General features: G+C 44.9%; 2 protein-coding genes across 4 annotated transcripts; both read right to left on the bottom strand.

The window, feature by feature from the left end:
- Positions 1-3,171: 3,171 nt before the first annotated feature.
- LOC140458497 (cholesterol 25-hydroxylase-like protein 1, member 1) lies at positions 3,172-5,333 on the bottom strand. Its single transcript, XM_072553177.1, has one exon. The coding sequence runs from the start codon at positions 4,322-4,324 to the stop codon at positions 3,545-3,547; it is 780 nt and encodes a 259-aa protein (XP_072409278.1). The 5' UTR covers positions 4,325-5,333; the 3' UTR covers positions 3,172-3,544.
- A 9,355-nt stretch (positions 5,334-14,688) lies between these two features.
- On the bottom strand, positions 14,689-63,916 carry LOC140458496 (uncharacterized). 3 transcript variants are annotated; one of them, XM_072553175.1, is made up of 12 exons: positions 63,798-63,916; positions 60,561-61,267; positions 53,403-53,462; positions 51,251-51,303; positions 49,233-49,377; positions 47,436-47,815; positions 38,256-38,484; positions 35,805-35,922; positions 34,845-34,968; positions 20,937-21,048; positions 19,249-19,361; positions 14,689-18,119 (listed from the first exon to the last, which is right to left on the bottom strand). In XM_072553175.1, exons 2-12 carry the CDS (start codon positions 61,257-61,259, stop codon positions 18,047-18,049), a joined length of 2,106 nt encoding a protein of 701 aa, XP_072409276.1. In that variant the 5' UTR covers positions 61,260-61,267; positions 63,798-63,916; the 3' UTR covers positions 14,689-18,046. The 3 variants fall into 3 exon arrangements, with proteins under 3 accessions (XP_072409276.1, XP_072409275.1, XP_072409277.1); XM_072553174.1 differs by having other exon boundaries at positions 63,756-63,898; XM_072553176.1 differs by lacking the exon at positions 63,798-63,916 and adding an exon at positions 63,676-63,721.
- Positions 63,917-72,089: the final 8,173 nt, after the last annotated feature.

Raw genomic sequence — 72,089 nt, 5'->3', positions numbered from 1 at the left:
AATTTAGTCTAAAAAAATTTTTTCACTATTATAGAGTGGGTTGTTTTCATTCTGTTTGTTCTGCCTTTCATCTTTGCTGGTGAAATGGTTGGAATATTGGAGTATCATTCTCCGCTTTCAGTTGCGTGAAAACACTCCTTGGTAAATGGTTAGCATTAGATCTCAGGTTAGTGCTTTATTATTATGGACTGGTTCTAGCACTGATCTCCTAGGGGTCTTGCTCAGCAGGTCTGGCAGCATCTATGGAGAGAAAACTGAGTTAAGGTTTCGGGTGGAGTACTGTTTTTCTCTCCACAGATGCTGCCAGACTTACTGCACTTTCACAGCAATTTCTGTTTTTATTTCTAATTTTCAGCATCCACAGTTATTTTGGGGTTTTCTCCCCGTGGTCTTGTCTTTGGGGGTGGCATGGTGGCTCAGTGGTTAGCACTGCTGCTTCACAGCGCCAGGGACCAGGGTTCGATTCCTGCCTCGGGTGATTGTGTAGATTTGCACATTCTCCCTGTGTTTGTGTGGGTTTCCTCAGGATGCTCCAGTTTCCTCCAATAATCTAAAGATGTGCAGGTCAGGTGAATTGGCCATGCTAAATTGCCCGTAGTGATAAGTCAGGGGTAAATATAGGATAAGGGAAATGGGCCTGGGAGTTACTCTTCGGAGGGTCGGTGTGGGCCAAAGGGTCTGTTTCCATACTGTAGGGAATCTAATCTATTCTTGTTTGAATTGGATCATAATGTCCCAGTGAACGGGGATTTGTGCACAACAAGATCCTGCCAACAGCAACAGGGCAGCAACCAATTTTTCAGCAGTTGTAGTTTTAGGGTATTGATGTTGATGTCCCTTCAAGTATTCATAGAATCTTACACATCCACCCGAGAGGCAGGTGGGGGCCTCAAGTTGAGGTCGCATTCAAAACATTGAACACATTGGATCTGTTGTTCAACACAGGGATTATAATTCAATGAGGGAATTGTCTAGCTTAGCATATTTCCATAGATCTTGCAATTATTGGAAGCATACTAACCCAGGGTGTTGTGATGGTACAGTAGGATTTGTTCCTTTATCAGCCTATCAGGCATTTCCCAGCTCAGACGATAGCATCTATCAACAACCCTTGAGAATCCTCTCGTGCTAATGAGAGCAAAACCTCAACTGTCTCCGGTTGCTCCAGTTCACTTCTTGGGTAGGAGCAACTCTCTCAGCTGACCATACCTGAAGAATACCCATGGTTCCAAAGAGATCACTAGGTTTTGGGTAAACATCCTGGCAATATGTGATTGCATTCACTTTAGAAATGTGGCAGAAATAGAGTGCAGATCAAGCAGTTAGTTTAGAAAAGGAATTTGATCAGTTACATATTAGGGATGACAGCTGGTAAATCAAATTGGAATATGCAAATTAAAAGGTTAAGCTGTAAACATGGGGAAGGCAAAATGCAGTTTATTGGTGGAGTTCGTTACGGCTTTTCTCATTCTTTTATATTGTCACTTCTTTTCTACCTGCTCTGTCAGCCTTTTCTTATTCACAATCGTGTCCCCTCTCCAGTCCCCAAAATCTTCTGTATTAACCACAAAACCAATCTGGGATGGAAATGTGGAAAGCAAGTCAGTACCTGGAATCACTTGCTCTGGTCTCACAAGCTTCTAAATGTGACCTTAAAGTGGGGAGAGTGATACATCATGGTGTCAGCCCAAACAGCTTTTCTCCATTCTTGACTCAAATTATGTTATTTGCCTTGAGAGGTTGTGGGCATTGACATAAATGTTAATCAGCTTTTGCGATAATAGAATTCCACACTGATGTGTACTCAAGATGAAAATTCCCACCTCTATCCCAAAGAACGCTTTCATTATAAGTGACTCTCTGATATTCCTGATTGCCCCTATAAGCACGGCTAGTGTTTTATGTTAGCTCTATTGTTTCATTAATGCATGCTAATTCTGCTTCCTCCATTGATCTGTGGACCTTCTCTGGGTCTTTGGAACTTCATGAATTGAAGGGATGGAGCATGAAACCCCCGGCAACACATTTCAGACAAATGTTACAAGAATCACAGCATCCAATATTTTTCTGAAAGATCACCTCTGTTTCGACCTGTGCTACCTTCTGCATTTTGTCTGCCTCTATTCTCTGTTTCTTTGTTTTGCATTTATTCTTTGGGATTCTCTGTTGTTTCCTTAAGCTTGTGCCCCAAATCTTAGTGTCCTATGCTTGTTGCACATTCCTCTCCCATCTTTCTGACCTTGCAATGACTTTCTCAATCTGGAGCTCTTGTAACATTATCAGTATTGCAGCATAGAGCAAGGCAGGTGTTGACTTGCTTTCCATCTTGTCATCCCAGATTGGTTTTGTGGTTATTATATCATAATTGTAGCATAGAGCAAGGCCATTCAGCCCAATGTGGCCATGCTGATAATGCATAAGAACCGCGTGCCCCCCCCTCCCCCCCACACTGTGTCTTTGGAATCCAGTCAGTAGGTAAATGAAATTCCTAGTACTCTGCCACAATTCAACATTGGTTCAATTCTTGGTTCCTCACTTGCCATCTTTAGGTTTCTCCCACCATAGGTTCAGCTGTAAAGGCCTCATCTCAAGACATGAGTTCAAACTCTACTCTGGGGACAATCTCAGCTGACACTGCAGTGGGGCTGCACTGATGACACTGGTTCAGAGGTTTAAACTGAGGCCTGTGAACATACTTGTAATTTAGATTAGATTACTTACAGTGTGGAAACAGGCCCTTCGGCCCAACAAGTCCACACCGCCCCGCCGAAGCGCAACCCACCCATACCCCTACATGTACCCCTACCTAACACTACGGGCAATTTAGCATGGCCAATTCACCTGACCCGCACATTTTTGGACTGTGGGAGGAAACCCACACAGACACGGGGAGAATGTGCAAACTCCACACAGAGAGTCGTCTGAGGCGGGAATTGAACCCGGGTCTCTGGCGCTGTGAGGCAGCAGTGCTAACCACTGCTGTCCTAATCTGGAAGAGAAGTCCCTCCCAAGATGGGAGAAAGAAGGGTTGGAGGGTAGAAATTAAACCCTTTCCCTTGGTTGCTAGGACATTGTGTTTCATACTAAATATAGAACAACAATTTACAAGCGTTCCCACACTGGCAGAAAATCAAATACAAGCAAACTAAATGCTTCTATTTTCAACTGTTTTATTAGATTTCTGATTGTCAGCTTCACATAGATTGAAGAGAATTCTTTATTGTTTCTTCCGTGGGTCTCTAACTGGACACAGTTGCCACTCCTGCTGTAACTTTGAGAAACTGTGGAAACACTGCATACAATCTTTACAATCGAGCTTTCTAGCAGCTCCCTGCACTGGGCAAAGGATAATAATGAAATGTCCTTTTTTAGGACAGCAATCTACAGGGGAAGCATCAGGCAAGTGTTCACATGCTGTAGCTCCCCCCTCTTTACAGATTTTTAATCAACCCATTCAGCGATGTTGGAGCAGATGGTATTTGACTCCTGGCCTCCTGGTTCAGAGATCAGGAAACTACCATGCTCCACAGGAGCTTTCCCATCTTTAATCTTTGTTGGAAGTCCCAAACACCCGGTCCAGGTGAGTAAAGAAAGGGGCAAAGTTGGTGTTCGGGTTCTGATGATGCAGGTCATGAGCTGGGGCCCCTCCACATAGTCCCCAAGGGATGATCTTGTGGAGGCCCCAGGGCAGGTTGTATCCAGCGTGGTCTTCCACAGACATCCAGACACTCAGCAACATGAAGGCCCACGTAGTTAACGGGTGACACTTGAACAGCAGCGGAGTGGTGCTGCTCCAAAACCCAACAGTCAGTAGCTCCCAACCCCCGAGATACTGGGTTGCCCACGAGAAAGGTGCCACATACTCATGGTGGATGGCATGAAGATTCTTGTACAGCCAGCGACTTTTGTGGTGGAGCAGGTGCCAGCAGTAGTATTGGAAGTCAAACACCAGCAGACAGCTCAGCACGCCAGTCAGGAATTGGGTGAATGTAGGAGCCCTCACTGGCATTGGGGCAGATGGGTCCCAAAACCAATTGATGGTAACCCCGGGAAGGACATAGAACAGGTGGTTGTAGACTGCCTGACGGAGGCACTGGCCCATCATCTGTAAACTGGGCTGGTTCTTCTGAATCTTATATTTGGATAGCAGCGGCAATCGCTCTCCAATGAGGTCCATGAGAGCGAAGGGGGTGGAGAAGAGGAGGTAGCCAGAGAAAGCCAGAAGAACAGGGAAGGCTGGAGACGTCACTGTGGCTGTGTGATGAAGCCGAACATAATCCCAGAGCACCTGGAGGGCAGTGTTGCAGCGATCAATAAAATCCATGTAGCAACTCAAGTGTGTTGATGGAGCCAAATACTTCCCCTAGTCTCTGCAGGTATTGAGACAGCCTCAATCTTTCTCCACCTCCCCGCGGTCACTTTGTGACTGAAGGTTATTGTCCACTACTGTTTATATCATGTGAGCTGAACCAATACTGACCCTTTTCACTTTAATCCACACATGCAAAAGTATTTGTTCTAAATGCAGGGCCTTCTAATTTGTTCTCAAGCGTCCAAGAATTTCCTACTGTAGAGCTGGTGAATTCTTGATATGGAATACGGTACAGAGCTAATCTCCATCTAATGCTTAAAGTCCACTTTATCCCTTCGACTTGGTAGAGGGCCAAGAGCTTCCTCAATAATACTGCAGGCTTTGCAGAATTGAAACTTGTTTTTGCCGACCTTTTGAGTCTCCATTGATACCACCTTGAGTGCCTTAACTTTAGAGAATCAACTGGTAGTAAGTTGTGGTTAATGACAAGGTTAAGTTAATTGAGACCATTAACAATCATGTTCAATATGTCACCATGAAATGAAGGAGAAGCTGCCAAAAGCATGGTAAAGAATATTGACCAGATGTTCAAGTTACTTTCAAGTATTATGCTCTGTTGTTGGGCAAAAAACATTAATTAATGTTGTTGAATTCACCTTATTAATGTTGCAAATGATGCAACCAATTTTCCCCCTCCATTCCAATTCTAGAAATTTGGTTATGTTACCTTCCTGCCGTTTGACTTTATACTTGGGCTAAGTCTAATATCAGTTGTCAGGAAGATTACTAGAACTTGTACCATTTGTAATCGACCAGATGTGATTCTGTAATTAGGTGTCACTTGCTCAACAATCCTGTGTGCGCCAAGAATTATCAGTCGGGGTCACATACATTTATACTCACTGAGCGGGTAGGGGTTTGTGGAGATGGGGCCCTGTCCTCTGTAAAGGGGAAGCATGTATGTCAATGTTCTGCCTTTTTCAGTTGAACAAAAGCTGAAAGAGCACTGTTTCGCGGTGCAGACTCCAAAGCAATGTATTGACCTAGCATGATCCACTTGTTAGCTAATCAGTCCCCTTTTTCTCAAACAATACAAGTTGTTAAAACTCAAAAGAACTGCGGACGCTTTAAATCAGAAACAAAAACAAATTGCTGAAAAAGCTCAGCATGCCTGGCAGCATCTGTGCAGAGAAATCAGAGTTAATGTTTCAGGTCAAGTGATCCTTCCTCATAACCCTATAAATTGTTGCCTTTCAAATTTGGGGTTCTTGCATACGTCCCGCTGAGTGAGAGATAGGATACTATATCGATATCCTAGTTTAAAATTACATCCATGACACTCTATCCAGTTCAGGGCACATGCTTTGAGGGATATATTAGACTTGGCGGGTTTAGGAAAATACTTAGACTTGGAAATCAAAGAACAAAGATATGGTGTGCAAATTATTAGATTCCCTACAGTGTGGAAACAGGCCCTTTGGCCCAACGAGTCCACACTGACCCTTCGAAGAGCAACCCATCCACCCCTGACTAACACTGTGGGCAATTTAGTATGGCCAATTCACCTAACCCGCACATTTTTGGATTGTGGGAGGAAACTGGAGCAAACCCATGCAGACACGGGGAGAATGTGCAAACTCCACACAGTCACCCAAAGTGGGAATCAAACCCGGGTCCCTGGTGCTGTGAGGCAGCAGTGCTAACCACTGAGCCACCGTGCCATTATGGTTGTATTCTGTAGAATTTAGATATTAAGGGAAACTGTAAACTGACACAAAAATTCCACTGATTGGAGGTCTTGGACTAGGGTGTCATAGCCTATAAAGTAAAAATAGTCTCCAATGTAACAAGACCTTCCACGAAAAACCAGGTCTTCACACAAGATTGAAACTGTCTCCCAAAACTTGCAATTGATGTTAGATCAAGTGTTAATTTTAAATCTGAGATGGATAGATTTCCATTAACCCAGGGCCTTGAGGGGTATGAGACAACAGGTGTGTCCATGACATTGGATTGAACATCAGCTGTGCCCAATGTTTTGTCTAAGCTGTTGACACATTGACTTCCAGTTTCTCCAGCTGTCCTCATGCATGCAGCTTGGTGATCCGCACAGTAGCTGGCGAGATTGGAAGGAATGTAGGAATGAGGCAACAAGACTTGAGAGGCTGAATGGTCACCTTGGTGGTGAGAAGTTTTGGGGATTTGCAACAGAATTGAGTGTAATATGGTAGCGCTTGAGGAACACTTCACTCCATACCAGCTATTTTACTTAATAATCCATGTACTGGGACAATCAAGTCGGAATGCTTTCTTTGGCTGGGAATTGAACAATTTGGTCACTTTATGTGTGCTCTGAGGGGATACAATCAGAATTTCACCCTATGACAATAACCTTGAATGCAGTGCCCTCGGATTACCTTGTACATACCTGGACATTTATGATTAACCAATAGTAGTGGGAGAAATGCTAGTACCCTCTCAGTCTAAATGACACACCATTACAGCCTTGCGATAATCTTCACCAAGCACTTTGGTGAAAGTGACCACAATTCAGTTATGTTTACTTTAGCAATGGAATACACCACAGGCCAAGAGTTATAGCTGGGGGAAAGGCAATTATGATGTGATTAGGCAAGATTTTGGGTGCATAGGATGGGGAAGGAAACTTCAGGGGATGGGCACAATGAAATATGGAGCTTGTCCAAAAAACAGTTACTTGATAAGTATGTACCTGTCAGGCAGGAAGGAAGTGGTCAAGCGAGGGAACCGTGGTTTACTAAAAAACGTTGAATCTCTTCTCAAGAGGAGGAAGAAGGCTTTTGTTAGGATGAGACATGAAGGCTCAGTTAGGATGCTTGAGAGTTACAAGTTAGCCAGGAAAGACCTAAAAAGAGAGCTAAGAGGAGCCAGGAGGGGACATGAAAAATTGTTGGCAGGTAGGATCAAGGAAAACCTAATTGGTATACCAATCCCTATTGGTATATCAGGATTAAAAGAATGACTGGTGTAAGATGAGGGCCAATCAAGGAAGTAGTGGGAAGTTGTGTGTGGACTCCGAGGAGATAGAAGTGCTAAATAAATATTTTTTGTCAGTATTCACACTAGAAAAAGACAATGTTGTCATAGAGAATACTGAGATACAGGCTACTAGACTGGATTGAGGTTCACAAGGAGGTGGTGTTAAGCAATTCTAGAAAGTGTGAAAATCGGTAAGTCCCCTGGGCCAGATGGGATTTATCCTGGGATTCTCTGGGAAGCCAGGGAGGAGATTGCAGAGCCTTTGGCTTTGATCTTTATGTCATCATTGTCTACAGGAATAGTGCCAGAAGTCTGGAGGATAGCAAATGTTGCTTCCTTGTTAAAGAAGGGGAGTGGAGACAACCCTGATAATTATAGACCAGTGAGCCTTATTTCGGTTGTGGATAAAGTGTTGGAAAAAATTAGAAGAGTTAGGATTTATAATCAACTAGAAAGGAATAAGTTGATTAGGGATAGTCAACAGTTTTGTGAAGAGGAGGTCATGCCTCACAAACCTTATTGAGTTCTTTGAGAAGGTGACCAAACAGGTGGATGAGGGTAAAGTGGTTGATGTGGTGTATATGGATTTCAGTCAGGCTCCCCAGGGTAGGCTATTGTGCAAGATACAGAGGAATGGGATTGAGGGTGATTTAGCAGTTTGGATCAGAAATTGGCTAGCTGAAAGAAGGCAGAGGGTGGTGGTTGATGGGAAGTGTTCATCCTGGAGTTCAGTTACTAGTGGTGTCCTGCAAGGATCTGCTTTGGGTTCACTGCTGTTTGTCATGTTTATAAATGACATGGATGAGTGCGTAGAAGGATGGGTTAATAAATTTGCGGATGACACTAAGATCAGCGGAGTTGTGGATAGTGCGGAAGGATGCTGCAGGTTACAGAGGAATATAGATAAGCTGCAGAGCTGGGCTGAGAGGTGGCAAATGGAGTTTAACGCAAAAAAGTGTGAGATGATTCACTTTGGAAGGAGTAATATAAATAAAGAGTATTGGGCTAATGGTAAGATTCTTGGTAGTGCAGGTGAGCAGAGACATCTGTGTCCATGTACATAGTTCCTTGAAAGTTGACACCCAGGTTGATAGGGTTTTTAAGAAGGCATACCGTGTGTTAGAGGGATTGAGTTTCAGAGCCATGAGGTCAAGTTGTAGCTGTACAAAACTCTGGTGCAGCCGCACTTGGAGTATTGTGTATAGTTCTGGTAACCACATTTTAGGAAGGATGATAAGTTATATTGAGTCAGTGGGTTTAAGACTTGGTAATACAGGGTCTTGAGACATCATTAAATGTATAACTGGTGTATATTCGCTCAGCATTTTTCCCTTTCCTCTTTTCCTGACTCTCAATTCTTGCTGGTCCGCATGCATCTCCAGGATCTTCAAGAAGTCCTGCCATTCCTGAGAACCATGGACCAAACCTATGTCTCAGTGCTGAAGACAACATTAAAGTGACTTGAATCCTATGAGCTTCCTGACAGGTAACTACAAGCACAGATGCTGTAGATCAGGAGAGTGTTGTCAATGCAACATTTTTCCAAGAATCAGGCACTACATCAATAAGAGCATAAAAACAAGTGAAAGGAGCAGGACTAGGCCATTGGCCCTATGATCTTAATGTACCCGTAACGGCTGATTTAATTGTATCTTTAATCCCACTTTCTTGTGTCCCCCAAAACCCTCAACTTTATCCAACTCAACCTTGAACGTTTTCAATGACATGGAGGATAGAATTCCAAACACTCTGGGAGAAGAAACCTCATCTTAAATGGGACATGCCTTGTCTTAAAACTTTGCCTCCCACCTTCTAGACTTCCATTACAGGAAACGTTCTTGCCATGTCACCTTTCTGAATCTTAAACAGATTAATAAGAATGTCCCTCAAACTTTCTAAATTACATGATGTTGAGGAGCCGGTGTTGGACTGGGGTGGATAAAGTAAAAAAAAATCACACAATACCAGGTTATAGACCAACAGGAACCTGGTGTTGTGTGATTTTTAACTTCTAAATTACAAATCACATCGGCCCAATGTTTCTTCATAAAACCATCCCACCTGCACCAAATGTCTCTGAACTGCTTCTAAACGCAATATATTCCTCTAAATGATAAAACATGTAACATTCCAACATGTATTAAGATGCAATTCAGGTTTTAAAAAGGATACACATTTTGTTACATTAAGCAATTTTCTATTCTAATGTAACAGCTTTCAAGTTTATAATTTCAAACACTACCCAGGGACCATAAAATGTTCAAGTGCCATATTTTAGTGTCAATCAACAGCAAGAATTCAGTTCAGCAGGTAGTAAGGAAGGCAAATAGACTGCTGGCCTTTATGACAAAAGGGTTGGAGTCTAAAAATTGCTAAAACTACACGAGGCACTAGAGTCAAGATTAGAGTGGTGCTGGAAATGCGTAGCATTGGAGGCTGCAGTCCTCACTTATGCCTATACAAGGCACTAGTCAGACAACAGTTGGAATATTGTGGCTAAGTTGGAAAAAGCAAATGAGTGGATGTGTTGAATGAGGATGGTATAGTCGAGAGTTGGGGAGTTTGACTGACTTTGCTGTGCTATTCCCCCAGAGGGTGTGATGCATAACTTTGATTAAGCCTGTTAGGATGCATTGGGAAATTTTAAGGCCCGATTGGAGAAATTCATACTTAATTCACACACATTGGTGAGGTTAGAAAACAGACTGATTTCATTTGTGTTTTTTTTTAAAACAGAAGGGTGATAATGGGCGTTTTGAAAGGCAAAGACAGTGAGCAAAAAAGATGACAAATATCAGATTCCAGACCTGAAAGTGGATTTCACAGATGTGATTACAGTTGGAGAGGACATAGAAGGGACCTTAGAACAGACCTGAAGCCAGAATTGAGTGTCTTGCATTTCCACCAGATGATGACATTTGGCATGGAGGGGCATTGAGTTTGTGAATAATTAAACAGAACTGGAGGATGCTCAACAGTGTAACTTTGTGTAGATTCCAACAGGTTTAGTGCATATTTTATCAATTATTTATTCCAATTTGATCCCTTATCTAAGGAAATATATGCTGGCATTGGAGGCAGTCCAGAGATAGTTCACTTGTTTGATGCTGGGTGAGGTTGAGTCGTTTGGGTCTGAGGGTGTCACAGTAGCTCAGTGGTTAACACTCCTGCCTCACAGTGCCAAGGACATGGGTTCAATTCCAGCACACATGGAGTTTGCACATTCTCCCCATGTCTGCATGTGTTTCCTTCCAAAGGTGTGCAGGTTAGATAGTTTGGCTATGCAAAATTGTCCAGTGTTCAGGGATATGCAGACTAGGTGGATTAACCATGGGAAATACAGGTTTATAGGGACAGTGGGGGAAGGTTGTGGGTTGTGTCAGGACACAGTGTGGAGTTGACACACTGCAGGATTTGATGTACTCATGGGTGTTTCGAAGAATGAAAGGTGACCTTACTGAAACATACAAGACACTTAGAGAGTTTAAAATGGCTAGATGTGTTGTTTCCCTTTGTGGGAGAGTCTATTTGTACAAATGAGGAGGAATATCTTCTCTCAGAAAGTAGTGAACCTGCGGAATTCTTAGTTACAGAAGGTTTGGAAGCTGTTCAAGGCTGAGACAGACCTGTTTTAATCAGGAAGGCAAGAGGGTTATGGAGATAAGGCAGGAAAGTGGAGTTGGCAGACCAGAGTTGTTTAATGCAACATAAAATTAACTGTTGGCACAGATATTGAAAAGTTTAATTCTTGCATTTGCTGACTGGATAATACAGGGATTTTTAGAGCTGTTTACACCAGATTCTTTCTTGGTTCAAAGAAATTACTTCTGATAAAAGCATTTAGGTCCCTAAATCTTCACTTTGCAAACTGCGTTTTGCAAGCTCACGTCCCTGATTCAGGCTTAATGAGGCACGGTTTGGTTCCAATCCTTATATGTCTCAGAGCAATAGTGGAATAAATAATTAATAAAATATGCACTAAACCTGTTGGAATCTACACAAAGTTACACTGTTGAGCATCCTCCAGTTCTGTTTAATTATTCACAAACTCAATGCCCCTCCATGCCAAATGTCATCATCTGGTGGAAATGCAAGACACTCAATTCTGGCTTCAGGTCTGTTCTAAGGTCCCTTCTATGTCCTCTCCAACTGTGAAATTCACTTTCAGGTCTGGAATCTGATATTTGTCATCTTTTTTTGCTGACTGTCTTTGCAAATGGCTTTCACCCTTTCAAAGCGCCCATTATCACCCTTCTGTTTTAAAAAAAACACAAATGAAATCAGTCTGTTTTCTAACCTCACCAATGTGTGTGAATTAAGTAGGAATCTCTCCAATCGGGCCTTAAAATTTCCCAATGCATCCTAACAGGCTTAATCAAAGTTATGCATCACACCCTCTGACTGACTTTGCTGTGCTATTCCCCCAAACTCCCCAACTCTCGACTATACCATCCTCATTGAACACACCCACTCATTTGCTTTTTCCAACTTAGCCACAATATGTCTAGCAATGGCTTCTCTCTCTCATCCCCTCAACTGTGTAGTCATTTGGTAGTCTGGAATTTAAATATTGCTGAAAAAGTCATATTGTTAAAGCTTTTTACTTTCATTGAATCTCTACAGGATTATTCTAAGGAGTAAAATGTTGTACTCCCTAGGATAATTCTGCTGTTCCATATCTGTATGCTACCTCTCAGTCCACTGTTTGCTGTCTATGTGCTCAGATGTTTTTCCATTCATCACCCACTCAGCAAATGAACCAGACTTTGCTTAGGTTCAGCATTGAGAAGATTCACCTTTGGCCCCAAGCTCCATGTCTTCAGCATCTGTGTAAGGATCCTATCACCTGCATGGTTCAGGTTAAACATTTTTGTTTATAATCTTGGAAGCTCAATGTGATTCTGTGCTGAGCTGACCCACTCCCTGCGGTGACCAGTGTGTTAATAACTGATCTCCCACTGATTCCTTCCATAAGCTTCAGTTTGTTCAAAACTCTGCTGCCACTTTCAACTAATTCCTACTCATCCTTGTCCAACTCACCTCAATTTATGACCCTATGTGGTCTGACTGCTCCTTAGTGCTGTATCCTCCTTCAGTTCTAAGCTCTGGATCATCCATGTCAGCTCCTTTGACAATCTCAACATATTCTAGGATTCTTAGGTCCTTCAAGATACTCTCCTCGAAACCCACTTTCTTTTAAAGCGAAGATTTAGTAAGCACTATTATCATTTGCCGTACCAACAAAAGTTGCACACTAGCTTTTTAATTCCAGATTTTACTGAATTCAAATTCCACCATCTGCTATGGTGGGATCTGAACCCAGTCCCTGGAACATTACCTAAATCTCCAGATGAATAGTGACACTACTAGGCCCCTGAAATACTTCACAGAGTAGAACACCACAGGAAACCATGTGGCCTATTATCAAGGTCTGACAGTATAGGATCAGATGTAGACTATTCAGTCCATTGTGTATTCCACTGTTCAGTGAGAATAATGTTGATCTTCTACCTCCGATGTAATTTTTCCACATTATCCCCTTATCCCTTTGTCAGTTTCCAGAAATCTATTGATTTCTGTCCTGAGGCTGCTCAATGATTGAGTTTTCACAGATGTGCCGCCCTCCAGGTAACAAACTTCAGCTTGATCTCGGCCTTAGTCTCAGGACAGAATTCCGGATTCTGGAATTGCCGGCTGAGGGAATATTCTAAGTCACACCCACCCTGTCAGTTTTGATTAAATCATCTCTCATTCTTTGAAACTTTGGGGAATGTAGACACAGTCAATACAATCTCTCCTCATAAAACAATGCCAGGGATTAATCTGGAAACCTCCACTGCATTTCCTCTATGACAAATGTGGCTTGAAATGAATGCTCTTGTACTGTTTACTGCACCTGCATTGCAAGCTTTCAGTGACCATGGACAAGGAACTCTCAACCCTTTGGGAACACATTATTAGCACTGTTACTATTTAAGAAATATTCCGTTTCTAGAACTTCAGATTCTTTCACATCATAATCCAGTTACCTTTTCAGCTCGAAGATATTCCAGCTTCTGATGACACTCGCTGACTGTTACCAGCTTTTATTTTTGTTCATGTTCAGATTTCTAACATCCACAATATTTTGCATTTGTTGTTAGGGAGACATTTCAGCTCGCTGCATTCACACTGTTTCAAACAACCCAGTCAATTCCACTCTTTTCCCAGATATTAACATTTCTTCTCCTTTGAGTATTTGTCCAGTTCCCCTTTGACAGCCCGCCTGAATCACATTAAGTAAGTTACTCGATGCATTCCAAACTTTCATTATTTGCTCAGTGGCATTCATGGGTAGATCTAGCCATGTCTCTCTTTAATTACAGCAAGTCAAAGGCTGAATATTCTGAAGGAACTCACTCATCTCCTGAAGGAGTGTGATGGAATATTCTCCACTTGCCTGGCTGTTATTCCCTCTGTGTTGGTGGGTGAAAATTTTGCAACTCTCTTCCCTTGTGGGTTTGTGAAATGCAGCCGGTGATGGCCGTATCCAGTGGACACCTATTGGTTCCATATTGCCCCAAGAACAGCAGAAAACTATCTAGCACACTTCTTGATAAGTTAAGCTACAAATCAAAACTTGTGACAAAGTGGCTTGTTGCTATGAAACAACTTGTCGTGTTGAAATCTGCAGATGTTCTTGGATTCTGATGCAAAGCAATGAGAGTGAGTTTACCTTCCTTCCTTCCTTGGGCATATGTTGCTCTCATTCAGAATGGAGGCGAATCCAGGAGTACTTGAACTTACATAGCACGCGGTACTGTAGGATGTGAATCGTGTCTAAGCATGCCACAATTCAGATAATGGATGTTCAGTCCATCCTCTCTGTGCTGTATCTCCACAAGAGGAATTCATCTAGTGCTACTCACCGTTTGCTGTGTAAGAAAGATTTAAGACATGGTGCGATCGTTTATTTAACCACTTCCCTTAAATGGGTGTCCTCTGGCTCTTAATCCTCCCATCAATGGGAATGGCCTCTCTCTCTCTATATCCCTCACCATTTTGAAAACCTCGCTCAAATCCCCTTTCACCGTTCTCTTCTCCATGGAGACTAGTCTGATTTCTACAGCCTAGCCAGGGACTTTTAAGGCTGGCAGCCAAATCATCAAAAATATTGAAGAAATTGATAAGTCCCTTAACGCTAAAGGCATCATGTGTACAGGGAGACTGTGGGAGTACAGGAATGTTGGAGCAGGCTCGATGGGCTCAAATGGCCGTGAATTTGTGATACAACTATCATGGAGTTTTCAGAACAGGCCTGTAATGTGCAGTGGCTTTATAATCACAATTTGATCTACAGCAAAACACCAAACATCTCAAAACTGACAAAACTAAAGTTTATTTTAAAATACCATCAACTCTACATACATGCAAATGAGTTCTTTTCCTATTTTAAAATATCTTGCCAGTGTTTGTCACATTAAGTCTTTTGAGTGGCAATTTTGCACAAAAATCAGAAATCTGACTCAACTGAATCCTATTACTGCACCCAAAAAAATACTATTTGTTTATAGCCACAGCAACAACATGCACTGGGCTAACCTGCCTCCAACCCAAGGAAATCAATTTAAACTTCAGTTTTGGAGGGGGGGGCGGTGGGGAGGGGTGTTTAACCAGCTTCCCAATGCTGGACAGGGAACCTCAACAATCATTAGTGCAAATCAGAAACTTCCAACAATATTGTATAACCAAGGTGGTCTGAAAGCTGCCCAGTTACTGCCTGCATTCCTAGCCAAACGTGATTGACCCAAGGCATTAAAACTCCCCCGCAAGACATCACTGCACGACCAAACTTCCCACCCTTCAAAGTGCTGTAAGATTTGATGAGAAGCTGCCCTGTGGACCTGACTGGATAAGTGTGAATTATGTCAGTGGCTAAGCATTCTGTGGGCCAGACGTCAAGGTGGAGTTGCAGGATCTTTGCATATTGTTCCTTTCAGGGGGATTCAGGCAGTGGGCAGTGGTCACTGTGACAGGACAATTGAGAAACCAAAGGCACTCATTAGAAAAGGGACATTTAGTCATTTCTTAATATGGAAAAGTCACATCAGGTGATACAAAAACCTGGCAGTCAAATGTGTGGGTGGCTGTTGGGGTATGGAAGATACAGTTGGCAGAAACACAAGCACATGACAAAGAAACTAAGAAGGAATAGCAGCTCAAGAGAGAGAGTGTGTGAGAGTGAGAAAAGAGCAAGTCCAAAGTATTTTTAAAACTGGAAATGAGAAACAGGAGGGAAAACCTTAAAGTAGGGGAGATGCACACACACACAGAGCCCTGCCCTCCACACACACACACACACACACACACACACACAAATCTAACACAAGATTGTTGATGTTGAAAATCTAAAATAAAAAGATGCTGGAAAATGCTGAGCTGGCCAGGCTGCCGTTTGGGAGAGGGGAGCCGAGTTAGCATTTCAGGTCAATGGTTCTGACGAGTTCACCTCGTCAAACGTGGCTAACTGTCTCCACTGATACAGCCAGACCTGCTCAGGGGTTCCAGTACTTTCTGTTCTTATCTCATGCAAAAGATGGGCACAGGAGAGTGAGCTCAAACATAGATGTGGGAACAGGATAGAGTCGATGGAACCTGAATCTATTTCCACCAGGAGCTGTGTTCAACCTGTAGCCCTATCTGGCTGGATGACAGACGGTAACAATGCAACCCATCACTCCGGGTTGAAGGAGAAGAAGAAATTAAACCTCTTACCCCATTTCCCCCCCCCCCCCCCCCAAACCTATGTACAAGTATCAGTTAGAATCAGGTTAGCATTGCTGCTGATGCTTTTAATGGTGGACTGTCAGGTGGTTCTTATTCTTTCTCAGGAGTGAACCTGAACAAGACACGACAACATGGAGGTGGATAAGATAGTCTGCACAAGGCTATTAACTCAGGATAAAATTGAGAACTGGTTAAGGAGGGTGATTCTGCAATTTCGTTATTCAAAATGGGAAATGCTGGGTTTTCACATCAGGATTTAAATTTATTCTAATTTGCACAAAAGAGAACTCCCAGAGGTAGCAACTGTCAGACATTATTTGTGGAATCACACCTGCAACTGAATAGGCAAAAGGACAAACTCAAAACAGCTATCCAGTGCAGTCCACATTCTTTATAATACCCTGGTGAATTGAGTTTATTTTCTTAAATTTCTACAAACTCTGTAAATTGATCTTGAAGGTCCTGGAGTCAACGTTCCCTGGCTGGGGAACTGTGGCACACAGCGTTAGGAAACAGTGATGTTTTGAGCCTAGGCCGATGCTGAGGAGACTGATCAGCTTCTGGGTCCCTTGACTTGGAAAGGAGGAACTGCTGCCATCTGCTGGAAGGCAGTATGTGCGCACAGTGGTCAGAAACAGCTCAACTGCATTGCCTCAATATGACAAATATCTGGCATGTTCTCATTATCGAAACTCAGAGCTCACTTCAGAGAATGTTTTCAGCTGAGGGTTTTAAGGGATAGGATCAGGCTTTGCTGCACTGAACAGATGAGCCAATTCAGGGGCTGAGTGGCCTCCTGCAGCCTCCAACATGCTGCCAGTACATTATTTGGGAATAACTGCACCAGGTCTGTACAAGAGTCCCAAGCATAATACAAGCAAGGAATAACATGCTCACTTGGGAAACAGCGTCTTGCTCCCTGGCAAGCTCTTCGAGACTGGGACGGATAAAATCAGATACAGTATTACTTAAACATTTCCACACTGGCACTGCCCACTGCTCTTAATCCTAGTCAGATGCCCAGGCTTAGCCAAGGGAGGGTTATAACCTTCCCTGCTATCATTTCCAGGCCCAGGACGGCTTCCTTGCTTATTGTTGGTTTGGCAACATGTTGCATGGAATGAGATGTGACTGCATTTTATAAAACGGCCAAATTAAATGAGGATCACCACAGTGATAACCTGCTAACATTCCAAAACCAAACTTTTAACACAACTTCTGTCTGCAAGCTCCAGTCATGAGGAGCAGCCTGGACCTAGAGTTGAGACACCATCCAGAGTCTGTGCAGGGGGTCAATGCTGGGCTGTCCTATAGTGCCTTACTCAAATTTCTACACCCAGTTTAAAATCGCAGACAGAATGAACTGCACTGCCCCCTAGGTCAGTGAAAGGAGGGAGGCCTCTGTGCCAGATTATATCTGGCAGTTTGAGAGTCACATCTGAACCACACACCTGAGTGCACACATGGTTTCACCATTGTCAGCATAAATGCAGCTACGCTAGCAGGAGAATCATCAGCACATCTGGAACTTCTTCCTTCTTGATGTGGTGGCACAAACTCGGCTGAACCCGGGACTCAAAGGGGAGCTGGACTACAGTAAACAACGGCTTCCTGCCGACTGTGTTTCTCATCCACAGGTATCTATGGGGTGGGGGGAGGGGTTGGTGAGAGAAGGTGGCTGCTAGTGTAAATCCTAGAGATCAAACTAAAAGCTGTCCCGTTCCTTTTTCCTGGGGCTGCTCCACCAGCACCCCCCCCCACCCCCCAACCTCCACAAGATCAGCTTGTTTCTTTAAAATCTGAAAATAACGTTTATCTTTTCACCATCCCAATGGAGAGAGAAACAATTGGGGTTAAAAACAGAACCACGCGTGCACACCACACCTACTCATGGAGTCATTACTAAGGCCACAATCCAAGTTTGAGATCTCTAGTCAGGCGCCTCATTGCTCATTTCTGATGCTGACGCTGGGATCGGCGTGACACTGTTTTCATGGAGTTTGAATATTTCTGTTTGTCTTTGCTGTGAAAGGAAGAACACAGAGAATGAATACAGGATGAAAGGACAGACCAAACTGTCTGACTAACTGAGCACAAAGTCACGTGTTGGAAAGCAGTGTACACAAAGCTATTCACTCGCTGGGAATGGGAAAACCAGGAATAAACAGGAAGGTTTCTTTTATCATTTTGACGCTTGACAATACCACTTTCTAAATGTTTTCTTCACCCTTTAAGCCCCTCATCCTGAAACAACTTTCCAAGAGAAACATGGTAGCAATGGTTCAACATTTAGGGAACTATTCTCAAGCATAATTGAAAAAGAGTGAGTTTTGGGTGGCTCAGTGGTTAGCACTGCTGCCTCACAGTGGCAGGGTCCCAGGTTCGATTCCAGCCTTGGGCGACTGTCTGTGTGGAGCTTGCACATTCTCCCTGTGTTTGCATGGGTTTCCTCCCACAATCCAAAGATGTGCAGGTCAGGTGAATTGGCCATGCTAAATTGACCATAGTATTAGGTCAATTAGTCAGAGCGAAATGGGACTGGGTGCGTTACTCTTTGAAGGGTCGGTGTGGACTTGTCGGGCCGAAGGGCCTGTTTCCACACTCGAGGGAATCTAAATATAACATGGCTGACTCCTGACTGGAGTGACTCAGAAAACTGTAACAAACAGGAAGGCCACCACCAGCGTCACAGGAAAACAGGAGGGGCATTAACTGCTAGCCATCCCCACACCCCACCAATGGTGGATTTTAAAAAATAATTGCCCTCCCCATTCTGTGATCCAATTGGAGGACACGTTAAAAGGAGCATTTGGCTCAACCTCCTTTCTTCCTTCTCGAGAGGGCATCACAGCTAGAGGCTAGAGCAGCCCAGGACACGTCCTTTACAACAAACATAGCACAACCAACATCCCGAGTGCCTGGCACGCCAGGCCCTGCCCACAGCACAAGGCCAGTTCCAGTTCTCAGCAGGGTTCACTAGGGAAAACCACAGGCAATATTCCCAATAAAGAAGTGAATGGCACTAAGGGAAGAAACTCTGGGAAAGAGGAGAGAGAGTGCAGATGAGCGGGGGAAGAGACAGCAGCAGGGAAGGAGGATGGAAGTGAAGGGGACGGAGATGTCCTGGAGGAGATTAGCGGAAGGACACTTACTGACTCATCTTGATTCGGTTGCGACAGCCTCGACCTCCCTCCCAGTGACTGGAGTGGAAGCCTTTTGTCATCATGGCTCTGCAGGAAATGCAGGGCTTCCCATTGCTGTATGGCTGGAAAGAGGTAGCCTGAAATTAACCTGATTTCCAATCAGGGCATCTTTCACACACGCAAACCCAATAGCTCAGTTATCAGTTACACTGACTGACACAACCTTAACACCAAACAAAATACATAGGGTCAAAGTGATCAATATAATCCAGGAGGAAAAAAAAAATCACAAATTTCACTTGGCCACTGTGAATTTAAAATGCTCCTATTTATAACCTGGATCCCCCCCACCACCGAGTATGAAGCTGAGTCATTGTAGTAATGGTACCAAACTGCTGCAACTAATTTACAAACAGCGAACTCTCTCTAACAGCAGTGGCTTCAGTGACGCTGGCTGACAGATAAATCTGCTGCCAGGACGTATCTTTGAATTGGGTTAGATGGTACCTTGTTTAACGGTGACCTCCTAATAGTGCACTCTCTCAGTACCACAGTGGAGCATTAGCCAATAGTGAGTACTCGAGCCCGTGTGGTGGAACTCAAACTGACAGCCATGTGATTCAGGAGGGTATGCAATGATCCACTGAGGCATGGCCGACACTAAATCACTCACCGAGAGTGTGACCAGCAACCAGCTTTCAGGAGCTCCTCACACATCTCCCTCCCAGCAGAGTAGTACACAACCTCTGGAGAGCTGCTTCCTGTGAAGGGACACTGACTTCAGGCTGGAGGTTGGAGGGGGAAAGAGAATTTAGGGTTGAATTCTTCCTAGCCACAGTGATGTCGTTGGTGATGTCACAGGACTGGTAATCCAGAACCCCAAGTTAATGTTTAGGGGCATGGATTTGAATTGCACTGTGGCAGATGGTGAAATTTCCACTCAATAAAGAAAATGTGGAACAAAGATGGCGAACATATCACCACCCCGGTTAGACCATAAGATATAGAAGTGGAATTAGGCCATTCAGCCCATCGGGTCTGCTCCACCATTCACTCATGGCTGATAGGTTTCTCCAGCCCATTCTCCTGTCTCCTCCCCATATCCCTTTATCCCCTTACTAAAGGAGAACCTATTAGTGTCTTAAAGACACTCAATGGCTTGGCAGCAACGAATTCCAGAAATTCACCATCCCCTGGGTTGAAGAAATCCCTCATCTTGGTTCTAAAGAGTCATCCCTTCACTCACGTCCTAGTCTCTCCTACTGGGCAGAAACATCTTCTCCATGTCCACACTATCAAGGCATCTCAGTCTTGTAAGTTTCAATCAGATCCCACTTCCACTACTCTTCCCCCCCCGACAAACTCCAACGGCAATGTCCTTTAGAGTCACAGAGATGTACAGCATGGAAACAGGCCCTTCACTCCAACCTGTCCACAACGTTCAGATATCCCAACCCAATCTACTCCCACCTGCCAGCATCCGGCCCATATCCCTCCAAACCCTTCCTATTCATATACCCATCCAAGGAAATCTGCTGTTTTTAGCTGGTCTGACCTATATGGGACTTCACACCCACAGCAACGTAGTCAACTTAACTGCTCTCTGGGCAATAAATGCTGGCCTAGCCAGTGATGCTCATACCGTCCAGCTAACTCCTCAAATTCTGTTCCTCCAGCAGAGGAGATCGCCTGCTCACCTGCTCCTTTGCACAGTACCCACAGATCATTCGATTGGCCATCTCCATCACATGGTCTTGGTCATCGTCATGGCACACATCGCATGGATACGCTCTACCACAGCATGGAAATCTGAAACCAGTCAGCACAAAGGATCAGCCTTATAGAATCGCTAAGTGAGATCAGAGGGCAGGCAAATATAACCATCCTGCTTACCACACGTCCTGAGCTCCCCAACCCCAGCGATGCAGGCAAACTTCAAGAAACATTGGTGCAATGTGATGGGGCTCCATTTTAAGCATTTGTATCCTCCAGCCAGTGGATTCAACTGATATTCTGTCTCTCCAGCAGAGGAGATCGTCAGTCTCTCCGTTGGAGCTAATTTGAGGCCAACCTTCAGTCGAATGGCAGTTACTAAAAACAGATTAAGATGGAGCAGGCGATCGAATAGTTATCGCTACAGAGTGTGTGCCAAAAAGGATGTTGATTTTCCCTTGGTCCATACTGCAGATTTGATTTCGGATTAATTCTCCATTCGTGCCTGCCTGCTCAGCTATAACTGGATATTCACAAGAATACATACCAAAATAAAACAAAGAACGGTGGTTGCTGGAGATCTGAAACAAACAAAAACAGAAATAGCTGGCAAAACTCAGCAGGTCTGGCGGCATTGTGGAGAGAAGACAGAGTTAACGGTTTGAGTCCAGTGACCCTTCTTCAATACTAGCAGCAGCCTGGATAAAGGTATTTATGCTGATGATTACTGGGACAGGTTGGAGTGGTGAAAGATGTGAGCTCTCTCTCTCTCTCTGGGCTCCTTCTCCACCTATCCTCTAATACCTTTACCATGCCCCCACTCCCACCATCAGCATAAATGTCACCAGCTTTTCCAAGCTGCCTCTACCTCCGAAAGCGGCTCACGGACTCAAAATGTTAATTCTGTTTCTCTCTCCACAAATGCTGCCAGACCTGCCGAGCTTCCCCAGCAATTTCTGTTGTCGGTTTGTTTTCTAATACATACCAACCTCAGCACAGAATGCTGGAACAGACATTACTTTTGAGGAAAACATAAACAATATCGAGCTGTTCAGTATGTAAAGATTAGATCTGAGAGATGATACACATTCCAGAATGACAGCTTAAAGTATTCTCCAGCTCATTTCATTTGTTACATTTATCAGAGTATTCGGTGCGGTGCTGTCTTGCCCTGCAGTCCTGCCATTTTTCCCCTCTTCAGGTGCTTATCCACTTCCCTACGGAAGCCACAATTGATCTACTTCTCCACCACTCTCAGTGCAATCCAGATCCTAACTACTCAATTTGCCAATCCACTCAAATCACCACCCTCTGGTTTTCAATCCATCCACCGTGAGGAAGTTTCTCCCTGCCTACCCTGTAGATCCCTCTTGGTTATCAGCATTACTATCAAATTCTCTTCACACTTCTCCAATCTTGTAACTGTGGTTTCTCATTCCCCGGAATCATTCATGTAAATCTCTAATTCCCCTATCTCATGCCCTGACATTCTTTCCAAAGTGTGATGCCCAGAATCAGACAATACTCTTGCTGAGGTTAAACCAGTATTTTATAAAAGGATTTTCTTGGCTGGCATTTATGCACAAAATCCACGATCCCGTATGCCTTTTTAACTGCTTTCGCAATCTGAATGATGTGATTTATAACCAAGAGTTTGGGCTGAATTGAAAATAATCTCACAAGGAGCAAACTACCCATTCCAATCACCTGGGCGTATTACAATGGGAATCAATACATTGGATGTGCAGGAAAGTGAATTATTGGTTTCATGTCTTTGTCAGACCACTGAGGAAATACCCTCCGACCTGGCACTACCTTCTTCCCGCGAGGGTGGCATCAACAAGCTGAGAGTCTCGAAGGGTGAGCAACAGCCAGAAAGTGAGGCGTGATAGTAACATTTTGAAATCAGCACAGTCACTATTAAACAAGAATAGGCCAAGTGATGCCAAACGGGACTAGATTAGGTTGGGATTATCTGGTCAGCAAGCACAAGTTGGACCGAAGGGTCTGTTTCCGTGCTGTACATCTCGGTGACTCTATGATCAAAACAACGAATTTCCCAGACATGGACATTAAAACGAGAGTTTTATAGGAAATGGAGGAAAACAAAACACTGGACCTTGATCTTGAAGACTTTAGAATGATCCCCAGGGACTGGAAAGTAGCAAATGCAATCCTGCGGTGCAAGAAACAAAACTTGTTACGCTGCAGTCCCTTTAATATTGGGAAACATTCCGACATACTCCATAAGAAGAATGTTATAAGATGATGTTAGGGCAGGTGGTCAGAAGCTTGGTGAAAGGAGGGAGGTTTAAGAAGCATCCCAAAAGAGGAGTGAGTTAAAAAGAGGCAACTACAGAGCTCAACACCCGAGCAACTGAAGACATGACCATCAATGATGAAGATTAAAATCTAGAACGCTCAAGAATTCGAAGAGCGCAGACATCTCCAAAAGTGTGAGGCGCAGGGAGATCAGAAATGGGAGCGGCCAGCCCACAGACAGCTCTTTTCTTGTCTAGGAATCAGTTTGGGTCAGCAGGCTCGGGTGGCAAGGCTGAATAGAACTTAGTGCAAGTGCTGCAGAGATTTGAACATCCTCACATTTAGAGAGGGTAAGATGGAGAAGACTCGGCAGGAGCACTTGCTACCTCTTGGTTTGACTAATCCAAAAGCATGACAATAGACAACAGGTGCAGGAGTAGGCCATTCAGCCCTTCAAGCCAGCACCACCATTCATTATGACCATGGCTGATCATCCTCAATCAGTATCCTGTTCCTGCCTTATCCCCATAACCCTTGATTCCATTATCCTTAAGAGCTCTATCCAACTCTTTCTTCAAAGTATCCAGAGACTTGGCCTCCACTGCCCTCTGGGGAAGAGCATTCCACAAAGCCACAACTCTCTGGGTGAAGAAGTTTCTCAACTCTGTTCTAAATGGCCTACCCCTTACTTTTAAACTGTGTCCTCTGGTTCGGGACTCACTCACCAGCGGAAACATGCTTCCTGCCTCCACAGTATCCAATCCTTTAATAATCTTATAAGTCTCAATCAGATCCCCTCTCAGCCTTCTAAACTCAAGGGTATACAAGCCCAGTCGCTCCAGTCTTTCAGCGTAAGATAGTTCCGCCATTCCAGGAATTGACCTTGTGAACCTACGCTGCACTCCCTCAATAGCCAGAATGTCTTTCCTCAAATTTGGAGAACAAAACTGCACACAATATTCCAGGTGCGGTCTCACCAGGGCCCTGTACAGTTGCAGAAGAACCTCTGTACTTCTATCCTCAATTCCTCTTGTTATGAAGGCCAGCATGCTATTAGCCTTCTTCACTACCTGCTGTACCTGCATGCTTGCTTTCATTGACTGATGTACAAGAACACCCAGATCTCTCTGTACTGCCCCTTTACCTAACTTGACTCCATTGAGGTAGTAATCTGCCTTCCTGTTCTTGCCACCAAAGTGGATAACCACACATTTATCCACATTAAACTGCATCTGCCATGCATCTGACCACTCACCTAACCTGTCCAGGTCACCCTGTATTCTCCTAACATCCTCCTCACATTTCACCCTGCCACCCAGCTTTGTGTCATCAGCAAATTTGCTAATATTACTTTTAATACCTTAATCTATATCATTAATGTACATTGTAAAAAGCTGCGATCCCAGCACTGATCCCTGCGGCACACCTACCATTCTGAAAGGGAGCCGTTTATCACTACTCTTTGCTTCCTGTCAGCCAACCAATTTTCAGTCCATGTCAGTATTTTGCCCCTAATACCATGTGCCCTAATTTTGCTCACTAACCTCACTAACCTATGTGGGACTTTATCAAAGGCTTTCTGAAAGTCCAGGTACACTACATCCACTGGATCTCTCTTGTCCATCTTCAGAGTTACATCCTCAAAAAATTCCAGAAGATTAGTCAAACATGATTTCCCCTTCATAAATCCATGCTGACTCTGACCTATCCTGTTACTGCTATCCAGATGTGTTGTAATTTCATCCTTTATAATTGACTCCAGCATTTTTTCCACCACTGAGTTCAGACTAACTGGTCTATAATTTTCTGTTTTCTCTCTCCGTCCTTTCTTAAAAAGTGGGACAACATTAGCCAACCTCCAATCCGCAGGAACTGATCCTGAATCTATCGAACTCTGGAAAATGATCACCAACGCATCCACAATTTCTTGAGCCACCTCCTTCAGTACCCTGGGATGTAGGCCATCAGGCCCCGGGGACTTATCAACCTTCAGACCTAACAGTCTCTCCAACACCATTTCCTGCCTAATATAAATTCCCTTCAGTTCAGGTCCTTCAGCCACTATTACATCTGGGAGATTGTTTGTGTCTTCCCCAGTGAAGACAGATCTAAAGTACCAATTCAACTCTTCTGCCATTTCTTTGTTCCCCATTATCAATTTACCCGTTTCTGTCTTCAAGGGCCCAATTTTAGTCTTAACCATTTTTTTTCTTTTCACATACCTAAAAAAAGCCTTTACTATCCTTTATATTTTTGGCCAGTTTACCTTCATACCTTAGTTTTTTCTTTGCGTATTTCCTTTTTAGTTATCTTCTGTTGTTCTTTAAAAACTTCCCAGTCCTCCGATTTCCCACTCATCTTTGCTATGTTATACTTTTTCCCTTTTGTTTTTATATGGTCCTTAACTTCCCTCGTCAGCCACGGCCACCCCTGCCTCCCCTTAGGATCTTTCCTCCTTTTTGGAATGAACTGATCCTGCATCTTCTGCATTACACCCAGAAATACCTGCCATTGTTGTTCCACGGTCATCCCTGCTAAGGTATTGCACCATTGAACTTTGGCCAGGTCCTCCCTCATAGCCCCATAGTTCCCTTTGTTCAACTGAAATATTGTCACTTCCGATTGTACCCTCTCCCTTGCAAACTGCAGATTAAAGCTTAGATTTCCAAAAGGCATTTGATAAGGTGCCACATCGAAAGATATGGGAAATTCCCGGTGGAGCAGGTAACATACTAGTCTGGATAGGAGATCGACTGGATAACAAGAAACAGAAAGAAGGATTCACTCGATTATTTTCTGGTTTCAGATGAACACATTTTACACTACAGGGATCAGTTCGGGCAACTCAACGTTTTTATAATTTACATGAATGATGTCAATGAAGAAGTAAAATGTACGGTTCCTAAATTTGCCGATGACACAAAGATAGGAAGGAAAGGAAGTGAGAAGTGGACATAGAGTCAGTTCAAAACAATAGGCACAGATCTGGAAAACGAGGAATAATGTGGAAAAATGTGAAACTGTCAATTTTGGCAGAAAAATTGAAAATTATCTGAATGCTGAGATTATACAGCTTTGAGATGCAGAGGGATTTGGGTGTCCTAAAAAAAAAGGGTTAGTATACAGATGGTGCATCTAATTAGGAAAGCTAATAGAATGGTAGAATAGCATTGTTTATTGCAAGGGAAATCAAGTACAAAAGTAGACGTTTATGCATCAGTTATACAGGCGCTGGTCAGACTACGTCTCAAGTACTCCAAATGCCTGAAAAGGCATTCAGAGAAAAGTTTACTAGACTAATACCTGGAATAGGCAGCCTGTCTTATGAGTCAAGGTTTCCCAGGCAAGGCCTGGAGTTTATAGCAAAAGCTTGATTTGAAATATATAAAATCTTGAGGGGGCCCTGACAAGGGGGAGAGGAATTTAATCTCGTGGGAGACTCTTGAACACAGTCTCTATTCAAATCGAACACACAGTCACTTTAAAAATTAGGGATTAGCCATTTAAAGCAACGAGGAAAACATTTTCTCTTAGAGGGCTGAGAGTCTATGGAACTCTTTTCCCGAAAAACAGCTTTCCGAACATTCTTAAGGCAATGTTGGATAAGCAAGGGGTGAAAGGTTACCAAGGTTAGGCAGGAATGTAAAGTTTTCAGTCAGAAATTATCTTACTTAAATGACAAAACTGCCTCGAGGGACCAATTTAGCCTATTCCTGCTCCTAATTCACAAGTTTAAATGACAGGGATGGTGTCAGGCAATGTCAAGGATGGAGAAGTGGGCAGTCTTAGAGATAACACAAGTGTGGGGCTGAAAATTAATTTCACAGTCAAGAACACCACAAAAGCTTGTCAAACAGTCTGGGTCAATCTCAAACAGTTGCTATGGAGATCGATGGAGTCAGTAACTAGGGAACAGGGCTCATGGCAGTGAATGAGAGCTCTGGCTCTGCTCGTCTTAACATTTAATTGGAGGAACTTACCGACTGATATTCTGTACTGGATGATCAAACAATTCAGCAAGAATGAACTATTTGAAAGAGAGTGAGTGACAGTGAGAGAGAGCTGGGTGCTGTTCATATACAAGTGGAAACAAATATTATGCTTTCAGATAATGTCACTGAAGAGCAAATAATGAAAGAGACACAAAATAGAGAATGATAGGCCAGTTGGCACCATGTCAGCAGCGCTGGAAAATCCAGCATCTATTATGAGACATGTAGAATCAGGCAACTTGACAATCATGGCATGGTTCACTCAACACAGCATATCATAATTGACAAATCTGCTAAGTGGGAGAGTAAATCATGGGGAAATCCTGTGCATTTGAATTTTCAAAAAGAATTAGATGAAAGGGTCACGCAAGAAGCGATTATAAAAAATGCTTATGGGCCACGTGGTAACATTATCAAGGAATGAGATGACTCATAGGCAGAAGAAAATAGAATGGCAGGTTGGAGTTTCTTAAATTTGTTCAGGGAATGACCCATCCCCAAGTTCTCTCACGAAAGGTGAGCTTCGAGCAAGCTCCCCTCAGAGCCATACACAATCCTGAATTAGAACAACATGGTCGTTTCTTCACCGCCACTGGTGAAAATTCCTTCATAAAAGCACCTACACCACACGGACTATAGCAGCACATCACTTCTGCAAAATATTTAGGGACGGGTGATAAGTGCTGACCTGCCAGTGGAGCCTACATCCTGTGAAAGAAAAGGAAGTCCGAAACAAGTCCAAAGAGAACAATAAAACCACGGCCAGTGGTCATTTCTCTGTAATTGCCGATTATTGGATTTACTGAATTACTGACAATAGATTTACTGAAATCTAAAAGTTACAACAGTAGAACATAGCACATTCCAGCGCAGTACAGGCCCTTTGGCCCTCGATGTTGCACCGACCTGTGAAATCAATCTGAAGCCCATCTAACCTACACTATTCATTATCAACCAATGACCATTTAAATGCATTTAAAGTTGGCGAGTCCACTACTGTTGCAGGCAGTGCATTCCACACCATTACTACTGAGTAAAGAACCTACCTCGGACATCTGTCCTATATCTATCACCCCCTCAATTTAAAGTTATGTCCCCTCATGCTAACCATCACCATCAGAGGAAAAAGACTCCAACTGTCCACCCTATCTAACCCTCTTGATTATCTTATATGTCTCATTAAGTCGCCTCTTAACCACCTCCCTAACGAAACGGCCTCAAATCCCTCAGCCTTTCCTCATCAGACCTTCCCTCCGCACCAGGTAAAAACAATGACTGCAGATGCTGGAAACCAGATTCCGGAATAGTGTGGTGCTGGAAAAGCACAGCAGTTTCCAGTTCAGGAAACAGGAAAATCAACGTTTCGGGCAAAAGCCCTTCATCAGGAATACAGGCAGAGTGTCTGAAGGGTTGAGAGATAAATGAGAGGAGGGCTTCCGCACCAGGCAACCTTCCCTCCTAGTAAATCTCTTCTGCATCCTTTCCAATACTTCCACATCCTTCCTATAATGCAGTGACCAGAACTGTATGCAATACACCAAGTGCGGCCACACCAGAGTTTTGTACAGCTGCAACATAACCTCACGGCTCCAAAACGCAATCCCTCTACCAGTAAAAGTTAATACACTATATGCATTCTTAACAACTTTACCAATCTGGATGTCAACTTTCAGGGATTGTGCACATGGACACTGATATCTCTCTGTTTATCTACACCACCAAGAATCTTACTATTAGCCCAGGACTCTGTATTCCTGTTACTCCTTCCAAAGTGAATCACTTCACACTTTTCCACATTAAACTCCATTTGCCACCTCTCAGCCCAGCACTGCAGCTTATCTATGTCCCTCTGTAACCTGCAGCATCCTTCCGCACTATCCACAACTCCAACGACCTTAGTGTCATCCGCAAATTTACTAACCCATCCTTCTATGTGCTCATTCAGGTCATTTATAAACATGACAAACAGCAGCGACCCCAAAACAGATCCTTGCGGTGCACCACTAGTAATTGAACTCCAGGATGAACACTTCCCATCAACCACCACCCTCTGCCTTTTTTCAGCTAGCCAATGTCTGATCCAAACTGCTAAATCAGCCTCTGTATTTTGTGCAATAGCCTACTGAGGGGAACCTTATCAAATGCCTGACTGAAATCCATATACACCACATCAACCACTTTACCCTCATCCACCTGTTTGGTCACCTTCTCAAAGAAGTCAGTAAGGTTTGTGAGGCACGATCTACCCTTCACAAAACTGTGCTGACTATTCCTAATCGAATTATTCCTCTCTGGACAATTATAAATCCTCTCTCTTATAATCCTTTCCAACACTTTAACCACAACTGAAGTAAGGCTCACTGGTCTATAATTCCTAGGGTTAACTCTACTCCCCTTCTTGAACAAGGGAACAACATTTGCTATCCTCCAGTCTTCTGGGACTATTCCTGTTGACAATGACAACATAAAGATCAAAGCCAAAGATTCTGCAATGTCCTCCCTGGCTTCCCAGAGAAATCTAGGAAAAATCCCATCAGGCCTGGGGATTTATCTATTTTCACACTTTCCAGAATTGCTAACACCTCCTCTCCTTATGAACCTCAATCCCGTCTAGTCTAATAGCTGGATCTCAGTATTCTCCTCAACAACGTTGTCTTTCTCGTGTGTGAATACTGACGAAAAATATTTATTTAGCACCTCTCCTATCTCATTGGACTCCACACATAACATCTCACTACTGTCCTTGACTGGCCCTAACCTTACTCTAGTCATTCTTTCATTCCTGATATACCAATAGAAAGCTTTAGGGTTTTCCTTGATCCTACCTGCCAAAGTCTTCTCATGTCCCCTCCTGGCTCCTCTTAGCTCTCTCTTTAGGTCTTTCCTGACTAACTTGTATCTCTAACTGAGCCTTCACGTCTCATCCGAACATAAGCCTCCTTCTTCCTCTTGACAAGAGATTCAACTTCTTTAGTAAACCAAGGTTCCCTTGCTCGCCCACTTGTCTCACAGGTACACATTTATAAAAGGACACACACAGTAGCTGTTCCTTAAACAAATTCCACATTTCATTGTGCCTATCCCCTGCAGCTTACTCTCCCATCCTAAATCTTGTTTAATCGACTCATAAGTGCCTTTCCCCCAGCTATAACTCTTGCCCTGTGGTATATACCCAAGTCTTTCCATCAGTAAAGTAAACATAACCGAATTGTGGTCACTATCACCAAAGTGCTCAATGAGCTCCAAATCTAACACCTGACCGGGTTCATTACCCAATACCAAATCCAATGTGGCCTTGCCTCTTGTTGGTTTGTCCACATACTGTGTCACGAAACCCTCCTGCACACAATGGACAAAATAAAATGACCCATCTATAGTACCCAACTATAGCGTTTCCAGTCAATGCTTGGAAAGTTAAAGGCCCCTATAACAACGACCCTGCTACATTCGCTCCTATCCAGAATCATCTTTGATATCCTTTCCTTTACATCTCTAGAAGTTTTTGGAGGTCTATAGAAAACTCCGAAAAGGTTGACCTCAGTAGACAAGTCCTTATTAAAGTCCTTTCTGCCACCATAAAATTGTCCTTGACCAACAATGCCACACCTCCCCTCCTTTTACCACCATCTAAACCCCGGAACCTGCAACAACCATTCCTGTCCCTGCTCTCCCCATGTCTCCAAAATGGCCACAACATCAAAGTCCCAAGTACCAGCCCGTGCCGCAAGTTCACCTACCTTATTCTAGGTGCTCCTGGCATTGAAGCAGACACACTTCAAACCAACTTTCTGCCTATCGGTACAATTCTGCTATCTTGAAACCTTATTTCTGACCTCACTACCCTCAACCTCCTGTACACTGGAGCTATATTTAGGTTCCCACGCCCCTGCTGAATTAGTTTAAACCCTCCCAAGGTGCATTAGCAGTAGTAGGTCTTTCACAGAACAAAGAACAGTACAGGCCCTTTGGCCCTTGATGTTGTGCCATACTTTTATCCTACTCCAAGATCAAGCTAACCTACATACCCTACATTTTACTATCATCCAAGTGCCTATCCAAGAGTCGCTTAAATGTCCCTAATTTATCTGACCCTACCACCACCGCAGGCAGTGCATTTCATGTACCCACCACCCTCTGTGTAAAGAACCGACCTCTGACATCTCCCCTAAACCTTTCTCCAATCACCTTAAAATTATGCCCCCTCCTGATAGCCATTTCCATCCTGGAAAAAAGTCTTTATCTATGCCTCACATCACCTTGTACATCTCTATCAAGTCACCTCTCATCCTTCTTCACTCCAATGAGAAAAGCCCTCGCTCCCTCAACCTTTCTTCATAAGACACACCCTCCAGTCCAGACAGCACCCTGGTAAATCTCCTCTGCACCCTCTCTCAAGCTTCCACATCCTTCTATAATGAGGCGATTAGACTTGAACACAATATTCCAAGGGTGATCTGACCAGGGCTCTATAGAGCTGCAGCATAACCTTGCGACTCTTAAACTCAATCCCCCTGCTAATGAAAGCCAACACACCATGCACCTTCTTAACAACTCTATCAACTTGGGTGGCAACTTAGAAGGATCTGTTGACATGGAACCCAAGATCCCTCTGTTCCTCTATACTGCCAAGAATCCCGCCTTTAACCCTGTATTCAGCTTTCAAATTCCACTTCCCAAAATTAATCACTCTACACTTCTCCAGATTCAACACCATCTGCCACTTCTCAGCCCAGCTCTGCATCCTGTCAATGTCCCATTGCAATCTACAACAGCCCTCCAACACTATCCATCACCCCACCAACCTTCGCATCATCAGCAAACTTACCAACCCACTCTTCCACTTCCTCAATCTCATCCAAATCATTTATGAAAATCACAAAGAGCAGAGGTCCCTGTGGAACATTACTGGTCACTGAACTCAAGGCTGAACACTTTCCATCTACTAGAGTCATAGAGATACACAGCATGGAAACAGACCCTTCGGTCCAACCTGTCCATGCCAACCAGATATCCCAACCCAATCTAGTCCCACCTGCCAGCACCCGGCCGATATCCCTCCAAACCCTTCCTATTCATATACCCAGCTCATTCCATACACATATCACCCCCTGCATGAAAAAGTTGCCCTTTCGGTCTCTTTTATATCTTTCCTCTCTCACCCTAAACCTATGCCCTCCCTATGCCCCCCTTGACTTTGTCTATTTATCCTATCAATGCCCCTCATGATTCTATAGACCTCTACAAGGTCACCCCTCAGCCTCCGATGCTCCAGGGAAAACAGCCCCTGCCTGTTCAGCCTCTCTCTATAGCTCCAACCCTGGCAACATCCTTGTAAATCTTTTCTGAACCCTTTCAAGTTTCACAACATCTTTCCAATAGGAAGGAGACCAGAATTGCACGCAATATTCCAACAGTAGCCTAACCAATATCCTGTACAGCCGCAACATGACCTCCCAACTCCTGTACTCAATACTTTGACTAATGAAAGGAAAGCATACCAAACACCTCCTTCACTATCCTATCTACCTGCGACTCCACTTTTAAGGAGCTATGAACCTGCACTTCAAGGTACCTTAGTTCAGTAGCACTCCCTAGGACCTTACCATTAAGTATACAAGTCCTGCTAAGATTTGCTTTCCCAAATGCATACCTCACATTTATCTGAATTAAACTCCATCTGCCACTCCTCAGCCCATTGGTCCATCTGGTCCAGATCCCATTGTACTCTGAGGTAACCTTCTTCGCTGTCCACTACATCTCCAATTTTGGTGTCATCTGCAAACCTACTAACTATACCTCTTATGCTCACATCCATATCATTTATATAAATGATGAAAAGTAGTGGACTGAGCACTGATCCTTGTGGCACTCCACTGGTCACAGGCCTCCAGTTTCAAAAACAACCCTCCACCACCACCCTCTGTCTTCTACCTTTGAGCCAGTTCTGTATCCAAATGGCTAGTTCTCCCTGTATTCCATGAGATTTAACCTTGCTAATCAATCTCCCATGGGGAACCTTGTCGAACGCCTTACTGAAGTCCACATAGATCACATCTACCACTCGCCCTCATCAATCCTCTTTGTTACTTCTTCAAAAAACACAATCAAGTTTGTGAGACATGATTTCCCATGCACAAAGCCATGTTGACTATCTCTCGTCAGTCCTTGCCTTTCCAAATACATGTACATCCTGTCCCTCAGAATTCCCTCCAACAAATTGCCCACCACAGAGGTCAGGCTCACTGGTGTATAATTCCCTGGCTTGTCCTTACCACCTTTCTTAAACAGTAGCACCACATTAGCCAAGCTCCAGTCTTCCGGCACCTCATCTGTGACTACGACCCTCTGTCTTCTATGGGCCAATTAATTCTGTATCCAGACAGCCAAATTTCCCTGTATCCCATGCCTCCTTACTTTCTGAATGAGCCTCCTACTACGGGGAACCTTATCAAACACCTTGTTGATATTCATAATCACCACATTGACTGGTCTACCTTCATCAATGCGTTATGTCACATCCTCAAAGAATTCAATAAGGCTTGTGAGACATAACATTGAACAAGGAAATAACATTTGCCACCCTCCAATTATTTGAGACTACTCCAGTAGACAGTGATGACGCAAAGATCATCGCTAAAGATGCGGTAATCTCTTCCCTCACGTCCCAAAGTAACCTTGGGTATATCACGTCTGGCCCAGGGGACTTATCTATTCTCATGTTTTTCAAAGTTACCAGCCCATCCTCCTCCTTAACCCTGTTTGAGCATATCATCCTGTTTCAGGCCATCCTTACATAAGACAAAGTCCCTTTCACTCGTGAACACTGAAGCAAAGTATTCAAGACTCAGAAGTAGGTCATCAGTCCCCTTGGTCTGTTCCACCACACATTCAATTAGATTATAATTAATCTGTATCATAATTCCTCAACTTCTTTGGCTTCATAATCATTAATCCCACTGCTAAACTATAGTTGACTTAGTTTTGGTCTGAAATTTGCATTTATCCTCAGCCCCAACAGATATTTTAGAGAGAGGGTGTGGGAATGGGTTCCAGATTTTACTAACTCCGAGCAGATTAGCTGCACCGTCACAGGAAGTAATTTCTATCAGATCATTTAATTATGATCAAGGGTACACTTAGAGCTCCCTTAATTGTCTATATTCAAGGGAATCAAGATAGTGCAAGGCTGTAATTGAACCCTTTTAGATCCAATATTATTCTAGTGAATCTGTCCTGCATTCTTTCCAAGGCCAATATTTCCTTCCTTACGGGCGATGCCCTGGATAATGCAATAGCCTTCGATTGAGGTTAACATATTCTTTCACAGGTCATGACTGTCACTGGCTGGGACAGTAATTACTGCCCATCCCCAACTGTCCTTGAAACAGTGGGAAGGACCCTCCCACAGTGCTATTAGGGAGGAAGATCCATGACTTTGATCCAGCAACAGGAGAAACTGGCAAATATTCCCAAATCAGGATGGCATGGGGCTTGGAGGGGAGCTTGCAGGTGATAGCATTCCCCTTCGCATTCCTCAGGAACAGATTCAAATGAACACAATCCACATTTTTGCACCCACCCCACCCCTCCTGAAATATCTTGTGAGGCTCAGTTTTGTGACTGGCAATGCACCCTTACCTTAGCCAGCGGAAACTCTTCTTGTAGTGCACACAGGTACCAAACTCAGGCAGGGGCTTCCCGTACTGAAGAACAGGTCCGGGGGACTGTCTCTTCCGACGCCGATGAACTGCATTATTAGCATCTTCAGTGATAGATTAGAGCAGAAAACCGATTACTGCACATTCTTGAAGTGACAGATACTCAGAATTACAGACTATGAAAGCAGAGCAAGGGAGATTCAGACCTAGAATTTATTGCCCTCTCAGAGGCCAAATCTGAACCTCTCCAGACCCTGGTAAACAGCAAGCTCTGTCCATTTCTTATTAGGTTGATGCATCTTTAGTATATCAGATAACAGTCTATTCCTGAATTAAACTTTAAGCAGAGGAGCTCCTTGTGGTTAAACTTAACTTAATCTTCCTTTAGGTTATAAACAGAACTGCACAGATTACCCATCAGGGAAGGTCAGCTCTCGTTTCTCCTGAGAGGTGAAGGTTGAGATCTTTAACATTATGAAGTGTTTAGTAGACTGGACGCAAAAAGAACGATTCTACTTGGGATGAAGGTCATAACTAGAGGATGCTAATTTAAGGTTAACATCAAGAAATCTAAACGAGAAAATGGAAGAAACTTCCTTACTGAGACAGCAGTGAGAATATGGAATTCATTACTACAAAGGGTGGGGGTAAGGATGGGGACAAGAGTTATAAATACATATGAAGGAGTATGGAAAAGAGGGCTTCACTGACAAATGAGTAAAGATAAGGAGTTGAGGAGAGTGGGGGAAGTTAACGAGGTTCCAATTGGACACAAGTGTTGTCATGGACTCGTGTGAAATGACCATTTCCGTCCTGAATATTCAGTACAGATCTCTACACCTATACACTGAATCAATGTTATCTCACATCAAGTCTCCTTGGACCCCTGACCCCACGGTTGCCTGCCTAACAAAGACAGTTTCATCATTTTTGAACTCACCAGTTTCATCCTGTATATCTGGATGGATCTGGTAAAACTGTGCAGCTTCCACCATAACACTGAGTTTTGCATGACATTGCAAGCAGTTTAACTCCTTGTATCTGCCGTAAGAGAGGCCCTAGATAATCAGAGAGAAACAATAAGACTTGCGCAGTCAGGCATAGTTAACGAACTTGTGGAGTGGAAGTTGAAGTCTCTTTCTAAGGAATTCTCAAATCTTTTATTCGGCAAAGCAGCGGTTTAAAAACAATCCTTAATTTTACAGTGCAAACTTTCAGACCTTTGAAATGATTTGAGCAGTTAAAAAATAGTGAACCAAGCAATTTGTAGGAATATTAACACTATTCATCTCTCAATTGTCAGGCTTTTCAAATCAATTAAAAACTCAGTTCAACTTTAGCAGAGTGAGTAAGATGTGTTCTTAATAATTGTTTTGGAATCTTTTTGGTCGTTAGTCCACAATGTGAAGGACAACATCCTGTGTAAAACAGATCAGATACATAAGCAGGGCTCCAATTGGGGACAGCTAAAAGTGGCTGCCTAAATATATATATAGGCTAGTTATTGCTCATGGTATGATTATGTTTGGCTTTAGATGCCTAGGTGAACAAGTTTTCTGTTTTTAGTAAACCACTAGTTTTAAGCACAGTTCTAACCCAGCAGGAATGCACTGCATCTGAAAGATATTGTCTTCTACTGGTCAACTTATCAGCAGTGATCGTCTGAAGGAAAAACAGGCGTCTGAAAACTGGTGTGAGCCTACATTTACAATATCTTGCATTTATATACACAGTCTATTAGTCAAAGGCCCCACAGGGTTATTAAATAAAAATTAACACAAGTCTTACAAGGAGATTTTAGGACTGGTGAACAAAAGCTAAGTTAGCGAGGCACATTTTAAGAAGCAAACTAAAAGAAGAGAGCAAGGTAGAACGACACAGAATTGAGGAGAAGGAAAAGCCAGAGATTCTAAAGACAGGGCCCTTAACAGTGGAGCAATGGAAATCAAGGAAGTGCAAGAGGTGAGAATTGGAGGAAGAGTGTTCTGGGAAGGTTTTAAGCTACAGGAGATTACAGGGATAGGGAGTAAATGAGGTTATGAAAGCAAGGAGGCCAATATATTTTTTAAATATTTCAAGGTTAGAAACTAACACAGTTCAGCCAGCACAGCTATTGTCAAACAAGAGTTTCAAAGAGTTTGTATCCTATTTAATCTGTTTGTTTAGTACAACCCATTCTACAGCTTCCACCTACAGGAAGCAGATTAGACAAACCTCCTATTAGTAAAACAAAGAGCTGCGGATGCTGGAGATCAGAAGCACACAAAGAAAGAAACTGTTGGAGAAACACAGCAGGTCTGGCAACATCTGTGGAACAAGAAATAGAGTTAATGTTCTCAGTCCAGTGACCATTTGACTTTCTCTAGTATTTCTGTTTTTGTGTGTTTCAAACCAATAGACCTGTAATCAATTCCCTCACAGTTCAGCAGAATACCAAGACTGGTTGATGATGGGAAAGGCATGCGTGAATGAGGAGTTTTCCCTTAACTAGTATTTAGCTCGTCCTTAAGCCACTGACTTTAGCCTTGATGCACATCAGCAATTTGCCTCCATTGTTTCATATTAGGAGGAGCTTGCAGGTGTAATACAATCTTGGGGACAAAAATAAATTGGCAAATGCCAGAAACATGAATGAACCACAGAATTAACCGGAAACGAGTAGCAGGTCAATCAATAGCAATACAGGCTGATACTGGGGATGCAACCTAGAATAGGCAGGTAATTTTATAAGATTGGATAGGCTAACATCCGCTGGAGTTTAGAAGAAGCAACTTAGTTAAAACATATAAGATCCTGAAGGGTCCTGAACAGGATGGATGTGGAGAGAGTGCTTCATCTTGTTGGAATATTTAGAACTAGGGGGTCACTATTTCAAAGTAAGACATCATGCATTTAAGACAGAGATTAGATTATTTGTTTCTGACCCCTCCCATAGAGGATGGACAATCTTTGGCACTCTGCTTCCATTGCTTTTTTGAGAAAGAGTCCTTGAACATTTCTAAGGCAGAGGTAGATAGATTCTTATTAAGCAAGAAGGTGAAAGGTATAAAGGGTAAGAGAGAATATCGAGTCATCAGAACAGCCAGGATCTTATTAAACAGCAGAGCAGGCTCAAGGAGCTGAGCTGCTTACTCCTGCTCCCAATTCGTTTGCAAACTTTTCATTCAAATGCGAACATTCCGGATTTAAGTTACAGTCTGAATGAGGAAACAACCTTATAGTTAATTGGCAGACTGGGCAATTCTGATAGGACTCAAATCTCCGGTCACTACAACATTAACACATAACTTTGCACCGCACACCTCTATTGCTCTCCTGCACAGCATAAATAAATGATTTATAGAGAGAGGACACATGCTGCTTTAAGAGAATCCAAATTTTATCCACTGACCTGCAGCGGTCCCTCCTTGGAGCATTTTAGACAGCCCACAGCAAACCGACTGTCCTGTATCACTAACTCTACAGGGACACATCCACACAGGTCCAGGTATCCCATTATGTCTGAGTGCTCATGAACTACACTGGGCTGGAACGCTACGCTGATGTCTGTGTTACATTTCTCACAGCTTACATACGAAGGGCACTTCTGTGACACAGTAAATTGTGAACCAACTTTGCACCTTTAAGAATAAAGTGAACAAATAGTTAGGCCTAGAAAATTGCTTATTAGTCCGTAATACGTCCTACATCCTCACCCTTAGCAATGCAAACACATCAGGCGCACACGAGTCAATGAGATATGAATCCACATGCGAGGTGATCTCATTTAAAGAAAGGTTAAACCTTTAAACACTTCTGCTGTCATTTACAAAACAGATCAACCCAGGGCCATAGCAGATGATGTTTATGGATTGAAATTAACCCAACAGGAAGACCCAATAATGGAGTCCTTCCTAGAAACTGTACCTGGGCTGACAGTTTGGATCTGTCACAATTATGAGGTTGCTTAAAAACTACCCAAGTAAGAAGCCCTAACAACTGAAATGAGATTTCTAGAAAATAATATGAACATGCCCAACTTAGAATTAAAAGGAGGCACTGCAGGAGGTTGAGATCCAGAGGTAATATAAAGACATTTCTAGTAAGTTTCAATGCATTAGTTCCAATGTGAATGGAATAATTCTACAATGCTCTCAAATACTACACACATGGGTTTAAAATGAGAAAGGGGAGAGGGAGAAGAGTATAAAGGAAATGTTTTTTTTTACAAACAGGGTGGCAGATAATGGAACATGCTGCCAGGGGAGATGACAGAAGCAGATATGTTCGCAAAGTTTAAGGGTCATTTAGATAGGCACTTGAACAAACATGAAATAGAGGGATACAGACCTTGTGCAGTCAGATTGGGTTAATTTAGAATGGTATCGTGGTTGGCACAGACATGGTGGGCTGAAGGGCCTATTCCTGTGAAGTGCTGTACTATCTTCTATGACACTCTCCAGTCTAACAAGCAAGTCTAAACGTGTGAGACTTCGGAGGCATGAGCAATAAAACACAGTTCATCTTAAAAGACTGCCATATGTTTTTCTCAACTGCATTGTTTGGGTTATTTTGGTACTACCATCAGTGTGCAGAAATGTTACACTACTCCCAATGGAAGCAGAATAGATCAGACATGCATCTCTGCAGTTATACATCGGTATCTTTTAGAAAAAAAAGTATATGTAAGTTAACAGGAATGAATTGATCTTTGCAAAAATGTTCAAATGAGGTCATGAGTCAGACTGTAAATGAGAAGAAAGTTGGAGTCTTACCAAAAGGTGAGACTTAAAAGGAAACGCGGACTAATGGTGGCGACCCAGGAAACGCGGACTAATGGTGGCGACCCAGGAAACGCGGACTAATGGTGGCGACCCAGGAAACGCGGACTAATGGTGGCGACCCAGGAAACGCGGACTAATGGTGGCGACCCAGGAAACGCAGACTAATGGTGGCGACCCAGGAAACGCAGACTAATGGTGGCGACCCAGGAAACGCAGACTAATGGTGGCGACCCAGGAAACGCAGACTAATGGTGGCGACCCAGGAAACGCAGACTAATGGTGGCGACCCAGGAAACGCAGACTAATGGTGGCGACCCAGGAAACGCAGACTAATGGTGGCGACCCAGGAAACGCAGACTAATGGTGGCGACCCAGGAAACGCAGACTAATGGTGGCGACCCAGGAAACGCAGACTAATGGTGGCGACCCAGGAAACGCAGACTAATGGTGGCGACCCAGGAAACGCAGACTAATGGTGGCGACCCAGGAAACGCAGACTAATGGTGGCGACCCAGGAAACGCAGACTAATGGTGGCGACCCAGGAAACGCAGACTAATGGTGGCGACCCAGGAAACGCAGACTAATGGTGGCGACCCAGGAAACGCAGACTAATGGTGGCGACCCAGGAAACGCAGACTAATGGTGGCGACCCAGGAAACGCAGACTAATGGTGGCGACCCAGGAAACGCAGACTAATGGTGGCGACCCAGGAAACGCAGACTAATGGTGGCGACCCAGGAAACGCAGACTAATGGTGGCGACCCAGGAAACGCAGACTAATGGTGGCGACCCAGGAAACGCAGACTAATGGTGGCGACCCAGGAAACGCAGACTAATGGTGGCGACCCAGGAAACGCAGACTAATGGTGGCGACCCAGGAAACGCAGACTAATGGTGGCGACCCAGGAAACGCAGACTAATGGTGGCGACCCAGGAAACGCAGACTAATGGTGGCGACCCAGGAAACGCAGACTAATGGTGGCGACCCAGGAAACGCAGACTAATGGTGGCGACCCAGGAAACGCAGACTAATGGTGGCGACCCAGGAAACGCAGACTAATGGTGGCGACCCAGGAAACGCAGACTAATGGTGGCGACCCAGGAAACGCAGACTAATGGTGGCGACCCAGGAAACGCAGACTAATGGTGGCGACCCAGGAAACGCAGACTAATGGTGGCGACCCAGGAAACGCAGACTAATGGTGGCGACCCAGGAAACGCAGACTAATGGTGGCGACCCAGGAAACGCAGACTAATGGTGGCGACCCAGGAAACGCAGACTAATGGTGGCGACCCAGGAAACGCAGACTAATGGTGGCGACCCAGGAAACGCAGACTAATGGTGGCGACCCAGGAAACGCAGACTAATGGTGGCGACCCAGGAAACGCAGACTAATGGTGGCGACCCAGGAAACGCAGACTAATGGTGGCGACCCAGGAAACGCAGACTAATGGTGGCGACCCAGGAAACGCAGACTAATGGTGGCGACCCAGGAAACGCAGACTAATGGTGGCGACCCAGGAAACGCAGACTAATGGTGGCGACCCAGGAAACGCAGACTAATGGTGGCGACCCAGGAAACGCAGACTAATGGTGGCGACCCAGGAAACGCAGACTAATGGTGGCGACCCAGGAAACGCAGACTAATGGTGGCGACCCAGGAAACGCAGACTAATGGTGGCGACCCAGGAAACGCAGACTAATGGTGGCGACCCAGGAAACGCAGACTAATGGTGGCGACCCAGGAAACGCAGACTAATGGTGGCGACCCAGGAAACGCAGACTAATGGTGGCGACCCAGGAAACGCAGACTAATGGTGGCGACCCAGGAAACGCAGACTAATGGTGGCGACCCAGGAAACGCAGACTAATGGTGGCGACCCAGGAAACGCAGACTAATGGTGGCGACCCAGGAAACGCAGACTAATGGTGGCGACCCAGGAAACGCAGACTAATGGTGGCGACCCAGGAAACGCAGACTAATGGTGGCGACCCAGGAAACGCAGACTAATGGTGGCGACCCAGGAAACGCAGACTAATGGTGGCGACCCAGGAAACGCAGACTAATGGTGGCGACCCAGGAAACGCAGACTAATGGTGGCGACCCAGGAAACGCAGACTAATGGTGGCGACCCAGGAAACGCAGACTAATGGTGGCGACCCAGGAAACGCAGACTAATGGTGGCGACCCAGGAAACGCAGACTAATGGTGGCGACCCAGGAAACGCAGACTAATGGTGGCGACCCAGGAAACGCAGACTAATGGTGGCGACCCAGGAAACGCAGACTAATGGTGGCGACCCAGGAAACGCAGACTAATGGTGGCGACCCAGGAAACGCAGACTAATGGTGGCGACCCAGGAAACGCAGACTAATGGTGGCGACCCAGGAAACGCAGACTAATGGTGGCGACCCAGGAAACGCAGACTAATGGTGGCGACCCAGGAAACGCAGACTAATGGTGGCGACCCAGGAAACGCAGACTAATGGTGGCGACCCAGGAAACGCAGACTAATGGTGGCGACCCAGGAAACGCAGACTAATGGTGGCGACCCAGGAAACGCAGACTAATGGTGGCGACCCAGGAAACGCAGACTAATGGTGGCGACCCAGGAAACGCAGACTAATGGTGGCGACCCAGGAAACGCAGACTAATGGTGGCGACCCAGGAAACGCAGACTAATGGTGGCGACCCAGGAAACGCAGACTAATGGTGGCGACCCAGGAAACGCAGACTAATGGTGGCGACCCAGGAAACGCAGACTAATGGTGGCGACCCAGGAAACGCAGACTAATGGTGGCGACCCAGGAAACGCAGACTAATGGTGGCGACCCAGGAAACGCAGACTAATGGTGGCGACCCAGGAAACGCAGACTAATGGTGGCGACCCAGGAAACGCAGACTAATGGTGGCGACCCAGGAAACGCAGACTAATGGTGGCGACCCAGGAAACGCAGACTAATGGTGGCGACCCAGGAAACGCAGACTAATGGTGGCGACCCAGGAAACGCAGACTAATGGTGGCGACCCAGGAAACGCAGACTAATGGTGGCGACCCAGGAAACGCAGACTAATGGTGGCGACCCAGGAAACGCAGACTAATGGTGGCGACCCAGGAAACGCAGACTAATGGTGGCGACCCAGGAAACGCAGACTAATGGTGGCGACCCAGGAAACGCAGACTAATGGTGGCGACCCAGGAAACGCAGACTAATGGTGGCGACCCAGGAAACGCAGACTAATGGTGGCGACCCAGGAAACGCAGACTAATGGTGGCGACCCAGGAAACGCAGACTAATGGTGGCGACCCAGGAAACGCAGACTAATGGTGGCGACCCAGGAAACGCAGACTAATGGTGGCGACCCAGGAAACGCAGACTAATGGTGGCGACCCAGGAAACGCAGACTAATGGTGGCGACCCAGGAAACGCAGACTAATGGTGGCGACCCAGGAAACGCAGACTAATGGTGGCGACCCAGGAAACGCAGACTAATGGTGGCGACCCAGGAAACGCAGACTAATGGTGGCGACCCAGGAAACGCAGACTAATGGTGGCGACCCAGGAAACGCAGACTAATGGTGGCGACCCAGGAAACGCAGACTAATGGTGGCGACCCAGGAAACGCAGACTAATGGTGGCGACCCAGGAAACGCAGACTAATGGTGGCGACCCAGGAAACGCAGACTAATGGTGGCGACCCAGGAAACGCAGACTAATGGTGGCGACCCAGGAAACGCAGACTAATGGTGGCGACCCAGGAAACGCAGACTAATGGTGGCGACCCAGGAAACGCAGACTAATGGTGGCGACCCAGGAAACGCAGACTAATGGTGGCGACCCAGGAAACGCAGACTAATGGTGGCGACCCAGGAAACGCAGACTAATGGTGGCGACCCAGGAAACGAGGACTAAAGGTGGCGACCCAGGAAACGCGGACTAATGGTGGCGACCCAGGAAACGCGGACTAATGGTGGCGACCCAGGAAACGCGGACTAATGGTGGCGACCCAGGAAACGAGGACTAATGGTGGCGACCCAGGAAACGCGGACTAATGGTGGCGACCCAGGAAACGCGGACTAATGGTGGCGACCCAGGAAACGCGGACTAATGGTGGCGACCCAGGAAACGCGGACTAATGGTGGCGACCCAGGAAACGCGGACTAATGGTGGCGACCCAGGAAACGCGGACTAATGGTGGCGACCCAGGAAAAGGTGGGGCGGGGGCTTCTGGTGAAAACTGTGATCAGAGGGATATGTCTTGATTGGTTCAGCAAAGGACCATTTTTCCTGTGCCAGCTCTAAGTGTCTCGAGTGCTAGCTAGTTGTACATCATGATGGTTAGAAACTTCCAGAGGTCTCTTGTGGTGCAAGAGTTTCCCTACCTTAGAGCCAGGAGCCCTGGGTTCATGTGCAATGACACATGTGAACAAGGAGCTTAGAAAATACCTACACTGAAATATCCTTACACACGCAACTCAATGTACTCATACATACAATATCTACCAGCACTCCCTAATCACAAAAATACTCAGCAATCCAAAAGCATTTGCACATTCTTGGGTTTCACATTATCATTTTAACAACAAAACCATGATGACAGCTGGAGATCAATAACCCCCTTCATTGCTGACTTGTTTTGCTAAATTAGAAATTTTCCACAGTGGCCAATTTGATAGGCAATTGATACTCAACAGTAACTGGTCAGAGTAGAACTGACATCTGCACAGCTTTCTCCTCAACCCATCAGACGAGATTATCCTGGATCCTGTACATGAAATTACCCAAATAGCTGAGTGATCCTGATCATGAATCAGCAACCCAGAGAGTGCAAGCTCAAATCCTCTGTCAGAAGTCACGCAACATCAGGTTATAGTCCAACAGGTTTATTTGCTCTAGAAGCTTGTTATTTCAAATAAAGCTGTTGGACTATAACCTGGAGTTCTGTGATGTCTGATTTTGTCCACCCCATTTCAACACCTCCACACCATGGCCAATCCTCTGCAGCATATAAGGAATTTAACTTCAACACATGGGATAATTGGCTGGCATAATAATTATATAAGCTACTGGCTTGGTTTAAAATCTCAACTAAGCTCAGGGAGATACCTCTCCCTGCTCTAGCCTACACATGACTCCAGACCCAGTTGAATCAATGCCCACACTACAAAAACAAATTGCAAAAGTTTAGATTTGCACCGAGCAGTCCACAGGTAAATGTCAACCAAATCTTACACTGTACTGGTAAAACTGCACATTATGACAATAAAAAAACCTCAGTATTGAAGGCAGCTTTATTAATATAATATCATTTATTAAGGCTCCTTAGACAGCACCTTCCAAACCTGTGACCTCTACCATTTAGAAGGTCAAGGGCAGTAAATACATGGTAACACTACCACCTGCAAGTTCCCCTCCAAACCACTTATCACCCTGACTTGGAAATATATCACTGCTCCTCCACTATTGCTGAGTCAAAATCCTGGAATTCCCTCCCTAACGGCATTGTGGGCCATCCTACAGCACACAGACTGCAGCAGTTCAAGGAGGCAGCACATTACTACCTTCTCCAGACAGCATGGTGACTCAGTGGTTAGCCCTGCTTCCTCACTAAGCCAGGGACCTAGGTTCAATTCCAGCCTCAGGCAACTGTCTGAGTGGAGTTTACACGTCCTCCGTGTGTGTGGGAGTTTCCTCCCGGTGCTCCGGTTTCCTCCCACAATCCAAAGATGTGCAGTTTAGGTAGACCGGCCACACTAAATTGCCCATAGCGTTCAGGAATGTGCAGGTTAGGTACATGATTCAGGTGTAAATGTCAGATAATTGGGTAGGGGAATGGGTCTGGGTCGGTTACTCTTTGGAGGGTCGGTGAGGACTTGTTGGGCCGAGGGCCTGTTTCCACACTGTAGGGATTCTATGATTAGCTAGGGATGGGCAATAAACGTCAGCCCAGATTGTGGGACCTGCGTCCCATTAAAAGAATTAAAAAAGGGAAGTTATGCAAGAAGTTTATAAATAATGGGTCAACTTGAGAAATGTGCCTAATTTTGGGCGACCCACACTTTAGGAAGGATGGCAAGTCTTTGGAGAGAGTACAGAGATCTACCAGAATGGTAACAGGGCAATGGACTTGTGTGAAGAGGCTGGGGAAGGTGAGATTGCTCTTCTTCAACAGAGAAAATTAAAATGGAGAAGTATTCAAATATGATAACTTATAATACAGAATCCTGAGGGGATATTACAGATTTTGGAATGCATTAACTGACAAGAGCAGTGCAAGTAGATTAGAAATTCATTCAAAAAGAAATTGAATAAATATTTGAAAAAATGTATTTATAGGATCATGGGAAAGAGCACAGGAGATGGGACTAACTGGGTAGCAATCACTGACCATGACAGGAAGATTATTCAGCTTCTGTTCTGTATGATGCTACGTTAATCTCAGCTCTTCCCAGAATCCTTAAAGTGGCCTTGAAACAGTGGACGCAATGGTGGGTATCTTTCAAGTAGCCCCTTTACAGGGTGCAGGGAAAGCAGGGAATTACAGACTGGTTAGCCAGACACTGGTAGGTGGGAAAATGCTTAAATCCATTATAAAAGATTAATGACAGAATTCTCGGAAGAGAATGACGAAATTGTACAGTGTCAGTGCTGATTTCCAAAGGGGAAGCTGTGTTTGACAAGTCTGCTGGAGTTTTTTTGAGAATGTAGTTTGCAAAGTGAATAAGGGGATTCCAGTAAATGTGGTTTACTTGGTCTTTCAAGGTTAGCAAAATTAAAGTGTATGGGATTGGGGACATGTTTAGAGAACTGTTTGACAAACAGGAAACAAAGATTTGGACTAATTTGGTCATTTTCTAAGCGCCAGGCAGTGATTAGTGGGGTACTGCAGGGATCAGCGCTTGGATCACAGTTATTCACAACATACATAATGACTGAGAGAGGAAACAAAATGTTATATCTCCACGCGTGCAAACAACACAAAGTTGGGTGGGAGGAATAACAGCAGAAGATGCAGAGATGCTTCAATGTGGTTTGGACATATTGAGTGAGTTAGCAAACGCATGGCAGATTAAGTATAATGTGGATAAATATGATATATCCACTTTAGTAGCAAAAACAGAAAGACAGATTACCTGAATAGTGAGACTAGGGAAAAAGGGGAGATGCAATGAGATGGACTTGTACACCAGTCACAAAGCCCGCACAATGTATGAAGAGAGACTGGATCAATGAGGGCTATATTCACTGGAGTTTAGGAAATTTTAAAGAAATTGATAGAATTCTGACAGGACTAGTCTGGGTAAAGGCATGAAGGATATTCCGTGTGACTGAGGAGTCCAGAATCAGGGGTTACAGTCTAAGGGTCTGGAGTAGGCCATTTAGGAGTGAAATGAGGAGAAATTTCTTCATCTAGAGTGAGGCATCTGTAGAATTCTCTGTCACTGAAGACAGTTGAGTCCGAAACATTTATTTTTAGGGCTAGAGATCAGAGGATGTGGGGAGAAAATGGGAACAGGTTACTGAGTTGGATGATCAGCATGATCATATTGAAAACCACAACAGCTCGATGGGCTGAATAGCTTACTCCTACTCTCTATGTTTCCAAGCTATGCTGAGCCAGCACAATGAAAGGAGTTGAAACCTGGGCTGAACATATATGATCTTGTTGAATTGTGGAGCAGGGTTGAGGGACTAAAGGCCTAGTCCTGCCCTTATTATTTATGTTTTTGTGTCTCTAGGACATAGTGTTGACACGACTGTTCTAATTACTTAACATGGACACACATCGTGGATTAATCGTACCTGCTGCACTTCAGTGAAACAGTGATCTGCTGGGCTGACAGTGTTGCCGTCTCTTCCCCCAGCTCTAGGCCAACAAGCCGCATGGCAGTGCCCTTACATGAGATCGGAGGGTCACCAGATGGCGAGCCAGTCCTCGAACAATCGTCTTCCTCCTCACTGGTGCTGATCTCACTCCCTGTGCCACTCATTTCGGGACTTTCCGATTCTGTCACCTTGACCTCCTGCAGCTTCTGGGACAACTCCTCACTGGCATCCTCCTTCCGAGGGCCTGCAGACGTCTCGGTTGTTTGCGAAGCTACTGCACCAGGTAAACGTGCTCGTAGCTGCTGGTAGGGAACAATGTGTATCCCAGCTCTCTCTGCATCTAATTCCCTCTTTATCTGGAAAGGGCAAAGGAAAATTAAGTTTAATCAGTGTTAGAATGGGAAATAACAATTTGTGCACAGTAAGATTCCACAAGCAGCAAATTAGTCATCTTCAGTGATTGGCCAACACACTGGGGAGAACTCCCTTGCTCTTCTCTGAAACATTGCCATGGGATCTTTCTCTACGCAGGAAAAACTTAACAAGCAACCTGAAGGACAGCACCTCCATCAGCATAGCAACTCCTCAGTCTGACCCCTCACACAGCTTTGATTTGGTGCTCACGTCTCAAGAGTGGAACTTGAGCTCATGATGTTTTGGCACAAGAGGCGAGAATGGTACTGATGACACTGAAATAATATTGTTATGATGGTTGTTATTATTATTATTTGGAAACATGGGTTCTAAATTTAACAGAACCATGTTTAGCTTCAAGCTTAATTTAGATTTCCATATTGTGTATGTTAAGGAGTGACATCATTTTAGTTTCAATTTGGATTTGAACACGGTGAAAGGTTGTCTGGAAAATTGTTTAAACGATGCTTTTGAACAAAACACCTTGAGGTGAATAGTTCAATGCTTTAGACAAAGAGGGGTAGCGGAGGGAAAGAAATTGGGCTGTCGCCTAGCAACTAGGTGTTCATGACACATGGAGACAGAGAATGAACCACATTTCCTTTTAGAAAGCAAGAGAGAAACATAGAGAAGATCAGTGAACTGGCAGGCTTCTTTCAGAGAGAGAAGCACGTCACTCAGACAGAAAATGCCGGGAAGAGCAGCAGCATAGTTGAGCAATTTCCAAAACAGTTAGGACAGAAGAAAAGAAGTTCTGACCAGCTTGGAGGTAAAAGCTCCAGAAACAATACACCTTAAGATATCAGAGAGAAAAAGCATTCTGCAAGGCTACGAAATTAAGAAACAAATTAGCTGTTTTAGCAGTTTATTTAAGGGTCTCACGAAAGGACATTAACCAAGGAAGCACAAATACCCATGCCCACTGGACAGGATGATCCTTCAATGAGCTTTAAGTATCTTTGAGTTGTTACTTTTAATTTCTGATATTTGTTCACAAGATAACTTCAATTAGTTGTTATATAGTGGAAAACCGTTGCTTTTCCTCTTACTTATAATAAACTGTAATATTTTAATACATTCAGCAATTGACCACCATCATAAACAAATTACAAATTGAAAATCCTCTGGTCTGTTAAGCTACACTTCACTTTGGCATCTGACTTGTTCAGTATTACCTCAGCTCAGAACATCATAATATTGGTCCTTTGAATTTTTAAAACTTCAGGGGAAACGAATGGGAAAAGTAATCCCACTCAATGCCTACTGAAGTTTCTACTTGATGGCGCAGAATCTAGTCAAAGCTAGGCACAATATTAGAGTGCACAACATTACTATGATTGAACGGGTAATTTGTTTTACCTGTCTAGCTCCCTCGGTGAACAGCTTCTCCATGTTGCGGTCCAGCCACCGCAAGTATGGACGAAACAGCAGCTCCAACTTCCCCATCAACCGGTTGGTGGCATGCTTTGCCCGTAGCCACTCCTCTGAGGCCGTACACACATGCCTGAATTAAATAGGAGAGTCATCTTACTGACGTAAAATTACAAGACAGAGCTCAGAAACAGGAAATAACAGAATGACAACATATAACCTGAGTTACAAAATAGGCCTCACAGCACGAGAGACCTGGGTTCGATTCCTGCCTCGGGTGAATATCGGTGTGGAGTTTGCACATTCTCCCCGTGTCTGTGTGGGTTCCCTCTGGGTGCTCGGATTTCCTCCCACAATCCAAAGATGTGCAGGTTAGGGTGGATTGACCATGCTACATTGCCGATAGTGTTGGGAGCATTAGTCAGGGGTACAAATAGGATAGGGGAATGGGTCTGGATGGGTCACTCTTCAGAAGGTTGCTGTGGACTTGTTGGGCCGAAGGGCCTGCTCCCATACTGTAGTGAATCTAATCTAAGCTAAAAAAAAAAATCAGATTTAAACTCTATTCTCTTCACTCTTCTGGGAAGGCACGGGTGAGTGAGGGAGAAGCGACAGATTTACTTCACTGTTCATCCTAGCAGTACTTTTCTGTCTCCACATTATCCTCCTGATTTGGGAGAGAGATGTTGCAACTCAATAAAACACCAGGGAAGCATCAAACTGGGATAGGCTTCCAGAATGATTTTTACTGATCTCCAGGAGCTCCAGCCAGATGTTGAAGTCCAAATCAAGGCACAGTTCTTTTCCTTGACTGTAGCTTTATTGACAGGATGCGGCCTTATAGACTCTCTGTCTACTACTGCAGTGTTCCAGCAATCTCTTGGGGTTCCCAATCCATAATCAAGCAATTTTTTAAAATGTCATTTAGGAAACGTAGATCTTCAGAGTCAAGAGACTGCCTTGTCATTCGCTAAATTTAAGGAGACCTATCTTTGTGCATGGAGGGGACAGTTCTTTGGTAATGTGCAGCACTGTGTGTTAAATCAAATGAATTCTACCTTAGAGCAGACTACTGCAGATGCTGGAGCTGTGAGGAAAGTACAAAACCATACAACTGACGGAAAAACTCAGCAAATCAAGCAGCATTTGTGGAGAGAAACCGAGGTAATGTTTCAGGCCGGTGACATTTTATCACATTGTCCATTGCCTGAGTACTTTTAACAACTTTACCAACGCACCATTACACAGCCCTCTGATTATTGATTAACGAGAGCTAGGCACAGGAGGCAGTCATCTCCAAATGTCTTCAGAGTTACACCAGAACCTAACAACACTGGGATGCTTTTCACCCAACCATCAGTACTAACAGCTAGTAATTTTACTGAAGGAGAAAATGACAATTCACACCTAACTGAAGGAGAGTTTACCAACAGAGTTACATCCTTACAATCCCTCTTACATTGAAGATGGAACAGGAACACTTCTCCACTGCTACATGCTTAAACCCTGAAACTACAGGCCTGCAAAGTAACACTGAATTTGATAACTAAGATGCCCAATTGCTCTTCTCAGTAATTATGGGATATGAGCTGATGCCCATACCCTGACTTCCTTGTTATTCTGAGAGAGAAACCAAATGGAATCCTGAACAAAGGGAGAGGCAATCAGGGTCCCTGAGCCATAGACACAGATGGAATAGCACTGAGAGAGAGTAGGTTGTGGGCGCAGAGGACAAAGAAAGGGAGAAAAATCTCCCAGATGCAAAGGTTCATATTCAGCACAATACATTGTGCAGAATTCAGTGCTGCCAAATCTTCTGCTGTTACACAATTAAAAATATTGCTTTCATTCTTGTATGTCGATTCCCAGCCCAAGTTTTGAATCAATCATATAGGTTCAATTTCAACTGGTCTTTGGAGACAGTGGAAATTTAAACACAGTGAACACCCAATCAACATCATTATGCCAGTGGGAGAGTTCATCTTTTCCTCGACTTCCTTTCTTACCTTCCCATAGACACTGGCAGATCCTGATCCTCAGGGATTTCCACAGTGAACACCTTAGAATTAGAGAAAAACACAAAGGTTCACGTATCGAAGTGCGACAGATGGGAAAACTAACATTTATTAGGGATGCTACTTCCCATTCACGCAGTATGAAATATCAGTGGAGAAACACTTCAGTATCTGGGATTTTCCAGAACCACGTACTACGCATACAGGTTAGAAGTCAGAACTCAATACTTGTTGACATCAAGCAATTTCTCACAATGCACCATAATAGCCTTTAACTTATGGTGTTCCCCTTCCATTTCCTGTATCAGATGCACTCTGATCCAGACTGGTGAGTTGGTGTCAGTTATTGACAAGGATATTGTTACAAACATAGGAATGGGGAGCTGGAAATAGATCTTCAGGCCATCTGTCTTTCCACTCATTGGTCTGTTGCCTAGGCAAGGGAAAAAGTTGTTCAATTTAGGCCAGAGCTTCTAAAGATGAGAATGAGGACTCCCAGTGAGGTCACAAGCTCCAACTGGCAATTGTCACAGGCCGCACACACACAACACCCCACCTGTCCAAAACATTAGCCAAAGAATACGCTTTAAGGTGCGCCTCAAAGGGTTGGAGAGAGAAGTGGAGAGTCAGACCGGTTCGAGGAGGTGGAATTCCAGAGCTCGGAAGCTAGTAATTGATAGAATGGCCATTAATAATGGAGTGAGGAAAACTGGGGAAACAAACATACGAATTAGGGGGAAACAGGCCATATAGTCCTTCAAGCCTGCTTTGCCATGGGAAGGTAAGAAAGCCTGTTTGTAATTTTTATTAATGACTTGGAAGAGGGAGTCGAAGGGTGGGTCAGTAAATTTGCAGATGATACGTAGATTGGTGGAGTTGTGGATAGTGAGGAGGGCTGTTGTCGGCTGCAAAGAGACTTAGATATGATGCACAGCTGGGCTGAGGAGTGGCAGATGGAGTTCAACTCTGTCAAGTGTGAGGTTGTCCATTTTGGAAGGACAAATAAGAATGCGGAATACAGGGTTAACGGTAGGGTTCTTAGTAAGGTGGAGGAGCAGAGGGATCTTGGGGTCTATGTTCATAGATCTTTGAAAGTTGCCACTCAGGTGGATAGAGCTTGTAAGAAGGCCTATGGTGTATTAGTGTTCATTAGCAGAGGGATTGAATTCAAGAGTCGTGAAGTGATGTTGCAGCTGTACAGGACCTTGGTTAGGCCACATTTGGAGTACTGTGTGCAGTTCTGGTCGCCTCACTTTAGGAAAGATGTGGAAGCTTTGGAGAGGGTGCAGAGAAGATTTACCAGGATGTTGCCTGGAATGGAGAGTAGGTCGTACGAGGATAGGTTGAGAGTGCTAGGTCTTTTCTCATTGGAACGGCGAAGGATGAGGGTTGACTTGATAGAGGTTTATAAGATGATCAGGGGAATAGATAGAGTAGACAGTCAGAAACTTTTTCCCCAGGTACAACAGAGTGTTACTAGGGGACATAAATTTAAGATGAAGGGTGGAAGGTATAGAGGGAGTGGCCAGAGAGTGGTGGGGGCATGGAAGGCGCTGCCTGTGGGAGTGGCAGAGTCAGAATCATTGGTGACCTTTAAGCGGCAATTTGATAGGTACACGGATGGGTGCTTAAGCTAGGACACATGCTCGGCACAACTTTGTGGGCCAAGGGGCCTGTTCTGTGCTGTATTGTTCTATGTTCTATTCACTGAGATCACAGTTGACCTGATGTGCAACAGATTGGAACTGGAGAAGTTCAGCGTGCTGTGGAGATGGGAGAAATGCACAGAGTTAGTGAGAAGGGAGGCCATAAATTGTTTTGAAAAGTGAGATGTTACCACAGCTGAAATTTTAACGCATGTGTGTTCTTGGTTGCCAATTGTGAATTCTAAATTGACGACCTCTTTTTGCCCATTTGCACAGTCAACATGGAGCACATTGACAGCACGGGAAGAGAATCAAGACACCAGCAGTAACCAGAGGAATGCAGCTGTCTAATTGCTGTTACAAACTTATTTTAAAACCTCTTCGGTCAGATTGAAACCAATCAGCTGATTGGTTTTCTCTTACTCAACCTAAACACATGCAAACAAACTGACATCGAACAAAGAAACAATTGTGCAGGGAGGATTATTACCTCTTACCTCCAAAGGGTATTCATCTGGGAAGCAGATCTGAATATCCATCTCCTTCAAATCAAAGGGCTGCAACAGATAAAGACAAACAAGAACCAGGTTTTACAATGTCAGGTAAGTAACAAAATCAACAGATGACAGCATTTCAGAGAAGGTGGGGGCATCTGGGTGATGATGGGGAAATTCGAGATTTAGTAAAGCGGCAGACTATTAGGAGCTTCTTAAAGCTGAAGTGGTTTTAGAAGAGTGTTAGAGGGTGAGGATTTCAAAGTGGAGGCCCTGAGTAGCAATGATGCAATCGAGAGAGTAAAGTGACTCAGGAGAGTGGACAAGTGTGAACTGAAGATGGATGTTTGGAGAAAAAGCCCGTGAAGAGGAGGCTGCAGCTACAAAGTGAAATAAGAACAAGGAGCGAGTGGTTGGGACAAGACCAAAACAGGTGGGGCAGGGGTTATGGTAGAGAGGAAGTGGAACTGAAAGGAAACAGATGACCAAATGTGGGTTTTTTTTTAAAGAAGTGGGAGACGGTGTAGGGGAAGGGGAATCTTGGACTGTGGAGATTATGAGAAGTAAGGGCCTGATCAAAGAGAATACTGGAACTCAACGTTCAGCAGCAGACAGGGCGAGCAAGAGGTGAGGCAACATTTGAAGAGTAGGATGGGGTCACTGATAAGGAACGAGAGCTCAATGAAGGGCCCAGGTTTTACACAAGCAACCTCCAGGCCAGGCAAGGAGTCACAGACCTCACCGAAATCAGCATGAAGTTCTAGCGGCTGGCAGAAAGTTACTAACACCATCAGTGTTCTGTACTGTTGGTGCATTAGTGTCATCAAGAGTTGGCACCTCAATAATAAAAGGGAGGGTACACAAAGTGCTGGAGACTCTTTAGACAGGGCCATGAATATACAGACGGTGAAGTGAAACTTAAACACAGAGCTGGAACATTTAGGAGCTATCATCCAAGACTGTAAGAAGCTTGAAGGAGATCCATGTTCAAAACCAAGCCCAGAAACTTCAGGCTAATCAGTTTAACCTTGGAGAGGGGAAGATGGTAGAAATCAGGATTCTGAACTAAACTAATAGTCTCAATGAACAAATGCAGGTTAGTTAAAAATAGCCAGCTTGGATTTGATAAGACAAAATCATGTTTAACATTTTTGATGAGGTAAAAGAGGGCTGATGAAGGTTAAAATGTCACTGTGACATACCTGGCACTTCCAGAAGGTACTTGAAGTGCCATATGATAGACTTGTGAGGCAAAACTTTAAAGTTTGTGCGAAGATTTGTAGCTCGGGTGCTCGTTGTTGTGGTTCTGTTCGCCGAGCTGGGAATTTGTGTTGGGTATATTGGGTCCAGGTTGATGTGCTTATTGATTGAATCTGTGGATGAGTGCCATGCCTCTAGGAATTCCCTGGCTGTTCTCTGTTTGGCTTGTACTACATTAGTAGTGTTCAATTAACTGATTCAATCAACAAGCACATCGACCTGGACCCAATATACCGGCCACTGCAGCGGACAGGTGGAACTGACAACCGGAAGCGGCAGATTCAAACCACTATAAATGCCAGAGGAAACATCACAGAAGCGCTTCACAGGAGGCTCCCAAGCACTGAGGATGTCACCCAGACAGGGGACGAAACGTCTGCAACACAAATTCCCAGCTCGGCGAACAGAACCACAGCAAAACTTTAACTTATGGAATAAAAGGGACCTTAGAATGCTGGATACGAAATGGGTTAAGTGACAGGAAACAGAGTACAGATGAATGTTTTGTTTTGGATGCAGGAATGTTTGTAGTACAGTACTCCTGGGTCAGTTTTAGCACCCCTGTTGTTCCTGGTATATTATGTAAATGTGATTGTAGGTTACTTCTCCGAGTTAGTGGGTGGCCATGGAAACGTTTCCTTACCCTGTGACCTCCATGAAGTGTTGTTCTACTTCGCTTGATATTTATATACCCCGGTCTGTTAAGGTGGGTGGTTTCACTTCCAGTTTCCCTTTGCAGTGGTTTGTATATGGGACCCATGTCAACATGCATTGCGGGTTGAAAACCAGGTTTCTAAGAATTTCCTTGCACATCACTGTTCAGCTTGTCCTAGGATGATTATGTTGTCCCAGATTGCTGATTCTCTGTCTGCGGGTACTGAGATGAAGGAGAATTGGTCGTGCTGCTTTGCTGGTGTCTGTGTATCCGGATTGCTAGTTTTCATCCAGTCTGGCCGATGTAGTGTTTGTAGACAGGCAGGAGGCTGGAAGAGTCAAGAGTGTGGTGCTGGAAGAACACAGCAAGCCAGGCTGTGTCAGAGGGTGCAGAAATCAATGTTTTGGGTATAACCCTTCTTCAGGGCCACTGTAACCTGAAGAAGGGTTACACCCGAAATGTCGGCTTCTGCGCCTCCTAATGCTTCTGCATCCATTCTTCCAGCCTCTTGATTGCAGTCATTGCATGGAATTTTGTTCCTAATGTTGGTCCAGCATGTTATAGGTATGGGGTCTTTCATTCTTGTGAGTAGTTGGTGTAGTGTGGCTGTGGGTTAGTGTGCTGTCATGATTCCTAGTAGTCATGACTGGTTAATATTTCTGAAATGTTCTTGATAAAGGGTAGGATGACCAGTGTACTGGGGCCCTTTTGGTGTTGTCTATCCAATAGGCATCGGGGGGGTATGAAGCTGGTGGGTGATCCACTGTTTGTGAAGGCCTTGTATAGGTGTTCTGCCTCATTCCTGCATAGTTCTGGTGTGTTGAAGTGTGTAGTAGCTCATTTAAATACACAGCTAACACATTGGGGTGGTTGCCATTGTAGTTGAGGATGGCCTTCCTTTATACTTTGGTTATAATTCTCCCATTGATGCTTCGTTCTACCATGGCATTACATCAGCCAGACTGGCAATCCGGATACATGGACACCAACTAGCAGCGATCTTCCGTCATCTCAGTACACACAGTCAAAAAGGACCAGCAACATGACTGGGACAACGTGATCATCCTAGGACAAGCCGAACAGAGACAATCAGGGAAATTCTTAGAAACCTAGTTTTCAACCCGCATGTTGAGATGGATCCCATTTACAAACCACTGCAAAGGGAAACTGGGAGTGATACCTTAACAGACCAGGGCATATAAATATCAAGCAGAGCAGAACAACACTTCACGGAGGTCACACTGGTGATGTTACCGAGCATAGTCAGAAAACATTTTCATGACAGCTCACCAGCTGAGAGAGGTAACCTACAACCATATCTACAACCTGAGCTACAAACCTTTGCGAGAACCTATGTATGTATATCAAAAACCCAAGAAACAATTTCAAAATTCGCAGAGGATTCAAAACTTAAAATATTGCGAACCATGCAAATGATAATGTGGAAAATCAAAGGATACAAGACAGGTAGAGGAATGGGCAGACAAGCACCGAATGTAATTTAATGCCAACAAGTGTGAACGATTCATTTTGGTGAGAAAAATACAAGGAGACAGTACAAAATACAGGGTACAATTCTAAAAGGAGTGAAGGAACAGAGGGATCTGGCGATACATATACAGAGATCACTGAAGGTGGCAGGGTAGCTGCAAACCCTGGAAAATAACGCATTCAGGATCTTAGAGTGGGGACGGAGTGCAAAAGCAAGAAAATGATAAACATGTATAAATGATAAACACTGAAATAAATGAAAAATACTGCAAATCTGAAACAAAATAAATTAACGTGCAGAAATACATGACAGGTTTGGCAGCTATGGAGATAGGAAAGAGTTAATGTATCATTAAAGAGCACCGTATCAACTGCCATTCCAAAATCAAGTGAAACTGGACTCAAACTGTTGACTCTCTTTCTCTGCACAGAGGGTGCCAGACCTGCTGAGATTCTCCAGCTTTTTCTGTTTTCACTTCTCGATAAAACACTGGCTTGGTCTCAACTGGAGAACTCTGACTAGTTCTGGGCACCGCACTTTAGGAAGGAATCAAACACATTAGTCTGTGTGCGTGGAAAAGATTCATAAGATTCATTCCAGGAATGTAGGACCCCATTTATGTACAGAAGCTCCTTTGTGAAAAGGATAGAGGAGATTTGATAGAAATGTTCAAAGTCATGAGGTGTCTGTACAGAGTAGACAGGTAGAAACATTTACCATTGGTCGAAGAATTGAGAGCCAGCAAGCACAGGTTTTAGGGAAACTATCAAAAGTAACAAGTGTTTAGAGTCTGGAATATACTGTTTGAGAGCATATTGAAGGAAGAGTCAATCGAAACTTTCAAAAAGGGAACAGAGTCATTATCTGAAAAAGGGAAAATACGCAGAGTGACAGGGACGGAATCTGGAACTGAAATGAAGTGGTCTAATTTTGCAGAGAGCCAGCACAGTCACAATGAGCGAATGGTCCCATTCTGCATCGTATCTGATTATTTTCTGAGACACAAGGGCTCCAGTTGTATGGCCTGATGGCAGACTGGAAGCCAGATTAGAGGGAGTGGTGAAAGGGACTTGGTGGCAACATGATACACCTGAATCCTCTGCAGTAAAGTGTCAAGTTACAATCTGGGGAATAGTTGGCCATCTGTGCTGAATTATTTGATTGGAATTGGGACAAAGGTAGAGCCACTGCAAGCAATACTGTTCCCTCGGTGGTGGCAGCAGCGATGGCAGTGGTGAGTAGGGGTAAACCAGGAAAGATCAAGGAAGAAGAACACTGAACATCAGCCATGACCATTCCACAGACTGCCAATACCTAATGCTGAAGGTCCCACTGGGAAACAGTGATGTAATCTTATAATCCATAGCCTATTGGGTTCAAAGGCCACCAGGATCATGAGTGGATTTTAAATTTAATGAATAAAATCTGCACCTGAAAGCTAGTCTCCATGATGGTGACTGTGAAACACATCATCAATTGTGCCTAAGCTCATTTGATTCAGGAATATCCTTTAACATAGGAATCCTGCTGTCGTTATAGAAAGAGATAAAATTATGAAGGAAATAGATAAGATTGAAGCAGGGAGGTTGTTTCCACTGGAAGGTGAAACCAAAACTAGGGGACATAGCCTCAAAATAAGGGGGAGCAGCTCGAAGAAGAGCATCTTCACCCAAAGGGTTGTGAATCTGTGGAATTCCCTGCCTGGTTGAGGCTACTTCATTGAATGGCTTTAAGACAAAGACAGATTGTGTTTGAACGGTAAAGGAATTAAGGGTTAAGTGGATGGATAAGTGAAGTGAGTCCCCAAAAAAAATTATCAGCCCTGACAGCTAGATGGCCTACTCCTGCCCCTATTTCATATGTTCTTACCCGGTCTGAGCGACACAAGACTCTTAGCAATGGAGCTGACTTTAAATTGCCCTCTGCTAGCCAAACAGGCCACTCAATTCAAGGGCGACTGGAGACGGGCACCAAGTGCTGGCCATGCCAATTATGTCCTCATCCAACGAAAGAAGATAGATGGAGCTGTGCCCAAACACGGGAAAGGCTCTTAAACATGAGGACAGGAAACCAGAATGGGCGTTTCGCTGCAGTGTCAGAATCTTGGGCAGCACTGCAGCGATCCATAAGATTGGCTCCATCAATGTGGGGCTGATCGGGTTCTATTTCCCTCTCTTTGCTTCATCTCACCTGTCACTTTAACCTAACAAGAAACAATGCCTCAACATCCCAAACACCGAAGTTATAATTATTCCCCTGTATCTATTACAATTTGGAAGACAGAATTCAAAATTCTGATACTCTTGTATGGAAATCTGCTTCATGATTTCACCCCCAAAATTTTACATTGCATCTCCTTGCACTCGATTCCTCTGCCTGAGGAAATTCCTTCCTCTCTACTGATATTATGAATCATTTGATCATCATGTAACCCTAGTATCATTCTGATGAATCTTTACAATATCCAATTAGTCCTCCTGATAGGTAGTAACCAGAACTGAAGACAGTCGAAGCTTTATCAGAACCTTGTAAACAGCTGAAACATCACTGTGTCTATCCTTTGAATTCATGACTTGGTTTTAGAAACCTGCTCCCAGTGACAAGGTTGTAATGCTGATGGAAACATGGTTAGGGATATGCAAACAGAGAAGGGACGAGCAACTAATGGAAGAGTTGTGTGAAAAAGCCAACACCCAAACTGGATGGGCAGAATGGCTATTTTCTGAGTCAAAAAGTGTAGCGCTGGAAAAGCATAGCAGGTGAGGCAGCATCCGAGGAGCAGGAGAATCGATGTTTCAGGTATAAGTCCTTCATCAGGAATGTGGCTTATGGCCGAAATGTCAACTCTCCTGCTCCTCGGATGCTGCCTGACCGACTGTGCTTTTCTAGCACCACACAGTTTGACTCTGATCTGCAGTCCTCACTTTCTCCTGGCCAATTTCTGAGCTGTATGTTACAAACTGAAGTGGATGAATAAGGTGGATGAACAACAGGGGATGTACAAGAAACAGAAAAATTGCTGATAGGGTGAAACGAAGTATGAGAAAGCTTATGAAGTAAAGAAACACCAGCAATGAGCAAAAATCGCTGGGGATATTCAGCAGGTCTAGCAGCATCAGTGGAGAGTGAAGCAGAGTTAACGTTTCCAGTTCAGTAGCCGTTCTTCAGAACTGGCCTTAATGTTAACCTCTCACTCTCTCTCTCTCCAGAGATGATTAGATCAGATTAGGTTCCCTACAGTACGGAAACAGGGCATTTGGCCCAACAAATCCACACCTACCCACCTAAAAATAACCCACCCAGATCGATTCCCCTCCCTATATTTACTCTTGACCAATGCACCTAAAGCTATGAGCAATTTAGTACAGCCAATTCACCTGCACATCTTTGGACTGTGGGAGGAAACTGGACTACTTGGAGTAAACCCATGCAGACACAGGGAGAATGTCTGTATGGAGTTTGCACAATCGGTTGAGATTGGAATCGAACTCAGGTCTCTGGCGCTGTGAGGCAGCAGTGCTAACCACTGAGCCACCGTGCTGCCCAGATACTGCCTGGGCTGCTTAGTTTCTCCAGGAATTTCTGTTTTTGCTTAAGATTTCCAGCATCTGCGGTACTTTGTTTCAGTGGCAGCAAGAAGCAGCTTGCGCGCTGTACACTCCATGCTGAAACTTGTCAGACACTTTACCTGCTCATTCTGACAGTACAGGAGCTTTTCACTTGCCTATCCCTCCCCCAAGGCACCAGAACCTACCCAATCTGGGTCTGTGGGCTCCACCACGATGCGGTAATAGGTCTGCTTCCCACTTTCGCTCTCCTGAATAATCAGCTGCTCCTTGGGGAAGCGCTTCATCAGCTGGCTGATCTCGGTCTCCCGTAATTGCCGGGCAACTTCCTGGGTCAGCTCCGTCAGCTTGACCTCATCCTTGACCACAGCAGGGCGGGGGACGGGTGGACGGATTAGTGGGCCCACTGGCCGAGGGCTGACCCGGGCAGCTTCGGGCCCCACGCAGTCCCGCAAAGGGGGCTGCTTCTCCGGGTGCCAGAAACGGCAGCGTTCTTCCATCGCGCAGTAACCAGACAGGTAGTAGCGGCACGGCCTCTTAGGCCGCTCTCGGGGTCCCAGCATCTTGGGTGGCCCAGGTCGGACCCGGCCCAGATCCTCTGCAGGCTTAGTGGGACTCTCCGTGCTGCCCTGGCACTGGGAGGTGTCATCAGCGTTGCCATCATCGTGGTTTGCAGGTACGCTAGGGCTAACCTGCGGTTCCAGATACTCATGCAGAAATCGGCATCTCCGTCCAAACTGGCAGTACCTCCCACGGGAATAAAAGCGGCAGACCGGGGGGTACGGATTCGCATTTCTAGGTTTTGATTGAGATGTGCCAAAGATCCTGGTCTTCTCCGTACTGTTGCTGGTCTTGGTTTCAGCTGCTGAGCTGGGATCTACCTCCATTCTGGGTTCTGGGGGGGTAAAAACAGCACCTGAGATCAGTGGGGAGTAACAGCTACAAGAATGTATGGGTCAGGGTACAGGGTCAGGCATTGGGCTCAGGAAGACAACTGGCCCAACATCCTCTGATTTCCTTCAATGAGCAGGAATTGGTTAGATTTCTGATAAGCAAGGGGACAAAGGACTATTGAGTAGTCAGAACAGGCATCACCTTATCAAGCAGCACAGCAGGGTCAAGGAAGCCTACTCCTAATTAAAATGTTCACATGGAACAAGTATGGGACAGTGACATTGCAGTCATGTTACTAGGTTGGTAAGCCAAGCCTGTGGTAAATGTTGTGAGGACATTGAGGTTAGGAAATCTGCTTTATTGACCTATTCTGGCCTCAGAGGAACGTAAGTGACTCTTAACCACCCTCTGAAGTGTATTAGTAAACTACTCAACTGGTACTGGATTAGTGGTGCTGGAAGAGCACAGCAGTTCAGGCAGCATCCAACGAGCAGCGAAATCTGCCTGAACTGCTGTGCTCTTCCAGCACCACTAATCCAGTATTTGGTTTTCAGCATCTGCAGTCATTGTTTTTACCTACTCAACTGGTAATTAGGGTAGGACAACAAATACCGGCCCCACCAGCAACAAGTACAGCACATGAAAAATGGAAGATAAAAGGTTACTTGAGACATTTTATACAAAGCTTGCACAACCTGCAAACTATTTATGATTGCTCACTATATAAGTTAAACTTTGGAATATGGATTGTGAAATGTGTGAATTGCCATGAAGTGATATGGATGATTTTCAACAACCATAACCAGTTTTACACACACCCTTAGGGTAATTTGACCAAAATGACAGGAGGGTTTTATGGGATCTGTAACCAAGATATTGGGGGGGGGGGGGGAGGTGAGAGACAGAGATCCACAACCTTCAGACTGAAATATTCCAGATGGATGCCAACATAATACTGAGAGCTAGCTCACCAGTCTCTCACAGTCTGGACTAAGTTAGAGTCATTCAGCAGCCCAATGTCTATGCCAACAAACAGACACCAAACTGCACTAATCTCAATTACCTGCACTTACTCCATAGCCTACAATGCCCTGGCATTTTTAGTGCTTGTTCAGATGCTTCTTGAGAATTGATATTGTACCTGTCTCCACTACCCTCCCAAGAAGCACGTAACATATTTCACCCACTGGTAACTTTGTAAAAAACATCTTGCTCCAATTGTACACGTCCTACCATCTATTAAACACAGGTACATAGAGGCACAGTCTACTGCACACTTGGCAATGACTGATAAGCAGCACTTTTATTGACAAATGTTCAAGGTCATTAAAACTTCAGAATACACTGTTGCACAATTGATGCCCACACTTTGCAGTTTCAAAGCATTCAGTTTTTGCCAAGTTTTTTGGGGGGTAGATTCTCATAATTCAAATTTGAAAGTTGTCAACATATCAGTGACTGAGGATCTTATGCAGCGGCTGTGACCTACGTCTGGGTCAGAAAATCTGGATTCAAGCACCACCTGAGCAAAAGTCGTGCCATAACATATTCGAACAGACTGATTATTTTTTTCCCCAGACATTGCGCACTAAGGAGTACAGATAGTGACTTAAGAAACCCTTCATCCATGAGCTGGAATCAGCCCACAGCAGAAAAAAGGATGGACTTTGAATAGTTTCATAGAGCATGTATTGAAAGAAATCTCCTGGCAGTAGACCCCACAAGGTCTGCCTGAATTCCTTTCAGGCAACTCCCTCACTGAGCCCAGATGAATAACATCCTGGATCCCTGGACCAGTAATCTGGTCCACATTCCCCCAGCTCAATGACCCAACTCTCCCCTCCACAAACCTCTAGCTCAGTGACCCAACACTCCCCCTCTACACCTCCAACCCAGTGATCCTAACACCCCCAGCAAAGTGAGCCAAACCCCCCTCAGCTCAGTGATCCAACCCTCCCCCCCCAGACTCCCTACTCACCGACCTAAAGCCCCCAGCTCAGTGACCCAACAACCCCCTCCAATCTCCCAGCTCTGAACCACCTCTCCCGCCCCCGCTCCCGCCCCCGCTCCGAGAATACCCCAGCTGAGTGACAGAACTCTCCACCCGAGGGCCTTCCTCAGTGACCCCTCCCAACCCACCCATTCGAGACCACCAGCTCTTGTGGTCTTCCCTCTCCCCCCAATCCAGGGACCTGACACCCCTCCCCTCTTCATTCCTGATGAAGGGCTTTTGCCCGATACGTCGATTTTCCTGCTTCTCGGAGGCTGCCCTGACCTGCTGTGCTTTTCCAGCTCCACTCTAATCTTGACACCCCCCCCCTCACCCAAGCCCCCACCTCCTCCCCGGGGACAGGCCTCAGGCTTCACACATTCCCGCCTCCTCCCCGCTTTATTTTAATACGAATTCACCGTCCGAACTCCCTCCCTCCCTCGACGATTCCCGTTCGAAGCGATTCGCGTCGAGTCACCGATACGCAACCGCCAATTACCTGCCAAAGTCGGAACCATAAAAGGGACGGACCCGCTCTCACCTCAAACCCTTCCCCAGGCCAGCCAGGGCGCCTGCGCACTAGCGGCGCCCCTCCACCGGCCAAGGCGCCTGCGCACCAGTGGGTCTCACTGCCAGCCAAGGCGTCTGCGCACCAGTGGGTCTCATTGCCAGCCAAGGCGTCTGCGCACTAGTGGCGCCTGCGCACCAGTGGGTCTCACTGCCAGCCAAGGCGTCTGCGCAGTAGTGGCGCCTGCGCACCAGTGCGTCACTGCCAGCCACGGCGTCTGCGCATTAGCGACGCTTGCGCACCAGTAGGGCTCACCGCCAGCCATGACGCCTGCGCACTAGCGGCGCTCATTGCCAGCCAAGGCGCCTGCGTAATGGTGAATGTGTTGGAGTGAACAACTTCAACCCTGGTTTCATGCAGTTGAGATGCGAGTTCGAATCCCATCTTGGCAGTGAAAAAGTTTTTTTTACTCCAAATAAATTAATTTCTAATTACAAACACCAGCTTGAGCAATAGTCATTACGTAGCTATCAAATGATATCCGGAAAATATTGTTGAGAGGTGCTGTGGTTTTAATATTTTGGAGAATTGCATAGTATTTAGTGTATTGGCTGGCATGGGACCTCTACCTCTGTCATAAATGCCTTTGTGTGCAGTTAGTGGCACCATAGCATCAAGAGTGCTGTCGCTGAAAGGGTGCAAATGAATGCCTCAATTTGGAGCAAAAGTGGCACAAAGGAATTTCAATCAACCTACAAAGTCAAGACTCTCCAACTTGACTGTTTAAACATCAATGTCAACAGTACCAATAATATCTATTAGGAGAAAGTGAGGACTGCAGATGCTGGAGATCAGAGCTTACAAATGCGTTGCTGGAAAAGCGCAGCAGGTCAAGTAGCATCAAAGGAACAGGAGAATCGATGTTTCAGGCATAAGCCCTTCCTGAAGAAGGGTTTATGCCCGAAACGTCGATTCTCCTGCTCCTTTGATGCTGCCTGACCTGCTGCGCTTTTCCACCAACACATTTTTAAGCAATAATATCTATTGATGACTATCTGATCATCATGACCAATGCAAATTATTTGATTCACTTTACATTGCCCTCTGTAGATGCCATTTGCATTCATTTAGAATTAATTTATTTTTAAAAAGTCGAGAGTGTGATGCTGGAAAAGCACAGCAGGTCAGGCAGCATCTGAGGAGCAGGAGAATCAATGTTTCAGGCAAGGGCCCTTCACAGGAATGAGGCTTGTGAGCGGAGGGGGTGAAGAGATAAATGGGGAGGGGGGGTGTGGGGCTGGGGGCAAGGTAGCTGAGAGTGCAAGTGGTAAATTGAGTTGAGGATAAAGGTGATAGATTGGAGAGGAGGGTGGATCGAATAGGTGGGAAGGAAGATGGACAGGTCATGAGGGCAGTGCCGAATTGGAAGGTTGAAACTGGGATAAGGTGGAGGAGGGGAAATGAGGAAAATGGTGAAATCCACATTGATGCCGTGTAGTTGGAGGGTCCCAAGGCAGAAGATGAGGCATCCATAAATTAAAGAGAGTCCGGCAATTCCTTCTCTGCTGCTTCAGCATGCTTCTGTTAGAGGTCCCACTCCAGGATTCCCAACCCACGCCATGCCACCAAGTGTGTCCCACTCCAGGATTCCCAGCCCATGTCATACAGGGGCCTATGCGGAAGCAAGAGTCCTGCTCCAGGCTTCACAGGTCGACCGACCAACTTTGCAGCTACGCCGCCTCTGAAGATGCCGCTGTTGCTCTGGAGCCCAAAATGGGATCCAAGATGGCGGTGACCCAGTAAGTCTGAGTCTATAGTGCTCCTTCCAAGACTTGGGCAAAGTGGGCCACCCACCTCCACCACACTCACCAAATCATTTAAAATAGTTTTTACTTCATGTAATTAGATGCTCAGTACTGAATTTAAACAATTTAATCTCCAGTAAAAATGACTAAAGGGAAGGGAGCCCGCAGTTCTCAGCAGGCAGGAATCCCTCCCCAGCTGCAGCAGAAGCATCCACAGCCGCCCCAAGGGACGTACCTAAGGTGGTGAGCCTCGTGGAAATAATCTCTTAACTCGATGTGAAGATCGACACCTTCATCGAAGAGTCCCAGAGCTGATGGGACTCCCTCTCGGCTGCGCTACAAAAGCACGACCGAGACATCAAGGAGGGGAGAAGCTAAAGGCCGCGACCTCCGAGACAATAGCAGAATCGGCCGTGGATCGGGTCCAGACTCTTGAACAGCGAGTCCGGACCTTAGAGAATATTCGTTTGCTGGGCCTTCCCGGACGGGAAGAGGAAGGTCAGTTTACAGCGTTTCTCGAATAGTGGCTACGACAGCTTTTAAATCTGGAGGATGGATCAGGCCAGGTAAGGGTGGAATGGTGTAAAAACAATGACTGCAGATGCTGGAAACCAGATTCTGGATTAGTGGTGCTGGAAGAGCACAGCAGTTCAGGCAGCATCCAAATAGCTTCGAAATCGACGTTTCGGGCAAAAGCCCTTCATCCTGTTGCAATACGCGGGCCCGGCTCGAACCAGAGCCCCCGCCCGGTCCTGTTCCGGCTGCAGAGCTATAGGGAGAGGCAGATGCTCTTAGAAACTTCCAGAAATCTTGGGAAAGATCCCCAAGCCATGATTTATAAAGGATCCAAGATTATGTTATTCCAGGACATTTCCCCAGCTCTGGTCCGAAAGAGGAAGGCATTTGACGAAGCGAAGAGGTGTTTAAGGGACTTAAATATTCAGTACTCCTTGCGCTACCCAGCGACGCTACGCTTTAACCATGAAGGGTCCATGTATAACTTCGGATCACCGGAAAAGGCCAAGGAATTTTTGGACTCTCTTATATAAATTGTAAGAGATAATTGATGTTGTTTTGCTCTCTCCCCACTCTGGTTTACATCCCTCTTTTTTTATATTAGTCTCTTTCTTTACCTCACTGTTTAATATTATCTTTGGGGGGGTGGGAAGAGGGGTTTGTTTATTTGTTCTCTACTTAGCGATTTTCTCCACCTTTTCTTATATATATAGGCCTGGGGTTCTAGTTAATGTTGGTGGGGGGGAGGTGGTTACCTTATCCTATTTTATTTCTGTTTTTAGGAGCGGGATTGTTTTCCCCTGTTATTTTGTATTATTATATTTAATTATTACTTGTTGAGGCTGTAATTTTACAGTTATATATGTTTATACATAGTATTAACATTATCAAATATATCCAGGTGTTGGTGTGGGTGGGGAGGGGTAGGGTGCTCACAGTTAACTCTAACTCTGTAGTATATTTGAATTTTCTTCATCCTATCGAGGGGCACCTGGGTCAAGGGTGGGGCACTGGTTGGGAGAGGATATGATGGACGTTTGGAAAGGAAGTGATACCCCCTGGGAACAAGGGGGAAAATCTCTGTTTAAATATGTTTTATATGTTTTTTATTTAGAAATAGTTTTTTATTATACTGTTGTGAGTGTATTAGAGAGCCTTTATTTTTGTGAATTTTATATGCTCTATGCTCGGGATGTTTTAGATAGGGTTTCCCCTTTCATCAATGTGGCCTTGTTTTCTTCAGTGGTCAGTGGAGTCTTTTGGGTGCTTTTGGGATTATCTCTGGATTCTGGAATCTTGGGATGCTTGTTAACTGATGAGGATTTGGTGGGGAATTGGTGAGCATATGCTGGGGGTTTGGTGGGGATGCTTGTTAGCTGGTGGGGATTTGGTGGGGATGCTTGTTAGCTGGTGAGGATTTGGTGGGGATACTTGTTAGCTGGTGAGGATTTGGTGGGGAATTAGTGAGCATTTGCTGGGGGTTTGGTGGGGATGCTTGTTAGCTGGTGGGGATTTGATGGGGATTTGGTGGGTTGTTTTGACATTCTGGTTGTGAGTCCCCCTCAATCCAGGGGTAGTGTTGTATTCTGAAGAGGCTTCTTTTGCTGAAGCAACCACTTCCTCATCTTTATCTTTGTCAAGTCCCTCAGTGTCTTCCCCTTTGCTTTTCTTCTGCTGCATTATTTTGGCTGATTGTTTAACGGCCTGTTTCGGATCTTCGCAGGACCCCTTCCAGATTTGAGTCAGAATGTCCCAGAGCACGTGATTTCAAATCCTCCCAAACTATGTGTAAGCTATAATGACAGCGTCAGATCTGCCAAAGCCACCTTTGTGTCCTTGCATTTAGAGATGAAGCTGTCTGCTTTAATCAGGTACAAACCATCAATGAACTGAGTCTAGTCTGAGCATAGCAAGAGATGTTCAAGATTTGCATAAAGCTCAGGTGCCAGTTGTCATAAGCTGTGGGTATGTTCGCGAGCTGGGAAGTTGATTTGCAGACGTTTCATACCTTCCTTAGGTAACATCTTCAGTGCTTTGGAGCCTCCTGTTAAGTGTTGCTGGACTGTCTCTTCTGGAATTTATTTGGTTCCATTTCTGCTGCTTCCAGTTGCCGGGTCTGGTTGTTCATTGTAGTGGCCAGTATATTGGCTTGAGGTCTATGTGCTTGTTGATGGAGTCTGTGAATGAGTGCCATGCTTACCGCTGTTAGGCAGCAGTGTTGGGGGGGGGAAGAAAAAGGAAGGAAAAAGAAATAGGAATGTCAGTCATATGTAGAAAAGGACTATCAGAGGTTCTGTTAAAAAAAATGAGTGCCATACTTCTGAAATTCTCTAGCTGTCCTATGTTTAGCTTGCCCTGTGATTCACCCAGCTGAATGTGTGGTCCTTGTCATCTGTGTGGCTACTAGGGACGGCCGGTTGTGGCATTTAGTGGCTAGTTGGTATTCATAGATGCAGATTGCTAGTTGTCTGCCAGTTTGTTCTGTACAGTGTTTGAACACCTGCGTGTAATAAAGCAAGTCAGAGACTGAAGGTAGAACTCACTAGAGTTAACATACTGTAATAGAGTCATAGAGATATACAGTATGGAAATTGACCTTTAAGTCCAACTCCATGTCACCCAGATATCCTAATTTAATCTAGTCCCATTTGCCAGCACTTGGCCGTATCCCTCAAAACTCTTCTTATTCATAGACTCATCCAGATGCCTCTTAAATGTTGTAATTGTACCAGCCTCCACCACTTCCTCTGGCAGCTTATTCTATACACACACCACTCTCTGGATGAAAATGTTAAGACCTTTTAAGTCTTTCCCTTCTCACCTTAGACCTATGCTCTCTGGTTTTGGATTCCCCTATCCTAGGGAAAAAGACCTTTGGCTATTCACCCTATCCACACCCCTCATGATTTCATAAACCTTCAAAAGGTCACCCCTCAGCCTCCAACACTCCGGGGAAATTAGCCCCAGCCTCTCCCTATAGCTCAAACCCTCCAACCCTGGCAACATCCTTATAAATCTTTTCTGCGTCCTCTCAAGTTTAACAACATCTTTCCTATATTCTACCAATGATTGAACACTTCTGGTGTTACCATGTGTATTGTTACCATAGTCTTACCAGACTATAGGGACTGCTAACTTATTAAAGGGAAGCGACTGATGGTGATTTAACCTGAGGGCCTCCAGACCTCAGGGAAGGGAAGAGATTGAGAAGGAGAGCCCTTTATGGTAACCTCAAACCAATGATGGGAATTGCACCCATTCTGTTGGTGTCATACTGCTCTGTAGACCAGCAATCCAGGGTAAAAACAAGGACTGCAGATGCTGGAAACTAGAGACTAGATTAGAGTGGTGCTGGAAAAGCACAGCAGGTCAGGCAGCATCTGAGGAGCAGCACCACTCTAATCTAAACCAGCAATCCAGCCAACTGAGCTAAATCGATTCCCATGTATATTGGGTGACTTGTAGTTGCAAATAATGGTGCGTGCATTTCTTTTTATGCAAGAGGAATGTTTGGATAAATGGCTGGTTTGCTGCAATTAAATAACTTCTACCTTTGCTGTGAATGCCTTTGTGTGTGGTCAGTCGCAGCCATTACAGACACATCACTTGTCACATCTCTTGCCCCACACTCTCTGTCCTCGTGGTTTTCCACACACACTTTGAATACTCAGTGGTTTGGTTCGTTGTCTCTGGTTTGGGGGGGGGGGTGGAGGTGGGGGCAAGTTATTCCAGTGTCTAAAGGTATTTGCTTTGAAGCTGTTGAGAAATGCCTCTGTGTGACGTTGGAGAGTAACTTAGGTTTTATTTTTAATTGCCTCCCTGCAGCAGGGGGTTGTTCGCTTAATGTAAAATGGGAGATCAATAGTAACGTCACGGTGAACCAATTGGAAAATTGGCATAATCCTACTCAGCTGGCTTTATTGCAGTGTCAGTTCAGCACGGACGTAACTCTGGATGGTCTAGTAAAGAGGCTGCAGACTGTACTTCAGTTGGAGAGAAACCAAAGCCTGCTAAGCAACAATTCATTGCCCTTGGTTAAATCCCTCCTTAGGAAGATATTTTGTTCCTATCATTTGCAGCTATGTCATAGAGAGATGCAGCATGGAAACAGACCCTTCGGTCCAACTGACCAGATATCCTACATAAATCTAGTCCCATTTCCCAGCATTTGTCCCATTTCACTCTAAACCCTTCCTATTCACATGCCCGTCCAGATACCTTTTAAATGTTGAAATCATACCAGCTTCCACCATTTCCTCTGGCAGCTTATTCTATACACGCACCACCCTTTGCATGAAAAAGTTGCCCCTTAGGTCCCTTTTATATCTTTCCCCTCTCACCTTAAACCTATGCCCTCTACTTTTGGACTCCCCCACCCCAGGGAAAAGACCTTGTCTCTTTATCCTATCCATGCCCCTCATGATTTTATAAACCTCTATAAGGTCACCCCTCAGCCTCTGACACTCCATGGAAAACAGCCCCAGCCTATTCAGCCTCCCCCTGTAGCTCAAATCCTCCAACCCTGGCAACATCCTTGTAAATCTTTTCTGAACTCTTCAAGTTGCACAACATCCTTCCAATAGGAGGGAGACCAAAATTGCATGCAATATTCCAAAAGTAGCCTTACCAATGTCTTGTAGTGCTGCAACATGACATCCCAAATCTGATACTCAATACTCTGACCAATAAAGGAAAGCATACCAAACGCCTTCTTCACTATCCTACCTACCTGCGACTCCACTTTCAAAGAACTATGAACCTGCACTCCAAGATCTCTTTGTTCACTCCCAGGAGCTGACTATTAAATGTATAAGTCCTGCCTTCCAGAATACAGCACCTCAAATTTATCTAAATTAAACTCCATCTGCCAATCCTCGGCCCATTGGCCCACTGATCAAAATCCTGTTGTACTCTGAGGCACGGTGGCACAGTGGTTAGCACTGCTGCCTCACAGCGCCGGAGACCCGGGTTCAATTCCCGCCTCAGGCGACTGACTGTGTGGAGTTTGCACGTTCTCCCCGTGTCTGCGTGGGTTTCCTCCGGGTGCTCCGGTTTCCTCCCACAGTCCAAAAATGTGCAGGTCAGGTGAATTGGCCATGCTAAATTGCCCGTAGTGTTAGGTAAGGGGTAGATCTAGGTCTAGATGTAGATGTAGGGGTATGGGTGGGTTACGCTTCGGCGGGGCGGTGTGGACTTGTTGGGCCGAAGGGCCTGTTTCCACACTGTAAGTAATCTAATCTAACCTTCTTTGCTATCTACTACTCTTCCAATTTTAGAGTTATCTGCAAACTTGCTGACCATAACTACGCGTGTTCCCATTGTCATATCACTTGGTAGGAGGACACCAAGGGGCAGGTTCTAGCTTGGCAGGTGGAGGATTGACTCTCAACCTGCTGGATGTGAAGGCTGTTTTTACAGACTGAAAGTCACTTCCCATCTATGGGAGCATTTCCCTCACGCTTCAATGTCCCGCTGTGACTGCACTTGGTCAGTCTGTTCATGAATGGGCCAGTTCAGGGGGCAGTCATTTGTCAAAGTGATGGATTTTGGTATCTCATTGGAATGTCAGGTAGTCAAGGATAGTTCCTCCCACTCCTGGAAGAGTCCTGAAACAACTGGTGTTGATGGGGACCAGTCCCAGTCAATAAGGACACACTTATGTTTCCTTATTCTGCCACATGTCTATTGACTGTCAGATTTAATCTCTTTTCCAGTCATGTATTGATGTTATTAGATTAGATTAGATTAGATTAGATTACTTACAGTGTGGAAACAGGCACTTCGGCCCAACAAGTCCACACCTCCCCGCCGAAGCGCAACCCACCCATACCCATACATCTACTCCTTACCTAACACTACGAGCAATTTAGCGTGGCCAATTCACCTGACCTGCACATCTTTGGACTGTGGGAGGAAACCGGAGCACCCGGAGGAAACCCACGCAGACACGGGGAGAATGTGCAAACTCCACACAGAGAGTCGCCTGAGGCGGGAATTGAACCCA

This window comes from Chiloscyllium punctatum, chromosome 33 (assembly GCF_047496795.1).
Source record: "Chiloscyllium punctatum isolate Juve2018m chromosome 33, sChiPun1.3, whole genome shotgun sequence".
Taxonomy (NCBI): Eukaryota; Metazoa; Chordata; class Chondrichthyes; order Orectolobiformes; family Hemiscylliidae; genus Chiloscyllium; species Chiloscyllium punctatum.
Note: the sequence above shows the minus strand (reverse complement) of the source record. Positions and strands in the feature narration are given on the sequence as shown.

Excerpts from the sequence above, each read along its gene's own strand:
- LOC140458497 (XM_072553177.1), bottom strand. The coding sequence starts at position 4,324 with ATGGATTTTATTGATCGCTGCAACACTGCCCTCCAGGTGCTCTGGGAT.
- LOC140458496 (XM_072553174.1), bottom strand. Across the intron at positions 51,304-53,402 it reads CAGATGAATACCCTTTGGAG|GTGTTCACTGTGGAAATCCC; the intron begins GTAAGAGGTAAT and ends TCTAATTCTAAG. Across the intron at positions 19,362-20,936 it reads GGTACTGTGCAAAGGAGCAG|CCATACAGCAATGGGAAGCC; the intron begins GTGAGCAGGCGA and ends ACCTCTTTCCAG.